The sequence below is a fragment of the Mchenga conophoros genome, linkage group LG4 (assembly GCF_057382185.1).
Source record: "Mchenga conophoros isolate Kocher_MC1m ecotype Shallow Benthic linkage group LG4, M_conophoros_male_GT1.1, whole genome shotgun sequence".
NCBI classification, from domain to species: Eukaryota; Metazoa; Chordata; class Actinopteri; order Cichliformes; family Cichlidae; genus Mchenga; species Mchenga conophoros.
Genome location: NC_140529.1, coordinates 1,473,742 through 1,534,689, shown reverse-complemented (window position 1 = coordinate 1,534,689; position 60,948 = coordinate 1,473,742). Strand labels below are relative to the sequence as shown.

The 60,948-nt window shown below is 43.1% G+C and overlaps 1 protein-coding gene across 6 annotated transcripts; it reads left to right on the top strand.

The window, feature by feature from the left end:
- The first annotated feature begins 2,766 nt into the window (after nt 1-2,766).
- Nucleotides 2,767-48,522, top strand: LOC146575232 (NLR family CARD domain-containing protein 3-like). Of its 6 annotated transcripts, none has more exons than XM_085269840.1 (13): nt 2,767-2,896; nt 4,500-4,631; nt 4,729-4,830; nt 6,641-6,757; nt 36,442-36,541; nt 36,704-36,905; nt 37,080-38,880; nt 39,401-39,574; nt 39,804-39,977; nt 40,171-40,344; nt 43,818-43,991; nt 47,141-47,187; nt 47,342-48,522. In XM_085269840.1, exons 2-13 carry the CDS (start codon nt 4,543-4,545, stop codon nt 47,872-47,874), a joined length of 3,687 nt encoding a protein of 1,228 aa, XP_085125966.1. In that variant the 5' UTR covers nt 2,767-2,896; nt 4,500-4,542; the 3' UTR covers nt 47,875-48,522. The 6 variants fall into 6 exon arrangements, with proteins under 6 accessions (XP_085125966.1, XP_085125968.1, XP_085125970.1 ...); XM_085269841.1 differs by lacking the exon at nt 2,767-2,896 and adding an exon at nt 3,147-3,165; XM_085269842.1 differs by lacking the exon at nt 39,804-39,977.
- The last annotated feature ends 12,426 nt before the right edge of the window (nt 48,523-60,948 follow it).

The window sequence follows — 60,948 nt, the reverse complement described above, 5'->3', positions numbered from 1 at the left end:
CTGATCAACCTCACCAGGGGAGCTACTTAGCAGAGTTGCTGAGCTCCCATCAACACTGGATTGTCGTGTGGGACTTCAGTTTCCCAGCACAACTGTGGCTAGAAGTGTGAGTTTATTGCTGTGGTGGATGTACCAATGGCTGCCTCTGTATTTTCCAAAAGGATTGCGGAAATGAGGGGGCAGCGAGCACCGGGTACATGAACACTAGGAAGCAGAGATGAAGAGCACGGGAGTCGGGGACACATGGGGATCAATTGTTGTGTACTATTTACCTCACTGTAATTAAACACACTGCATTCATCAGAGTCCTGTATTTGGGTCATACTTTCCCCGCAACCCCACGCTCTGCCACGGCAGACTGTGACAAAATGACAGATCTGATACTCTATATTGACATTTATTGCTGGTCTACAGTTTATTAGTGAGATACATACCAATGGAGACAAAATGTCACAAGTTCTGACTAAGGGACCATCGACGTTAGAACCTGAAAATGCTAAACCAAATTTGTCAATTGTGTTACACAATGGAAGTGACTGGGACACAATATTACATGTATGCAGGAAGTCAAAGAAATGGGGGCAAAGAGAAGTCTGCCCCACTTGTTGATTAGATGGGGATAGAACTGATGCAACAGGATCCTGAAACACGGCATCAACTGCTTCATCAACAGGCAGCTCATCTATAACTAGCTTTAAAAGTCTTCTCACACAGGTCACATTGATAAGGTCTCTCCTCAGTGTGGGTAAACATGTGTCGTTGTAAGTGTTGTAACTGATGCACTCCATGCTGCATTAACTCACCTGGAAGAGCATGGTAGCTATGTGCGGATGCTCTTCGTGGATTACTGCTCAGCTTTTAACACCATCCTTCCACACAAACTGGTGGCCAAGCTACAAGACCTGGGGCTTCCATACAGCACCTGCATGTGGATCAATAGCTTCCTCTCGGGCCGTAGACAGAGAGTCAGAGTTGGCCATCACACATCCTCAGCCCTGAGTCTCAGCACTGGCTCACCCCAGGGCTGTGTGCTCAGTCCACTGCTCTACTCTCTCTACACACACGACTGCACTCCTCGCCACCACAGCAACATCTTTGTGAAATTTGCAGATGACACCACAGTGGCGGGGCTCATTTCCAAGGGAGACGAGTCTACGTACAGAGACGAGGTGGAGCAGCTGACGTCATGGTGTAAGGCCAATAACCTCCTCCTCAACACTTCAAAAACCAAAGAACTCATAATAGACTTCAGAAGGAAAAAGGCAGAGATCCAACCACTATTCATAAATGGGGACTGTGTAGAAAGGGTGGCAAGCTTCCGCTTCCTGGGAGTCAATATAGAGGAGAACCTTTCCTGGAGTGTGAACACCTCCGAGCTGCTGAAAAAGGCCCAACAGAGACTGTACTTCCTGAGAATTCTCAGGAGGAATAACATCACACAGAGACTGCTGGTGTCCTTCTACAGAGCCACCATTGAGAGTGTTCTAACTTACTGCATATGCATCTGGTACACTAGCTGCACAGGGGCTCAGAGGAAAGCACTCCAAGGGATCATTAACACCGCCCAAAAGATCACTGGCTGCCCTCTCCCCACACTGGAAGTTCTACACAACGCCCACTGTTTTAAAAAGGCCCAAAACATCATAAAAGACACCTCACATCCTGGCCACTCCCTGTTCGAACTGTTGCCCTCAGGCAGACGGTACAGGGCAATCAGAGCAAGGACTAATAGACTCAAACACAGCTGTTATCCAACTGCAATAACACATCTGAATACTACAAAAAAATGTCCATCACGCCACTCTTGTGTTAATCTATGCACGGTCTGAAGCATGTGTGTGGGAATGTATGTGAATGTTTTACTGTTATATCTTATTAGTATTTTAAGTATTCTATCTATTTTATTTATTGAATTTTATTGTTTTATTTATATTTTGATATTGCTAGGGATGATGCAATGATCGGGGACCATTCTTAATTTCGTTGTTCTCATGACAATGACAATAAAGTTTCTGATTCTGATTCTGATTCTGATTCTGATTCTGAGAATCTCATTCATTTCAGAGAAAACAAGTTAAAGAGTGTCAAACATTTCATGTATCTTAGGTACATTATTTCAAACTCTGAACTTACCTCATCCCCATGAACTGAGGGAATATTTGAGAAATGGAAGGAATTAAAACATTCAATTTTAGCTAACAGTGTATTAGCTGGAGCTTAAAGCTAGCTAATACACAACTACAGGAGATAACCAACCATTCCCAATTGATGACTTCTGTTATTTACAACATCTGAAATACAGTGGTCACATATGCTGACTGGAAAATAAAGCTATGGAATGCAGTGGAAAAACTGTTGAGCACTGATACGCAGCAGAAATGAAGGAATATGATGAATAGAGTCAAGTTTATGTAACTGCTGGATAATATATTCAATCATGAGCACAAGTACAAGTGAAATGTGTATAGAGTGAAAAGATCAAGATGATGATGCACATTTGTTGAAGGTACGATGATCTAAAGTCACATGAGAGAGTAGCAGCTGATCTTTGACCTGTGAGCTGCAGATTCAGACTCTTTTATAGTTTGTTTGAAGTGTTTAATGTTTAAATTGTTTAAGCTTGCAGACACACCCACATTCAGGCTGTACACTTTTGAAAATTATTAGCGAATTGCTATAAACAGTGTAGGTTATATATCAGAGTGTGGTAGCTGATCTTTGACCTGTGAGCCAGATCATAAGACTCTTTGATGGTGTGAAGTGTTTAATGTGATGCAGCCTGCAGACACAGAGGACTGGTGACGGAGAAGAAGCAGAGGAATTTCTCTGTTTCTACACAGACCTGGTCCAAACAGCTGAAAGTTGCAGATTGAAGAAGTTCATGGGAAAAAGCTGAGTAAGTGCAACTTTGATTCATTCCAGTCTCTGAGGTTTTTTAAGGAGATTGGAAAGAAAAGCGTCTGGACTTCTTTAGGTTGCTTGAAGACGTTTCACCTCTCATCCGAGAAGCTTCTTCAGTTCTAGGGTAAAATGGTGGAGAGTCCCAGATTTAAACCCCGTGGGAGTTTCCCCCCAAAGAGGGACAAAGGACCCCTGATGATCCTCTACCTAATCACATGAGCCAAGGTGTGAAAATGTGTGGGTCAAAATCAGCCAGGGTTTCGGGTGAGCTCATCATCTCTGAGGTTTCCTCTTTGTCACAGAGCAGCTGCTCTTTGTTTGTTAGCGTGTTTCTGCAGAGAACACACAAAGACTTGTTTTTTCTCTGACGTCTGGTGTTTGATAAAGACTCCAAAGCAACAACAAAGTCTCCAACATCCAGCTCAGAGCCTTTCAAACAGAGTGTGCAGGTTTGTTCTCCTCACATCATCACATCAGACTATCAGTCTGTGTGGGCGTCTTCATCAGACTGTGCTGAAGAAAATGTTCCTCACACATCTGCCACTGTTTGATCCTCTTTAACAGAGGAAGTGTGACTGTGCTGTGATGTTTAGTCACACTCAGTGTTCATGTGGACTCTGAACAGGCTCGCAGTAAAACCATCAAACTGGAGTCCTGATATGAGAACCTGCTTCAAATGCTGGACTCCAGTTTGACTCTGAAGTTTTTTTTTATGAAGGATCAGAGTTCATGTTTGTCTGTTAAATATTCTCCCGAATTCATGGAGAATATTTAACAGGACTCAGCGCCCCCTGCTGGTTCCCTCTGAGTGCTGCTGTCAGTCTCCAATAATCCTGTAGGATGGATTTATGCAGTCCTGTTTTTGCTTGGTTTTTCACTTCCGGCTTCAAGTGTTGTCTGCAGCAACATTTCTTCATCAGATCTATTTGATCTTCTAGTTTCAGATCTTTTCAAATGGAAGACATCAGCAGTAAATATTGAACACAAATAGAATGGGTGGCAATGTTATGTGGTGGAACACATAATGGTTTACATTAAAATAACTTCCTGTTCCCTTAAATAAGCCTCTCACTGAGTCCTGACGGTGTGCAGTGATAACAAATAAAAAGTGCAAATAACAACAGTAGGAAGTTGTCATTGATGTGTTGTGTTAGTCAAAAAGCTGCTGAAATCTGGAACCTCATTGGCTCAAATCCTTCTAAACGGATGTCCAGTAGCATGGCAGACATTGTAGAACTCCTTTGGGTGCTTATTTGGGCATTTTTTATGAAGTATGATTAAACTGAAAGTGTGTATCACTTCCTGACATGATGTCTGACCAGCTGGAAGCTTTTTTTCATCCCACTCTAACTCCTCCCCTGCTGATGATCCTGAAGAGATTGTTACATAAATAAAGCTGCTCTCTGCAGCCATGTTTGACCTGCTGCTTTGTAGGACTACAGTAATGGAGGATTTGGAGGCTGAACGCGGCTCTGTGACACTTTTTGTAGTGAACTGATGAAAGCTGTGTCTCAGATGGATGTTAATCCAACACATCAGACACGACCTCTGCAGCTCTCAGTTGATGTGCACATGAATGATTTGTGTTTCCTCTGCAGGTGAAGGTAGAAAGTGTGTGTGAGCTGATGTGAATTCAGCAGCATGGATCAGTGTGAGGACAGAGAGGAGGGAGCCCCTCCCTCTAAAACCACTCTGTGTGGGGAACATGAGAGCCAGACCAAAGCTCAGAGGTGAGATGACCATCTCTAACTGTCATCTCTAACTGTCCATGACTCTTCTCCATGTCACAGCTCAGCACTCACATCACTGCTCCATCTTAATTATCAGAAACCCACCTGGACCTCCACCCAGCTCTGTGTCCTTACAGAGTGATGCGTCTAAAGATGAGTTCATTGATTTTAAAGTCCAGCCACTGTCTGCTGCAGAGAGGTGAGCTGTTAGTAACATGAACTCTTTGATGTCAGTTTGGCGTCTGATTTAAATTAACTGTTTGATGTTGTTTCCTGGTCTGCAAATTCTTTTTTCTTCTTCTTTTTTTTGCTTATTCATCACACCTAAATGATTATGTCATTTATTCAGGTCCAAACCTACCAGGCACTGTGTGGAAAAGTAGCAATAACACCACTTCACAAATGACAGACCTTTTTCCATTCTGCCAGAAAAAAAACCCAAAATACTTTTTATCATCAGACCAGAAACATTCATAGACAAATAGAAACTTCTCTCTGACATGTATGGACTTAGAAAAAACTGATTAACAGAGAGGGAGTAGAAGAAACTACAAATTTCATGAACAATAAGAAATTCGTTGTTCTAATAGACAACAGTTAGTGAAGAAGGATGAGCATGAAGCTGAACTGTCTTGTATTATTAACAAGCATATCAGTGATGCAAAATGTAACTCACATCAGCACTAGTAAAATGAAAGGAAAAATGTGCAGCCAGAAACTAACCAGTTTAAAAAAAAATGTATTTTCTGTAATAGAAAGTTATATTAGTTATATTAACTGTAAAGATCGGACTTTACAGCAGCTGAATTTATTCTGTATCCATGTTTTTAGTAAAATGTGGAATTGTTGAATTAAAACATGTTCCAAATGAAACTCAGTTTACAAACAAATATAACATTTTTACAGGATTTAGAGGAGTTTAGATCACAGGGTGTATTGTACGATGGTGTCCTTCAATGTATCCTGTCTGCTTATGTGTTACATCGATGAACACTGATTTGTAAGTTAATAAATATCATTAAATTGGGAAGGATTGAATAAGTTTAAGCTTCATGCTGTAATGAGAAGTTGGTACAGTTCTCTCCTTCCTTTCTTCTCCATGGAGAACAAAACCAGAGCTTTAAGATGAGCGGTGTTGCTGAGGAAAATCTGAATCCTCTTCAGAGGAGAAAAGCACGTCTCAGGTTCAGCTGTTTCCTGCCATAGTGACGGGGATCTTAAAGACAGAGAGTCTCTGTCAGAGTGGTCTATAGCTTTGTTTCTGTGCGAGGTCAAAAAAAACAAAAAAAAAAACGGAACAATTTAAGATTAAAATTCATGAAATTAACATTTTAAATTTACAATTTTAATATGAAGGACACTTTCTTGGTTTCAGCCCTGTTGTACTGCTAAGGAAACATTTTGAGGGACTTAATCAGAGTTTAATGGACACAGAAGTATCTGTTCAAACATTTGAACACAACCGCCGTTAGAGGAAAGCCTTACTACAGCTCTGTTTATTTTGTATGAATTCGTCATCATCAGAGTGTAAAAAAAACATCTTTTATTTATAATTTGGGACAACATCATCCAGCTTTGTGTTGGTGCTGATCCTGGTACTGAGTTAAATACCAGTTTTCAGTTATTAATAAGCAGTGTTGGGCAAGTAACTTTGAAAAAGTAATTAATTATAGTTACTAGTTACTTCTTTAAAAAGTATCTGAGTTAGTAACTGAGTTACAACATTCTAAAAGTAATTAATTACTTGAAAAGTAACTATTGCATCTGAAGATGAGTCCTCCAAAATCCCATCTGTTTTCACCTGCAGCTGGAAGGGAGAGGTAACTCACTGACATGTCTACAGTACAGATGATTCCTCAGAGTAACTCATACAGTATCTCTGAGAGCAGGAAAATGAATATTTGCAGTTCTGGCCCAGCTCTTGATCATTGAGGCAGTACGCTTAACCTACCCTGACAGAGCCTCAGTATCAGAGGAAGACCTTTATTCTTCTCTTCTCTGTCTAACAGGATCTTTGGGAGACATGCTGAACCTGGACCTGAACCCAGCTGTGTGTCCTTAAAGAGTGATGAGTCTAAAGATGCAGACCTTCATTTTAAAGTCAAACAGGCGTCTGCTGCAGAGAGGTGAGCTGTTAAACTCCTTCATGAACTCTTTCAGAGCTGATTTAACTGCTCGATGTTGTTGGATTTAAACTGCAGTGCAAACACGTCATTCCCTCAATCCCATGTCTCTTAAAAACAAGCCTTTGGCTTCTAAACAATATGAACTGGTGGTTGTTCCCATTCTTAATTTACAGTGTTTAATATGATGTCAGCCCTCCTTTTGCATTGTGCTGTTACGGAATAAATAAATATTCTTAGTGCTTATTTTGTCTTTATATTGTTTTAGGTAGGCCAGCAGATTAAAGATGCTACTTTTCAGTTAAAAAGTGTGTGAAAGGTCACAAGTGGTGAGCAAGACTGAAATACTGGGCAAAAATAGGAAACTGTGCAGAGAGAAAAACATAACTAAGTAACACACACACAAATCAAGTCAGGCCAGAAGAAGTTGTTTTGTTCACAAACTATGTGTGACGTTTCAGTACCAAAAACAGCAGACTATATTATATATATCCGGCCTGTAAGGCTTCAGATCTGCAGAGGGTTTAGCCTTGTGCACATCCCTTTCCAGAAAGTAATGATTGAATAAAATAATCATAAATAATTGACCACACTGAGTCGTGTTTTCTCTGTCAAGTAAAAGAATAAAAGATAAAAGAACAGAATTTAATACTTGGTGCCGTGAACCCGGATTCTTTTATGGCTGAGAGGACAAATTTGGCCCAAGGTGGAATCATGAAATAAGGCAAACAGAGGACCAGTCTAATAGAATTTAAAGGTAAGCACCACCTGTCAGGATGCAAGTCTTGGAGTCAGCTAGTTGCCATGGAAACACATTCCATCAAACTCTCCACGCTCTGTTCTTGAGTTAATCTGAAGGCCACTTGACATTCGGAGGTCTGTAGTGATTGGCTCTACAGAAAGTTGCACATCAGCATCCACAGACCACTTCACGGCTAAGCTGTTGTCTTTCACAATCACTTCAGAATCAGAATCAGAATACTTTATTGATCCCTGGGGGAAATAATTTTTTTGTTACAGTGCTCCATTATAAACCAACATAAACCAACATTAACAAGACAGACAATACACTAACTAAGAATAGTACAATATATACATATATATACATACATACATACATACATACATACATACATAAGTCACTCATAAATAAATAGCTGGAAAAGAAACATGTGTAGCTGTAGCAGCAAACAGTGTGTTAAGTGGATGCGTTGTACAGGGAGCCACAGGCAGGAAAGATTTCCTGTGTCGTTCAGTGGTGCTTTTCGGTAATCTCAGTCTTTCACTGAACGTGCTCCTGTGACTGACCAGCATGTCATGGAGTGGGTGGGAGGTGTTATCCAACATTGTCTTTATCTTGGACAGCATCTGCCTCTCCGACACCACCTTGAGGGAGTCCAGCTCCATCCCCACAACATTACTGGCCTTACCGATTCGTTTATTAAGTCTGTTGGCATCTGCGACCCTCAGCCTGCTCCCCCAGCATGCAACAGCATAGAGGATCGCACTGGCCACAACAGACTCGTAGAAAATCCTCAGCATTTTCTGGCAGATGTTGAAGGACCTCAGTCGCCTCAAAAAATAGAGACCACTCTGGCCCTTCCTGTAAAGTGCTGTGGTGTTTTTAGCCCAGTCCAGTTTATTGTCAATGTGTACTTCAAGGTATTTATAGTCCTCCACAATGTCAACACTGACCCCCTGGATTGAAAAAGGGGTCAAGTGTTTCCTGGTCTTCCTGAAGTCCACGATCAGTTCCTTGGTCTTTGCCACGTTGAGCTGCAGATGATTCTGCTCACACCACGTGACAAAGGAGTCGACCACAGCCCGGTACTCTGTCTCATCATCCCTGCTGATACATCCAACCACCGCAGAGTCATCAGAAAACTTCTGAAGATGGAGGTCTCTGTGCAGTGGCTGAAGTCTGTGGTGTAGAGGGTGAAGAGGAAGGGGGAGAGGACAGTCCCCTGTGGTGCCCCTATGTTGCTGATTACCTTGTCAGACACACACTGTGGGAGACGTACATATTGTGGTCTTCCTGTCAGGTAATCAACAATCCAGGACACCAGAGAAGCATCCACCTGCATCGCTGCTAACTTATCACCCAGGAGCGTCGGCCTGATGGTGTTGAAAGCACTGGAAAAGTCAAAAAACATGACTCTCACAGTGCTCGCTGGCTGGTCCAGATGGGTGTAGACATGATTGAGCAGGTAGATGATGGCGTTCTCAGTTCCGAGACGAGGCTGATAAGCGAACTGAAGGGGATCCAGATGTGGTCTTACTATGGGTCGCAGCTGGTCCAGGATGAGCCTTTCCAGGGTCTTCATGATGTGGGAGGTCAGTGCCACGGGCCTGTAATCCTGGGGGCCACTGGGACGTGGCGTCTTTGGTACAGGGACAAGGCATGATGTCTTCCACATCACCGGGACCCTCTGCAGACTCAGACTCAGCATAAACAGTTTATGAAAGACTCCACACAGCTGGGGGGCACAGGTCTTGAGGACGAGGGGACTCACTCCGTCTGGTCCAGCAGACTTGCCTGAGTGAAGTCTCCTCATTTGCATCTCAACCTGGTATTGAGTGAAGGTGATGGGTGGGGGAGGGGTGTCAGGAATCTCACAGGAGGCAACAGCGCCATGTGAAGAGAGAGGCTGGCACAGTGGTGTGGCTCTGGATTCCAGGCTGACTACAGGTGAGGTTGTGGGGGTGGGAGCAGACACTGTGGTGTCGAATCTATTGAAAAACAGATTCAACTCGTTGGCTCTATTCTCACCTCCCTCAGCTCCCCTGCTGTTGGTTGGCCTGAATCCAGTGATGGTCTTCATGCCCCTCCACACCTCTCTCACGCTGTTCTGCTGGAGTTTCCACTCCAGCTTCCTCCTGTAATTGTCCTTAGCCTCTCTGATCTTGTCCTTTAGTAACACCTGGATCTTCCTCACCTCCTCTTTGTTGCCCCCTCTGAAAGCCCTCTTCTTGTTGTTGAGGAGGGCTTTGATGTCCTTAGTCACCCACGGCTTGTTATTGGGGTAACAATGAAAAGTCTGAGCTGGAACAATGGAGTCGGTGCAGAAAGTTATGTAGTCTGTGATACACTCAGTAAGCCCATTGATGTCCTCGGCGTGAGGCTCACAGAGTGTTTCCCAGTTGGTCACCTCGAAACAGCCCTGTAGTTCCGCTATTGCCTCCTCTGACCACCTCCTAACAGTCCTGGTGGTCACAGGTTCCCTCCTCACAATGGGCACATAGCGGGGGATGAGGTGAATCAGGTTATGATCTGACCTACCAAGTGGGGGGAGGGAGGAGGAGCTGTATGCATCCTTGACGTTAGCATACAGTAAGTAAATGGTAAATGGTAAATGGCCTGTATTTATATAGCGCTTTACTAGTCCCTAAGGACCCCAAAGCGCTTTACATATCCAGTCATCCACCCATTCACGCACTGGTGATGGCAAGCTACATTGTAGCCACAGCCACCCTGGGGCGCACTGACAGAGGCGAGGCTGCCGGACACTGGCGCCACCGGGCCCTCTGACCACCACCAGTAGGCAACGGGTGAAGTGTCTTGCCCAAGGACACAACAACCGAGACTGTCCAAGCCGGGGCTCGAACCGGCAACCTTCCGATTACAAGGCGACCTCCCAACTCTTGAGCCACGATCGCCCCATAAGTCTAAAATTTTCTCTCCCCTGGTGGGACAGTCCACATATTGTCTGAATGTTGTTAGTGTATTGTCCAGTGATACATGGTTGAAGTCACCCGAGATCACAATAAAGGCACTCGGGTGCTGAGTCTGTAGCCGAGCTATGGCAGAGTGGATAGTGTCACATGCAGCTGTGGGGTTAGCAGAGGGAGGAACATAAACAGCCACCAAGATGACGTGAGAGAATTCCCTGGGTAAATAATATGGCCTGAGTCCAACAGCACACAGTTCAGTGTCCGGGCAACAAATCCTTTCTTTTATTGTTATGTTGGCAGGGTTACACCACCGGTTGTTAACTAAAACAGCAAGCCCACCTCCTTTCCGCTTACCGCTAGCGATGCTGTCCCTGTTGCCCGAAAAGTGTGGAAGCCTTCCACAGAAGCATTCTCATCGGGAATGTCCTGGTGCATCCATGATTCGGTGAAACACATCAGGCTACACTCTCGGTATTCCCTCTGACTCCGTACCAGTGCTGAGAGCTCGTCGATTTTATTCGATAACGATCGCACATTTCCCATCACGATAGACGGCAGACACGGTTTATACCTCCTCCTCCTCCTCGCTTCGAGCCTCCGCTGTCTCACTGTCTCCTTCTTTCTTCTCTTCTGTCCTTGACCTCTGCATCCCCGATGTGTTTTCCTCCAAATTTCAGCTGGTACTTCTGCGGGCCTGGCCAGCGAGCCGGCCGGCATCAGGGCGATCAGCTGATCTCTGGAGTAAACAGTCCGTGAGTGTAGGAGATGTGCCGCGGTCCCGTTCCTTGATAAAAGTAACAGTTCCACGGCCACCAGAAGAACAAAAACTCTCTCAATCCACATGATTGAGTAAAAGATAATAAACGGATGAAAATACAAGTCAGAAAAAAAAGAATACCTAGGAAAAAAGAGCTAAACTAAGAGAAAAAGCAGGAGCGACTATAACAGGCTGCACGCTGGTTGGCGCATGCGCACTCTATTATAATCCCACTAACCCTGACTGTGCAATAGTTAGCAATGTGGACATGTCACACCTGAACTCAATGCGCAGGTAACATCCTGTCACGGCACCACACTGGAGTTCACTGAATGAGCGGCTTGAGAGCAAGCCACTCATTCACAGCTGTTTGAAGAAGCAGTCTGCATGTGATGGCTGTCTACACTTTATGTCATTAGGGCTGCAACTAAGGGTTACTTTGGTTGTTAACTGATTTACCAACTTTTCTCTGATTAGTTAACAATTATTTCAACAACTCTTATCTGTGCTTCCTGTGGGCAAATCTCCTCTTCAGGCTCCAGTACCTCACCTGCTCAAGTCAAAACCAAATCTATTTTTAATATTACTCAGTAGAACTGTCAGAATAAAACTGAAATCAATCAAAAATATTAGTTCATATAAGTGCTAATAGTATTTAAAATATAAATGTTGTCAAGGAAACAAGAATGGTTGTAATGATTTCCTATTGCATTATATCATTAGCTAACAAACTGAAATGGTGTTTGTTTAGCAAGCATCATTCTGAGAAGTTTCCAGCAGGTAAACTAACATAAAGATTACTGTACAAACATTAACAAGTGCATCTATAATTGAGAATTTGTGTGTGTGTGTTTTTGTAAAAAAATATTTATACAAGTTACACATTTTTTTGTTAAGGTCTGGTTACAGATACAAAGAAAAAAAACTGCGTAAAACTCTGCGCTCAAGTTTCCTGGCTGTGTGTGCGTTTCAAATTGCAAGTATGAATTTTGATCCAATTTTTCTTCCTTTGTCAATGTCATGTGTTATGTGCGTGTGTTGGTGGGTTATTTGTTTCTTAATGCGTGTATGCAAATTCACCTGTGCAGTCGCTGTGATTGGTGGCCCTAAAGAACGGCCTGATGTAACTGGTTCCTGCTGTGGACGTGAACTATAAAAGGGCGACTGAAGAGCTGCGGTGCAGGGGGTGTGGCAGACTTCCCGTGCACTTGCCTCAGGTCCAGACGGAGCGGCCGTAGCCATAGTATTTAGTTAAAAGGTCGGGCATGTGTGTGAAGTGCGGAGCAAGTAGGGGTGAGCTGCCAATTATTTTGGGAAGCCTTCTTTTCTCCTGTGTTTTTAGACCAGGGAGGTCAGACTGTGTTATTTCTTTCTTTTCTTTTCCTTGAACAGGTCAGAGGGTAACCAAAGCCTAGGTTGAGTTTTGTTTGTTGTGTTGGCCTTAGCTGACCCCGAAATTATACACTCCCACTACCTTGAGTGCCATTGTTGTGAATAAACCATTGTTAAAAGTCCGATGCTGTGGCTGTGTCTGTTTGGGCGTGGGAAGTCACGGGACACCCCGCTCTTGTTACGGTCATGTAACATGATTTGGGGGCTCATCCGTTTTGTCTCGTTTTTGTGATCTGTGGTTTGTTCGGTCGGCTTTTCTTTTGTGTGTGGGGAGGAGTGAGGTGTGTGGGGGAGGATGGGGTTTTCTTTAGATGACTTTGTTACCTCGCCTTCCTGGGATAAGATAGAGTTGTGTAGAAAGGCGGATTTGCTTATTATAGCAAGTTTTTTGATATTAAAGTGTCCTACAATGCCCGTAAAGCGGAGGTGAAGGTTGCTTTGTGTGCAGGTTTGGTGGAGCGGGGCATTCTCCCTTCCCCGCAGGCAGCTGTAAAGCGGCCTGGTAGGGGCGGCGTGGAGGTGGCTCTGGAGGCTGAGCCGGAGCCAGATGCCAAAGGACCCGTTAGCGTGTCTCCAGCTGAGGTGGAGCCCGATGCGGATGAGGCGGGGTCGGATGTGGCCGAGGTGGGGTCTGGGGCGGCTGAGGAGCCTCAGGCAGTAGGGTCTACGGAGGACCTCCGTTTGACCCTCCGTATTAGGGAGATAGAGGTTTGCGCTAAAGAGCTTGAGGTGCAAGCTATGCACCTCCGGGTCACAGCGTTGGAGTTGGAGCGTAAGCCCGCCGCTGTCTCGACACCTGTTTCCGCTGCCTCCACACCTGTCTCGAGTCGCCCTGACACATCCACAGTTACTTCACCAAGTTTTGACATCACCAAACATGTTAAACTAGTACCTCCGTTTCGGGAGGCTGAGGTTGATTCCTATTTTGATGCTTTTGAGCGTATAGCAGCTGCATTGAGTTGGCCTAAGGAGTTTTGGGCACTGCTACTCCAGTGTAAGTTAATCGGCAAGGCTCAGGAAGTATGTACTAGCCTTTCCGTTAATGACAGCCTCCAATATGATATTGTAAAAAAATCAATTCTGCACGCGTATGAATTAGTTCCTGAGGCTTACTGTCAGAAATTTCGTAAAAGTGAAAAGACCGCTGAACAAACCTTTGTGGAGTTTGCCCTTGAGAAACATCGCTTGTTTGAACGCTGGATGCAAGCCAGCAAAGTGAAGGATATTGAGGGATTGAAGGAGTTGGTTCTTTTAGAAGAATTTAAAAAGTGTCTCCCGGATCAGTTGGTAGTTTATTTAAATGAGCAGAAGGTGATGTCCCTGGCAAAAGCAGCAGTTTTAGCAGATGAATTCACCCTCACACATAAAGTCATTTTTCCAACCGGGGCAGCACGAGAACAGACCCGAAGGGCGAGACAGGAGGAAACTGAAAGGCGGGAATGTTTATTGCCGGGAGTCTGGTCACCTGATTGCCAGTTGTCCTGCGCTGTGGAAGAAAGAGGCGCAGAGGGTCTAAGGGACCCGTGGGGCTCATTAAAGTAGTTTCCCCACCTATCTGTCCTGACCAGATGCAGGGGTGTGACCCAGAAATGGAGGTAGAGTCACATTTTAATCCCTTTCTTTCCCAAGGCTTCGTTTCGGTGGCAGGAGAAGAGAAGGACAGGGTTACTATCACCATTCTCCGAGACACCGGGGCACATCAATCTTTTATGTTAGATGACGTGTTGCCACTGTCGGATAAAACCGCCTGCCACACGGATGTGTTGGTGTGGGGAATTGAAATGAGTGTTCTTCGGGTGCCCCTTCACAGAGTATATCTACACTACCTATCACAACTGGACCTGTGAAGGTTGCCATAAGACGACAGTTGCCGTTTAAAGGTGTGTCGTTTATCTTGGGCAACGATTTGGCCAGGGGGAAAGTGCTTCCACCGCCTGAAGTGATGGATACACCTGTTGCTGCTGATCCAAAAGCGACAGTTTTTCCCGTTTGCGCTGTTACGCGGGCGCAAGCGCACAAATTTGCTGATGTGGTTAGTATCGCAGATACGTTTGCGGCTGGGGAGCAAAAATCTTCTGTACGGGAGAAAGACAGTGTGGGGGATAAATGCAGTGTGCTAAAATTAATACTGGCATTGAGCGGCGATGTGAATAAAGAAGCTTTGGTAAGCACTCAGGAAAATGACAAGTCTTTGAGTTCCTGTTTTGCAGCCGTTGTCACGGCTGGGGAAAGCACCCTTCCCTGTTTTTTCCTGCAGGATGGCGTGTTAATGAAGCGGTGGTCTTCTGATCAGAGTGGAACATCAAGTGTTGCACAGGTGGTGGTACCATCTCAGCATCGTGATCTGGTGCTAAGCTTAGCACATGATGCCGGCATGGCTGGGCACCTCGGAATAAATAAAACTTATTACAGAGTGCTGGGCAATTTCTTTTGGCCTGGCTTAAAAAAACACGTAGCTGATTACTGTCGGTCTTGTGCCACCTGCCAGTTGGTGGGCAAACCCAATAAGCCCAATCCACCTGCGCAGTTATCTCCTATTCCATTAATGAGTGAACCTTTCGAAAAGGTAATACTAGACTGTGTGGGACCGTTGCCGAGAACAAAAGCCGGTCATCAGTATATTCTTACTGTAATGTGCTCAGCAATGAGATTTCCGGAAGCCATTCCGCTGTGTACGGTGAAAGCCAAAGCAGTAATTAAAGCTTTGATCAAATTCTTTTCTGTGTTTGGGTTGCCGAAAATCATTCAAACGGACCAAGGCGCCAACTTCATGTCCAGAGTCTTTGCACAGGTTGTTAAAGAACTACATGCTAAGCATGTTACATCCAGTCCATATCACCCCGAAAGTCAAGGTGCTTTGGAAAGGTTCCACCAAACTCTCAAAGTTATGTTACGTAAGTTCTGTTTGGAGTCTGGTAAAGAGTGGGATGAGGGGTTGCCCCTATTGTTGTTTGCCATTAGAGAGACTAAACAGGAGTCGCTGGGATTTAGCCCTGCGGAGTTGGTTTTCGGACATGTGGTCCGAGGCCCTCTCCGACTTTTGAGGGAAAAATGGCTGTCGGAGGCCCCGGAGGAGCCATGTAGTGTACCTGACTATGTGAGTCAGCTTCGAGACAGGCTTCGCCTAGCGTGGAAAATAGCCGGGGAAAACCTAAAGCAAGTGCAAACTAAAATGAAGGCTCGTTTTGACAAAAAAGCTGTGGATAGAAGTTTTCAACCAGGGGAGAAGGTGTTGATGTTATTGCCTGTAGTAGGGTCCAGTTTACTAACGCAGTTTGCTGGTCCTTACAGTGTTGAATGTAAACTCGACAATAACCATTATGTGATTCGCACTCCAGATCGGCGGCAAAAAACCAGGGTTTGTCATGTGAATACGTTGAAACTGTTCTATCCCCGTGTGCGCTGTTGCCATCCTCCCCGCCTATAAACTGTCGGATGACGGATTATCTGGGAGGGATGATGCATTAGGTAGTGGGCTGAAAAATTCAGTAATTTTAAATGATCTTGAATCATTTGTTGCCGATTTACCTGAAACTGCTCAAACTGACACCATTACTCTGATAAAAAATAACGTGTCGCTTTTCTCTGATCACCCGCGCCAAACGACTGTCTTAAGTCATGACGTTGATGTGGAGGGCCAAAAGCCAATTAAACAACATGTGTACCGGGTGAATCCAGTAAAAAGGGAAATAATGCAGAGAGAAGTCAATTACCTCCTTGAGCATGGCTTAGCCGTTCCAAGTGCTAGCGCATGGAGCTCCCCATGTGTGTTAGTGCCCAAATCTGACAATACTCCTCGATTCTGCACAGATTATCGAAAGGTGAATGTGGCCACTAAAGCAGACTCTTTCCCATTACCTAGGATGGATGACTGTGTTGATCGGGTGGGATCCGTTACTTATGTGACCAAATTGGATTTATTAAAGGGATATTGGCAGGTTCCTTTAACTGCAAGAGCGTCTGAGATCTCTGCATTCGTTACCCCCGATCACTTCCTTCAGTATACCGTGATGCCCTTTGGCTTGCGTAATGCTCCAGCGACATTTCAGCGCCTGATGGCTAAGGTTTTGGCTGGGGTCCCTAACTGTGATGCCTACTTAGATGATGTGGTCATTTATTCTGCTTCCTGGAGCAGTCATCTCCAAACCCTCTTAACTGTTTTTAAGCGTTTCGAGGAAGCATCGCTAACTGTAAATCTGACCAAATGTGAGTTTGGAAAAGCCACCATCACCTACCTCGGAAAGCAGGTGGGTCACGGGCGAGTGTGCCCTGTAACCGCTAAGGTGGAGGCTATTATTGAGTTTCCGATTCCACAAACAAGGAGGGCGTTATGCCGCTTCTTGGGAATGTGTGGTTACTATCACGGTTTCTGTAAAAACTTTGCCTCCGTAGTCGCTCCCCTGACTGACCTAGTCAGCCCAACCAAACCCTTCACATGGACTGCGGCGTGCCAAACTGCTTTTGAGTCAGTGAAAACTTTACTGTGCAGTGCCTCAGTTTTAGCAGCACCTAACTTTTAATCTCCTTTTAAGTTGGTGGTGGATGCCAGCGCAACTGCAGCGGGTGCGGTTCTGCTGCAGGCAGCTCATCACGGAGTGGACCGTCCGATCTGCTATTTCTCGAAGAAGTTCAATAAACACCAAGTGAACTATAGCACCATCAAAAAGGAAGCGCTTGCATTATTGCTAGCCTTACAACACTTTGAGGTCTACGTCGGGTCTAGCTCCGTGCCAGTTCAAGTGTTCACAGACCATAATCTGCTTGTGTTTCTTTTCCGAATGCAAAACTCCAACCAGCGACTCGTGTGCTGGTCCCTCCTTTTACAAGACTTCAACTTACAAATTAGCCATAAAAAGGGCCTCGATAATGTCCTCGCTGATGCCCTATCTAGAGCAGTGTAAACAGGTAGGAATTAAACATGCAGTGGTTGTTTAATTCTTATGGTGGGGGGTGTTACGTGCGTGTGTTGGTGGGTTATTTGTTTCTTAATGTATGTATGCAAATTCACCTGTGCAGTCGCTGTGATTGGTGGACCTAAGGAACGGCCTGATGTAACTGGTTCCTGCTGTGGACGTGAACTATACAAGGGCGACTGAAGAGCTGCGGTGCGGGGGGTGTGGCAGACTTCCCGTGCACTTGCCTCAGGTCCAGACGGAGCGGCCGTAGCCATAGTATTTAGTTAAAAGGTCGGACATGTGTGTGAAGTGCGGAGCAAGTAGGGGTGAGCTGCCAATTATTTTGGGAAGCCTTCTTTTCTCCTGTGTTTTTAGACCAGGGAGGTCTTTCTTTTCTTTTCTTTTCCTTGAACAGGTCAGAGGGGAACCGAAGCCTAGGTTGAGTTTTGTTTGTTGTGTTGGCCGGTACGCCGGTACCGGGAATGTGTGGAGTCCCGCTTCCACCAGGGCGACACACGGAGTATGTGGCACGGACTACGCACCATTACGGACTACAAAGCCAGGGACACTGCGCCGATCAACGCCGACTCTGCATTCACCAATGAGCTGAAGCAGTTCTACGCCCGTTTCGAGGTTAGCCGGGCGGCTAATGCTATCTACCCCCTGACTACCGAGGACAGTGACGTCATCAGCGAGAGACCGGTGACCAGCATCGCGGAGCATGACGTCCGTGCGGCATTGAGGAGAGTGAACACAAGGAAAGCGGCGGGGCCAGACGGCATCACCGGCCGTCTGCTGCGCTGCTGTGCTGACCAGCTAGCAGGTGTGTTCACTTACATTTTCAACGAGTCCCTGGCGAAGTCTGTGGTCCCCACATGCTTCAAAAGATCCACCATCATCCCTGTGCCCAAGCACAGCAAACCCTCATCCCTGAACGATTACCGGCCAGTTGCACTGACCTCGGTAGTAATGAAGGTGTTTGAGAGGCTGCTGAAGAACATCATCTCCTCCTCCATCCCAGACACCACAGATCCGCTGCAGTTCGCCTACAGATCCAACAGATCCACAGAGGATGCCATCGCCCACGTCCTACACACCACTCTCAGCCACGTGGACAAGAAACAGGGTAACTATGTGCGAATACTGTTTGTTGATTACAGTTCACCGTTTAACACAATAGTGCCCTGCAGACTGTTCACAAAGCTGAGGGACCTGGGACTTAACAGCCGTCTGTGTGCATGGGTGTTGGACTTCCTCACTGGCAGAACTCAGGTGGTGAGGGTGGGCAGGTGCTTCTCCAACAGCATCACCATCAACACAGGAGCACCTCAGGGATGTGTCCTCTCGCCACTGCTCTACTCCCTCTACACTTCAGACTGTGTGGCCACCCATGGCTCCAACACCATTGTGAAGTTTGCTGACGACACAGTGGTGTTGGGTGCCATCTCCAACAACGATGAGGCGGCCTACATGGATGAAGTGAAGAATCTGGCATCGTGGTGCCAGGACAACCACCTCCAGCTGAACGTCAGCAAGACCAAGGAGCTGGTGGTGGACTTCAGAAGGAGTCAGCACAGAGACTACAAGCCCATCATCATCAATGGAGCTCCAGTGGAGAGGGTGCAGTCCTTCAAGTATCTTGGTGTTCACATCTCAGACCTGACATGGGCTGCCCACATTCAGGTCCAGACCAAAAAGGCTAGGCAGCGCCTGTATCACCTACGACAACTGAGGAAGTTCAGGGTCTCTCCAAAGATCCTCAGGATTTTCTATACAGGCGCTGTGGAGAGCATCCTCACACAGAACATGACATCGTGGTTTGGGAACAGCTGTGTGAAGGACCAAAAAGCTCTCCAGAGAGTGATCCGTACAGCAGAACGCTGCTGCAGGATTGCTCTCCCCCCGCTTCAGGACACCTACACCAGGAGATGCCGGACTAGAGCAGCGCAGATACTGAAGGACCCGTCCCATCCTGGCAACAAACTGTTCCAACTTCTGCAATCTGGTAGAAGGTTCCGCATCATCCGGGCAAGGACAGAGAGACTCAAGAGGAGCTTCTATCCCCAAGCCATCCGTGCCCTAAACACACACACCCGCCCTTTCACATCATCTATAATTGACTGAGACAGGACTCTTCCAGACACTCTAAACCAAGGCACAATGTACATTCCAAATTCCTTTAATTTTAAATATGTTTATATTGTCTATCCTGTAAAATAGTCAGATGTCTATTCATATTAATGTACAGAATTCACCTGCTTGCTGCTACTACTGCACATTCACCCAATGCATATACTATATATATATATAATGTAGCGTGTCAGGCTACATTTCACTGTGTGTTATACTTGTATAACTATGCATGTGACAAATAAAGAACCTTGAACCTTGAACCTTGAACTTAGCTCACCCCGAAATTATACACTCCCACTACCTTAAGTGCCATTGTTGTGAATAAACCATTGTTAAAAGTCCGATGCTGTGGCTGTGTCTGTTTGGGCGTGGGAAGTCACGGGACACCCTGCTCTTGTTATGGTCATTTCGAGCCGGGTCGTAACCTGATTATGTTATGAAAACACAAATTTAACAATCCAACCAGAGAACAGATGGGTTTGGCTGTCGGAGGGGTGCTTTACTGAGCTTCAGATCCTGGTTGGGTAAATGCCATTTCACGTGCCACTGTTTTTCTTCATCACCACAAAGGAAAACCTGTTCGTGTCCAAGTTTGGTGAATTTTTTTTGTCACAGGTTTACGTGCTTATACATGGACCTCCAGAGCCTTTTCAACAACTCTGTGGATCTCGGGGGGAAAGCAGTGTTGTGGAAATGACAAGCGCTTTACTAGTCGGGATAGTTATAAAGCTTTCTTCGTTGTGAATGAGTGATACATGTTTTTATTGAAGATTTGAATATAATACAACACAAACTTTTGTAGAGGATATAAAGTCAGAGAGATACATGCTTTATAATGACAAGGAGCAGGTGCATCTAGTAAACGTAGAGCTGGTGCAAAAAACGAGAGAGCTCAGCGACTAACACCACAAATTTTTGGATCCTTTGCTCTTAGTTAGCGGTCAGCACAGTGGATGCCACCTCCATTGTGAAAAGACCTATATACTGCAAAGTGTGACTCACAGTAATGGTCCTGGGTCAGCCCTGACTTTGTGTGAAGGTAATACTAAAGTAATGGTATTTCTGACCACAGGGTCAAGATGGCGCCTGTGTTTGGCTGTGCTGCTGCCTTCGTCCGTGTGTTTGTTTATTTTATATGCTATGCAAGTGTTTTTGTTGCAGTTTTTTCTGGTGTCACCTCCCTTCGGATTTATGATCGTCATGCGTTGCTAGCGATCAAATCTGCAATGGATAGCTTTCAGAGTCAACGAAATGAGGCTGTTTTCCTACCGCCGTTAGAGTGCAACGCAGCACCCGGTTTACCTCCACTCTTGCCGGTTAGCTCATTTTTGCTTTAGAGGCCTTGTTGGAGAAAGCAGAGTAAGCGAGCTGGCCTTCATGTCCTACTCCGTCGTCTTCGGAAAGAGATGGACCTTCGGGGACTCTATTCCTGGGTTGCTACCGGTGAGATTCGCCTGAGACTTGTCGGAACTTGATTAATCCCCACAACCCACTATGTTTACCACTGTTGAAAACACGCAGTTCTTTGAATCTTTGGGCTGAAGGAAGGACAATACTCGGTGTATCAATGCTCAATCAACAATCATTTATTTCCATACAATTCAACAGTCAGAGCATTACAACGTCCGGACGGGAGAGATGCTACCAGAGGGTCAGGCACATGTCTCAAAATGGTGACGGGTTGCTCAGCTTTTTATAGTCTCTAGTGGCCCCCAGCTAGTCGTAAAAGCCAAAACATCACATTTTTTCTCTGTTACAGCGCCTAAGTTATGACCTCGGCAGTTGTTTCTCTGCTTTCTGTAAGGTGGGGGTGTGGAATGTGGTCTATCTATCTCCCCTGTCTTTAGACACAGAGTCTCCTGCTTACAACCTTCTCTTCATGATTCAACAATTAAGCATGTCAAGAAAACAGTGTAACACATTCCCAGCAGATCAAGGATACAGAGTGATGCACATTTATCTAATGAACTAATATGTGAATATGTTCTGTTAACTCAAAAATATAATGAGAACTAAACTACATACAGCTCACACACTCTATATTAAAGGGTATAATGTGATCTACAGCAGTATTCTAATTCAACTACTTTGATTACATATATAAGGTAACACATAAAAACAGAATAATTTAATAATTCCCCCTTTTGATCTCTGAAAGAGATCACTTACAACATGCACTCCAGGGTCGCAAGGTCCAAGTTTTCTTGATCCTGAGGCCCTCTGTCCCCCTTTAACGGGTGGACCATAAGTGGGATGACCTCTGTGTTCACGCAGTTCAGATGCAAGCAAAGTTAGATTTACAACCATAACAGCAGTTACAGATGACTCTCCCATCACTCCCCAATTCTCCCACAGCTTTATTTTGGTGCTCCAGTTTTCCACTCCCATTTTAATGCCCCCTTATACCTTTCAAATGTACTTAGACTAGAACCTCTGTCTAAGGAGCTTTTAACCTTTATTTTTATTGCTGCAGCTACCAGTGTCTTCCAGTTGGGTGATTCTCAGCTTCTTTCTTCGACCTCCGGGGTTAGACCACCCTTTAGTCATTGCACAGTTCTGGGGATTATTCTGCCCCGATTTCAAACAAGGATCTGTGTGTTTTGGGTTCACCGGCGTGTCCCCCTTTCTGCCAAGAGCCTCTCGAACCTCGTTGGTCTGGTGTTCCTGGTTTTCGCCAACCCCTTCATGGTTATTGCTGTGTTTGTGGGATCCATCTTCTCCAGGAGCCCAAACGTCATGACACTTGACCCCAGTTGCTGTCTCGGCAGTCCCTACATCTGTCCCTGCTGTGAAGGGTCCTCACATCTCCGGGTCCCCGTCTGGTGTCTGTTCCTTTCTCTGCAAGAGACAGAAAACCAAAACACCTCTCTCCCTAGCCTTGATAATCTAATATTGTTATCCATTGTTCTTCTAATGATTCAAATTTGGTTTAAAATATTATGTTCAGGACTTATTCTAATCATAATCTATGTGTGTGTAAAAGAAATAAAAAATTAGTGAACCCTTTCTAAGTCTAACACATTATAAGCTTAAGTTTTACCATAGCTAATTTATTAAACACAGAAACAACGTCATAAAATGTTCATAACACCATTGTTTGATGTTCGGACTCAACTCCCCCTTTTTGACACACTCCCATGTGTCAATTCATTGGAGCTAGACACTTAAAAGAGAAGGTTAGTGACATCATATCTGGTAACTGGTCCATCCAGAGCTGTAACATTTTGAAATGTACATACAACAAGCCAAACCACACCTTGGTCACACCAACCCTTTTCTGCCCCGAAGATGTCCAATGCCATCCTAGTATGGACTGTCAAAAGTGGCTTTAACGCTGACTATCCTGACAATCCATTTTATAACGTTTCCTGGTCAGATTTGCCAATCTCTGCACCAGGGTTTTAAACTTTTCGCCATTTCCATTAGTTGTTATTTTTATTTAGTTTCGACTCCAGATTTTCAATTTTTACCAGTTGTAATTAGTTTTTACCAATTGTAATTAGTTTTTACCAATTCTTTGCTAGTTTAGTGTAGTTTTTATTTTCTGAAAATCCTTAGTTTCAATTTAGTTTTATTTGTGTTTTGCAAAAATTAAGTGTAACAAAATCCCAGTTCCATCATATCAGTCATGCTCTTCTGGTTATCCTTGGGTGTTGAGACTAATAACTATTAACTCTTGCCGCACCGTGTGGTCCTAATTTTGGTTGGAGTGAATTGATAACCTTTTGAAGGCGATTGTTTCACACCTTTATTTAGATGTCCCAGTCCTGTTGTCTCGGGATACATCACGCTGCCTTATCTGGGGTTAGCTGTTTTCTGGGGATGCGGGTTGAGTGGGTGAGCTCTTCAAGGAGGGGGAGTGTGCTCCCCCTGATGAGGTCTTCTAGGTAAGCTAGGTTAACCTTCTTGTGTGAGCTTTTCAAGTGCACTTTAAGGTTAGTGGGACTTTTAGTTTTATAAATGTCCCTCATGACCCCCTGATGACCCAGTATTTCATTTTTGCACATTGTAGTACACATTTTAGTTTTTGCTTGTAGCTCGCATACTCTACTTGCCACTCCTCTAAGTCCAGATGTTTCTTAGAGAGGGCAACAGTACCTTTAAAATTATATCACATGTGTGGGGGTGTGGCCTTGCCAATTGTTTTGCCCACCTTTTCAAAATGGCTGGCGTGCCCACAAGCATATTTCATGGAAAAAGAAAGGTAAGCTTGATATTTACATTTAAAATGTTTTGTTAAACTCAGATTTTTATTTTATTCTTTTTTGCAAGTACCCCTCCTCGGTGGCGAGAAACTGTTGGTGTGGTCAAGTGGGTGCTCTAGAAACAAACGCTCAGGACAGAACAGTTATCAGTCATGTACTTCCTACAAATTTTGCATATGTTTTATTCCATATTGGTCCTCTGAGTGTAATGGTACATTTTAATTTGAATTTATCCAAACTAAACACAATATTTTCTTTATTTACTTTGCTCTTGTTCTTTTGCAGTACCACATCCTATCAAATGTCCCTGTCGATTATATTCTACATTTAATAACTTACTATTTCAAGTGAGAACCTAAATCATGTGGACCAATGTTTATTCTTGCATATCTCTATTCTGAATGTGGCCAGTCATTCATAGGTATTGTTCAATTTTGGCGATTTTCCTCTATAAAATTTAATTGACTTTTTACAGTGGCCTGCTGTGGTTAATAATAACATATTCCAGTCATGAGTGATATCAATAGTTATCTCCACTGTAGCATTTGGCATTCCCAATAATATAACATGATACCTTAATCAAAACACAGCTAATATAGCACAGTTTTCTTAATGCAAACATCAGTAACTCAAAATCAGCAACCACAGTGTTAAGTCTGCAGTTCATACTTATGTGAAGCTAGAGTCTCCTCCTCCAGTCTCTCTTATCCTCCTGCTCCTGAAAAAACAAAACAAAACAAAGCGAAGCATCCACCCTTCTCTTGTCGGCTGGGTGAATTGTTTATTGGCATTTACTAATCCTAAAGTGGGTGCAGTCATTGTCTCAGTATCAAGTCAGTCAAAGCTTTTAGTCGTCAGTCCATCACAGTCCATTCACATGCATACCTCCATACACATTCATACCAGATGTTGCTGATAATGGAGTCTCACGCGCAACCTATTCGAGCATCCATCACCAGCAAGATGACGTCATCATTTTAAAGGAAAACAATTCCTTGTTGTTTTTTTTTTTTTTTTTTTTTTTTTTTTTGGGCCGGATTGACTCGGTGCAATCCTTTTAGACTCAGAACTTCTCAGTGTTCCCTATAAGTGAATTTCTCCCAAGCCAGTTACAATCATGGAGAAGCACACTTTGCAACTGTTTACAGTAATAATATTTTATAGCGCTTTAAATTTCAATCTTTCAGGCCTTGTTTAAAGAGCTGATTGTTAAATCATGAACTCACAAAATATCAACATATCACCACCGGTGGATCACACCTCTCAGATGTTTTTTCTCCAGTGCACTGTAACAAAAACGAAAACAGACATAACCAACAAAATACTACTAAAATAACACAAACTAGGGCCCGTTGCAGACATGTCCAAGCATAAAACTATCCCTCTCTCGCTTACGAGAAAGAACACAAGCCAAAGCTCACTGATAAAATCAAGCTAGCGCTAAACAAAACCAAACAATCAACCAGAAATTCACAGGAACATTTTGCTTCCTGCCGGGACAATATTGTGTGGGAATGAGAACCTCAGGTGCCGTAACACCTTTTGTTCCTCCTTGAATTAAAACTCAATCACAGAAAATGCCGTACTCCGACCTAAACTTACACTATTAATTCATCAATTTCACTCTGTGCCACTGTTCCTCATCAGGGCTGTGTGAAGCACAGCAAAGAACTCAGTCAAGGCCTTGAGCCATAAACAGACATCACGCACAGACATTGTTTTCATAACCAAACTTTTTAGACCTTATTCCTAAACTCTACATAAATACCCTCTGGGTGACATATAACACATTCTAAGTAATCAATGGCTCCTCATAAAAATTATGCATTGGGATGTTTGTGTGCAGCATTTGGCATATCAGCATAAGCAAAGCATTCTTCATTGCATCAGCGTGTATGTGTGTGTGCGTGTGGATCACTCTTTATTGCACAAGCGTGTGCATGTGTATGTGTGTGCATCACTTCTCAGTGAATCAACATTCCCGTGTGTGTGTGTGTGTGTGTGTGTGTGTGTGTGTGTGTGTGTGTCATTTCTCACTCACTCAACGAGTGCACGTGTTCATGTGTGTATTTCACTTCATTCTGAATCTGTGTGTTTGGAGACGTGTGTGTGTGTGTGTGTTTCTCTTCATTCTGAGTCAGTGCATGTAGATGTGTGTGTTTGTGTGGGTGTTTGTGTTCATCACTTTCCTGTTCTGGTGTTCTGGGTAAACCACGGCCTGAAGCATGCCCTGGGGTCCTGCCCCCCTCCTTTTTCAGTTTGTTTGCGACCATTGCTGCTGCTGCTGCTGCTCAAAATTCAGTCCGTCCTGGTTCTGACCCCAATTGGGGCAGTCCTTTCTCCAGTGTCGATGTTCACCGCAGGTGAAACCTGCATCTTCTTCTGTGTTTTTGTCCATTCTGAGGTGCCTTCTGTCCTCAGTTACTCCTCTTGTCTCGGTCACGCCCTTTTTCGCCACCCGATCATCCGTGTTGGTCCATCACTGTCCTGCACAGTGTGAATGCAAAGTTATCAAGGTCAGCATTCTTTCGCTCGGCCTTACTTTTCATTCGGGCTTGGTGGGCGTCTCGTCACAGCTCTGTCAGCTGACGCAGTCTGGGAATTTTCCCCCGTGTAGTGAAACGGGCCTTAGGTTTAGTGCTCTCCGTCTCGGCTGCATGAGATCACATTCCTGCAGGTCTGTTGACATTCTCAGGTCGTTGTTGTGGGTCCAGCTGTTGCAGCATTTGGTCAGTGTCACATATGGGGGAGAGCAGGAGTCCAGTCAGCCTCGGCTTTCAGGGCCGGCAAAGCAGCCTGTAATTAAATATGTATAGAAAAAACAAAAACAAACAAAAAAACAAAAACAAACGAACAGGAAAATGATGTTGTGTTGGCTGTGTTATTCAGAGGGGAGACAATGGGGCCAGGCCCTGTGTCAGCCTTCTCTCCCCCTTTTTTTGTTTTTTGTCTCCCGATATAATCAACTCCTAACCCACCAAGTTGACAGGACAACACAGGTACATATTAAAATTCTTAAGATCATGTTTAAAAGCCCAAAAAAGGAACTTTCTTTCATTCAGTAATCACTTTTATTAATCAATCAGCAGAAAACATGTCACAATTTGACTCTTTTAACCACTAAATTTGTTGCGTCTTGCCTGGTTGGTTAGACCAGTGTTCCTTTTTTTTTTTTTTAGTTAAATTGTTGTCCTGCAACCCAGAGGGTTTCTTTGTCAGTAATGTATAGACTTCATCATTTAAGTATGTTAATTTTTCTTTAACCTTGCTGGAAAATCTTCACGTGTTCATGAGTGTAAGCTGTTTCTTCATTGCGTGTATGTGCATTTGTATAAAAGCAGGTTAATTTTATCTTTTCTCAAACTAGGCGTTACCTTAAAAGGAGCCTTTCTCTCAGATTTCTCTGCTTGTGTGTGTTTTTGTTTCACCTTTTTGTTGTGATGCTCCGGACGCCTTCCCAACCTCCACAAGTCCGTTGGCCCCAATTTTATGTGTTAAAACTTCTCTTAATTTCTCCTCTAATTCTCTCCTCGCTGCTGTCTTTTTCACAGCTGCTGATTCGTGCTGGGTGTGGTTCCCATTACCTATAATTTTGCTTCGGCCGCTGTGCTTGTGGGGGCAGTTGGTCCAGGTCCGCAGCTTCCTGTATTAACACACTAAGAGATTTATTTTAATTTCATTTTCATCACTTTTAAACCGATAAGCAGGCAACACGCCTACCTTGACAGCGTAAACTGTACGCCAGTCTCCCAACACATTCCTCTCTCTACTCCTCTATAATTCTCCACTGCACACCTCTTACTATCTCTCCTTTTTATTTTTATTACACCACAGAGTAATACACCCAATTATGCCCGTCTATCTCTATGTGGCTCCAAATTCCCTCTTTATTTTAATTTCACACTCGTCAGGGGACAGGCACACAACAATTTCAACCACTGAAACGAGGAATTCAACCTTTTTATATTTCTTTACTAATCTAGACTCAACGTTTGTTCGCAAAATGTGTCTTGTTCTAGTCCGGAAATAAATGTGAACCCGTGATTACACGGCCGTTCCAGTGTTATTTCTGTGGCTATGCGGGGGCCCTCACCTCCCCAAGTCACCACCTCGGCACCTGGACAACGCCGGTCCTGGCCACGCGTCCACGGACAGGAGGGTCGCCACTCCTAGGGCAAAGTTCCACAGGTACACTAGGCATCAACCTTTGATCCTAAAATGTGTATTTGCTCTAATGTCCTCCTAATCAAACACATTAACCGTCACTGTCACTGTGTTCACGCTTCACACTCCACACAAAAACACACTCAGAGCGCGCCTCACTCACACTCTCACTCAGTGCGCGCTTTACCCACAAGACAGCACCCAGAGCGCGCCTCGCAGCTTCACACACACTCTCTCACCCAGAGCGCGCTTTCACACTCACACACACAACACTTTTCCTCAGCGGGAATTTTACACAGAAACCTCTGAGCTCAACTATTAGATCTTCTGAAAGCACACTGCACCATAGACCAAAATACCCTTTTCTCTGCGCTTATGACCGCCACCACGGGGCAAAGTCGCATCATAAACGTGATGCTTGCATCCCCGAAGTTATACCAGACATCATAAACCAGGTTTTGCTCTATGTACTTCTTGGCAAGTAAAATTTTACTTTGTTTTATGACCGCAGCCCTTAAAAAAAAAAACTCGACTGACGCCACAAACCACCGTCAAACCTCTGTTCAATGTACTAAAATTAGCACCAACCACTACTGCACTTCACGGCCGCATCACCGGAACACGGCCGTATCATAAACCAAACCTACGGACGTGTTTCGCTCTCACGTTGCCAGTGTTTAACCGCACCGTGAAGCCAGCATCTGCTTTTCCTTAAATCAACTTCTATTTCATAGCCGGCAAGAGCCAGGACGTAACCGACACCATAAACAAACTTCAAACCTCGACTTCAATGTACTGAACTAATGGCCGCGTCTTCAGAATAAATTCTAATGTATTATTGCTACAGAAGCCAGTATTAGACAAAATTAAATGTGGAAGGTAAAGTGGCTGCATCTAGTCCAACGTAGTATGTTATTAGTATCTCGGTAGAAGCAGATTACTGCAATCTAGACCAACGTAGTATGTTATTAGTATCTCGGTAGAAGCAGTTTATTTAACACACTGGAATTCAGCCTCAACTTATGTTGTTAGTATCTTGCGCCAAAAACCAGACACCGACAAATTTACTGTGAAAATACATGTGACTCAGCGAACAGATTAATTTGGAAAGCCCAATATGCACATTTGGTATTTATAATACAACAGGCTGTGCTTACCTTTTTATTTTTGGACCGGTCCTCTGTTCACCTCGCCTCACGATCTCACCAAAGGTCAAATCTACACCTCCTCAGCACACCAAAGATCCGGGTCACACGGCACCAAGTTGTTGAAAACACGCAGTTCTTTGAATCTTTGGGCTGAAGGAAGGACAATACTCGGTGTATCAATGCTCAATCAACAATCATTTATTTCCATACAATTCAACAGTCAGAGCATTACAACGTCCGGACGGGAGAGATGCTACCAGAGGGTCAGGCACATGTCTCAAAATGGTGACGGGTTGCTCAGCTTTTTATAGTCTCTAGTGGCCCCCAGCTAGTCGTAAAAGCCAAAACATCACATTTTTTCTCTGTTACAGCGCCTAAGTTATGACCTCGGCAGTTGTTTCTCTGCTTTCTGTAAGGTGGGGGTGTGGAATGTGGTCTATCTATCTCCCCTGTCTTTAGACACAGAGTCTCCTGCTTACAACCTTCTCTTCATGATTCAACAATTAAGCATGTCAAGAAAACAGTGTAACACATTCCCAGCAGATCAAGGATACAGAGTGATGCACATTTATCTAATGAACTAATATGTGAATATGTTCTGTTAACTCAAAAATATAATGAGAACTAAACTACATACAGCTCACACACTCTATATTAAAGGGTATAATGTGATCTACAGCAGTATTCTAATTCAACTACTTTGATTACATATATAAGGTAACACATAATAACAGAATAATTTAATAATTTAATAATTCCCCCTGTCACCTCCCTTCGGATTTATGATCGTCATGCGTTGCTAGCGATCAAATCTGCAATGGATAGCTTTCAGAGTCAACGAAATGAGGCTGTTTTCCTACCGCCGTTAGAGTGCAACGCAGCACCCGGTTTACCTCCACTCTTGCCGGTTAGCTCATTTTTGCTTTAGAGGCCTTGTTGGAGAAAGCAGAGTAAGCGAGCTGGCCTTCATGTCCTACTCCGTCGTCTTCGGAAAGAGATGGACCTTCGGGGACTCTATTCCTGGGTTGCTACCGGTGAGATTCGCCTGAGACTTGTCGGAACTTGATTAATCCCCACAACCCACTATGTTTACCACCCAGGCTGCCATCTGAAAGCATGGAAAGCCAAGCCTGATCGCGGCAGGAACCCTGTTTTGCTGCGCGGCTTACCGCATAGCGCGGACTCTGTCTACCCTTGTCCCAGTGAGTCGCAGCCTTAAATGGATGTTAATTAATGCCTGCTCAATCGCCAATAAGTCTTATATTTTAAGAATGAAGTCTCACATCTGTGAGCTTTGTCCTGCTGACTGTTCATTTATCTGTGCACCTCGGCTATCTGGACGAGGAGGTGGAACAGCTGTAATTTTTAAAAAGACATTTTTATGCCAGATGGTTTCTTCAAGCTGCTACAACTCTTTTGAGATGCTTAAATAATAAAAATAAAATAAATAAAATAAAAATAAAAATTGGAAGAGAAAAGCCCATATACGGCACTTTAATTTATCGTCCACCTGGGTCTGCTGCGTCTTTTTTGTCAGACCTACAAGAATTTTTAACTTCCACTATTAAAATGGGCATGGTTATCATTGTTGGAGATTTCAACATTCATGTGGATGACTCAACAAACAGTAACACTAAGGAGTTCCTGAGCATTATGGACTCTTTCAACTTTGTTCAGCATGTAGCAGGGGCTACTCATACGGCTGGGCACACTCTGGTCTTCACCTATGGTGTTTTCCTTGACCACTTGAATTTAAATGAAGTTGTCTCTTTTACTGTATCTGTTAATTCAGAGTACCATCCTCAAGGTTCTATTAGGCGCAGGTGCTTTATTGACGACTCTATAATTTCTGAGTTTTCCTCTTTTTAATTTTAAAAGTTCTTCTAACGAGGTTGAGCTTTTAACTAATTCTTTTAATGAACACTGTCTTGCCATTCTAAATCAGGTTACTCCTTTTAAAACCAGTTATTGCTCTGTTAGTTCCCGCAAACCACGGTTAAATAATCAGACTCGTGGTCTTCGACGCTCCTATCGATAAGCAGAGCGTCTGTGGAAGTCCACTGGTCTGATTGTCCATCGTGAGGACTTTAAAGAACTACTTTACCTATATAATGAGTCAGTCAAAGAGGCCAGATCCTCTTACTTCAATAATATTATAAATCGTCATAAAAATAATTCCAGAGTTCTATTTGATACCATCAACAGTATTGTTTCTCCTCCAACCCAGCATGCTCTGTTGCTTTCTGATGAAGATTGTAATACTTTCCTTAATTACTTCTGTGTTACACATTTCGATGTTTTTTTCCTCGCTACCTAGCCTGACCTGTCTCCACAATGTGATGTTTGTGTATTGTATGTATGGTCGGCAAGGTCTGTCATCTCGGTTGTGGGCAAAAGACCTGCAAGTGACAAATAAAGGCTATCTCATCTCATCATCTCACCATGATCATAGCTCCTCCTGAGCTACATTCTAAAATTAGTCAGGTTCTTGCCTCTTTCTGTCCATCTGTCAAGTCAAATATTTGAAATCTTGGCAATACAAAACGCAGCAGCCAGACTACTAACTTGTTCTACCAAATGTGTTCACATTACTCCCATCTTATATTCTTTACATTGGCTCCCAATAGAGTTTAGAATTCGCTTTAAAATTCTTGTTTTAACATACAGAGCACTAAATGGCCAGGCTCCAGATTATTTATCCAAGCTTCTTATAAAATACACTGCTGCTCGTCATCTCCGCTCACAGACTCAGAGTCTGTTGTAATACTGTTGTACGTACGTAACATAAAAATAAAGCCCTGTACACGACTGAAGACAAAAGGGGACAGAGCCTTGTAGTCTGTGGCACCAAGGCTGTGGAACAGTTTACCACTACAATTACGTTTGCTTGACTCTGTGGATTCTTTTTCAAAGCAGTTAAAAACTTTTCTGTTCAAACAAGCCTTTTGTTGATCTACATATTTTATATTTTTTACATTATTTACATTTGATCTTTTACATTGTGTATAATGTCTATTGATTGTATTGTTTATTTTAATATTTGTGCACAGCGCTTTGTGACTGTCTGTGAAAAGTGCTTAATAAATAAATTTTACTTACTTACTTACTTACTTACTTACACTGATACACCACAACTTTATCCTTTCAACAGCTACTGAAAGTTAGGGGACCTAGCTTGTAAGAGTCTTATGGGATATTCACATAGAGATCCTCCAGCTTCAAACTGTATTACCCTTTTAGGACCTGAAGCTCAGTACAGCGCCACTCTGACAGCCAAACCCATATGTTCTCTGATTGGATTGTTAAATATGTGATTGACATGACATTGACCAATCGGATGAAAGGAAGAAAAATTTGGTCAAAATTCGTACTGGAAAGTTGAAACGTCCGCGAATCGCTACCTTATCGTGGTGGAGGGGTTTGTGTGTCCCTGGGATCCCAGAGGCTATGTTGTCCAGGGGCTTTTGCCCCCTGGTAGGGTCTCCCATGGCAAATTGGTCCTGGGTGAGGAACCAGATAAAGAGCGATTCAGAAGACCCTTATGAAGAAAACATCGAGGGAACAGTTTACCCTGCCCGGGGTAGGGTTACTGGGACCCCACCCTGGAGCCAGGCCCAGGGAGGGTGCCCAAGGGCGAGCGTGTGGTGGCCCTGCCGGGCACAGCCTGAAAAGGGGACATGGGCCCATCCTCCCGCAGGCCCACCACCCGCAGGAGGTACCATAGGGGTCGGGTGCATTGTGTGCCGGGCAGCGGCCAGGAGCGGAGGCCCTGGCAGACTGATCCCCGGCTACCAAGACTGGCAATCGGCATTATAAAGTTGATAAGTTGAAACTCACACACAGCCAGGGAAGTTGAGCTGAGAGTTTACGTAGTTTTTTGCTTTGTATCCGTAACTAGACCTTAACAAAAAAAATGTGTAACTTGTATAATGTTTTTTACACGCACAATTTCTCATCTATGCAAAAACATAACACTTTCAGATATTTTGGTTTACATGGTCAAAAAACTCAAAACTACGCAATCTGATTTACAAAATATTTATGACCACATTTTGAGCCCATACAATTCATACCCTAGAATAAATGATTATCATGTAAGCTCAACAAGAGTGCCATTCATTACAATGATTAGTTTTTCTGGTCAAACAATATTCATGCATTTTGAAACATACATTTTGAATGAATGTATGTTTCATGATAGTGATGCTAAGATTTGATCACAGAGAAAACTGAAAAGAAAGAGATATTGCCTTTCAATTCGATTCAATTTTATTTATATAGCGCCAAATCACAACAAAAGTTGCCTCAAGGTGCTTTATATTGTACAGTAGATACAGAGAAAACCCCAACAGTCATATGACCTCCTATGAGCAAGCACTTTGGCAACAGTGGGAAGGAAAAACTCCCTTTTAACAGGAAGAAACCTCTGGCAAAACCAGGCTCAGGGATGGGCGGTCATCTGCGAGTTTTTTGGACTTCCTGATAATAATGAATTACAGTCGTCCAGCCTGGAAGTAATAAATGCATGAACTAGTTTTTCAGCGTCACTCTGAGACAGGATATTTCTAACTTTAGAGATGTTGCGCAAATGGAAGAAAGCAGTCTTACATATTTGTTTAATATGTGCGTTGAAGGACATGTCCTGGTCAAAAATGACTCCAAGGTTCCTCACAGTGTTACTGGAGGCCAAGGTAATGCCATCCAAAGTAAGAATCTGGTTAGATACCATATTTCTAAGATTTTCAGGGCCGAGTACAATAACCTCAGTTTTATCTGAATTAAGAAGCAGAAAGTTAGCGGCCATCCAGGTCTTTATGTCTTTAAGACATTCCTGCAGTTTAACTCATTGGTGTGTGTTATCTGGCTTCATGGACAGATAGAGCTGGGTGTCATCGGCATAGCAGTGAAAATTTATGCTATGTCTTCTAATGATGCTGCCTAAGGGAAGCATGTATAATGTAAACAGAATTGGTCCTAGCACTGAACCCTGTGGAACTCCATAATTAACCTCAGTGTGTGAAGAGGACTCTCCATTTACATGAACAAACTGGAGTCTATTAGATAGATATGATACAAACCACTGCAGTGCAGTACCTGTAATACCTACAGCATGTTCTAATCGCTCTAATAGGATATTATGGTCGACAGTATCGAACGCTGCACTGAGGTCTAGCAGGACAAGCACAGAGATGAGTCCACTGTCAGAGGCCATAAGAAGATCATTTGTAACCTTCACTAAAGCTGTTTCTGTGCTGTGATGAGCTCTGAAACCTGACTGAAGCTCTTCAAATAAGCCATTCCTCTGCAGATGATCTGTTAGCTGTTTGACAACTACTCTTTCAAGGATGTTTGATATGAAAGGAAGGTTGGAGATTGGCCTATAATTAGCTAAGACTGCTGGGTCTAGAGATGCTTTTTGAGTAAAGGCTTAAGTACAGCCAGCTTGAAGGCCTGTGGTACATAGCTGATTATTAGAGATAGGTTGATCATATTTAAGATTGATTGATTGATTGATTGGTAATTTATTTCAACATGTTAAAAATATACAATATACAAGTACATTTACATACTATACAAATTACATACAAAAAAACCCGTTCTGATTAATTTAATTTACATGTTGAAAGGATTGAAGATTGAAGAATTAATTAATGGCAGGACTTCTTTGAGCAGTTTTGTAGGAATGGGGTCTAAAAGCAGTGTTGGGAAGGTTAGGGTTAGGGTTAGGGTTACTTTTAAAATGTATTCCACTACAGATTACAGAATACATGCCCCAAAATGTATTTTGTAATGTATTTCATTACGTTACTCAATGAGAGTAAAGTATTCTGAATACTTTGAATTACTTAATATATTATCATGCTTTTTACAACCACATGAATGTACTATTGCTTTGATATTTATTACTATTACTGAAGGTCCGCGGCTCCGAACCGTAGTAAAGGGACCTCTGGCTAATACGTCGGGTTCGTGTCGGGCTCATAGCCGAAAACTAGCTTTACTTTGTTGTCTGGGTCAACTTTGCTTTCAAGAGACAGAGAGAGGCGTTGAAAGGCTGCTCCAACGGAACTTATTGTTTCGGAGGAAAACACGAACACAGGGTACAGTCGAGTCTTAATAGCTTACTTACAGCTGGGCTCGTCAGGCACTCTTCTTGGCTGCAGTGGTTATTATTATATTTACATGCTTCCATCTCCCGTTTCTGCTCGATGACAACTCGTACTTTTCCACTCTCCTTTTTCTCTCTCCTCGTGCAGACACATAAAGGGTATGACAGTCCATTCTCCCTGCAGCACGGACTACACTGCCCATAAGGCTACATTCTTTAGGGCTGTGCCTGTAACACTCTGCCTATTGCCTTCATATTAAATCATTTTAAAAAATATTTCTTCATGTCATTATGAGACGTGAGATTGAGACACGGGTATTAGGGTTTCTTAATGCGTGTTTTCTTTGGGTTTCCACCGGCGTGGAATTACCAAAAATAGAGGGTATAGCCAAACATATTGTGGTGAGCTCAGACAAGGATGAGACAGAGGTGTCGTTTGGTCTTGCTTCCCCGAGTTTCCAGGGAGCACAGCCATTTATTTTCCAACAGAAACACACCGCCGCTAACCCAACTGCTCGGCATAGCTTAGCACAACAACAACAACAACAAAAAGGCGCTCTCTCACCCAGGAAATACACAGTCGCAGACAGAGCGCGTCGCCTTGTAACCATGGCAACCGTAACACTGCCGCCTGGAACAACAGAACATAGCAGTCAAACAAAACCAGACCTGACCTGCCACAATATGAAACAGGAAAAGACCACCGTGTAATCCATTTATTTCAGCAAAGTAACAGTATTCTAAATTCCACCTTTTTAAACGGTAACTGTAACGGAATACAGTTACTCATATTTTGTATTTTAAATACGTAACGGCGGTAGATGTATTCCGTTACTCCCCAACACTGTCTAAAAGACATGTTGATGGTTTGGAGGAAGTAATTATGGAAGTTAACTCAGAAAGATCAATTGGAGAAAAAGAGTCTAACTTAACGTCAATGGTACTAAAAGTAGCTGTAGATAATATTACATCTGTGGGATGATTATTGGTAATTTTTTATATAATGATAAAAATTTTATTTGTGGAGAAGTTCACGAAGTCATTACTAGTTAACGTTAAAGGGATGGTTTGCTCAATAGAGCCTTTGTGCTGTGATGTTTGGGGAAAATTTTTTTTACTGAACTTATGAATTTATGTTGCTGGAAAAAAATGCTAATTTGTCACAAAATATATTTTCAGACGTTCACTAAATATGCTCATTTTTTTTTACAGAAAAGTCAGCGGGATCAGATTGGATGACCAGGAGAGCTCAGAGGTTCCCAGTGGTCAGTCTGCCCAGCAGCATCAAACACACCTCGACTCCGTATTTATGGTCTGTACATGTACAACAGCTACTTTTACATCTATTCTGTTCAAAGACATCTCCATGCTGCTCTTTGTAGACCAGTGGATCGTCAGTGTGTCCAACATGGATCTGATGTTTGGCTCCTTGATTTCAGTCTGATTGGCTCATTCATAAAGTATTCCGTTCCAGCTGCTGGAGGACAACATCATCACTTTTGTGAAGAACGAGCTGAAGAAGATCCAGAAGACTCTGAGTCCAGATTACCCAGAATGCTTAGAGAGTCAGAGGGAGGATGATGAGCAGAGGAGCAGCAGAGAGGCATTTGTGAAGATCACACTTGACTTCATGAGGAGAATGAAGCAGGAGGAGCTGGCTGACTGTCTGCAGAGCAGTAAGAAGATTTTGCTAAAGATGAGCTGCTGGCTGAATAAAATGTTTATATAAGAAATAAATGTTGCTTTCAAGAGATGGGACAACATGGTTATAGTCATTTCTCAGTGGGGCAGAAACTGTCATGAAAACATGAAGTGATTGTTAATGTTGTGTTTTTGCGATTGTTCTTTAGAACATCCAGCTGGAGATTGTTACTGCAAACATAAATCTGTCTTGAAAAAGAAGTTCCAGTGTGTTTTTGAGGGGATCACTAAAGCAGGAAACCCAACCCTTCTGAATCAAATGTACACAGAGCTCTACATCACAGAGAGAGGGACTTCAGAGGTCACTGATGAACATGAGGTCAGACAGATTGAAACAGCATCCAGAAAACCAGACAGACGAGAAACAACAATCAGACAAGAAGAGATCTTTAAAGTCTCACCTGGAAGAGATGAACCAATCAGAACAGTGCTGACAAAGGGAGTGGCTGGCATTGGGAAAACTGTCTTAACACAGAAATATACCCTGGACTGGGCTGAAGACAAAGCCAACCAGGACATCCAGTTCATATTTCCATTCACTTTCAGAGAGCTGAATGTGCTGAAAGAGGAAAAGTTCAGCTTGGTGGAACTTGTTCATCACTTCTTTACTGAAACCAAAGAAGCAGGAATCTGCACCTTTGAAGACTTCCAGGTTGTGTTCATCTTTGATGGTCTGGATGAATGTCGACTTCCTCTGGACTTCCACAAAACTACAATCCTAACTGACCCTAGAAAGTCCACCTCAGTGGATGTGCTGCTGATAAACCTCATCAGGGGGAAACTGCTTCCCTCTGCTCGCCTCTGGATAACCACACGACCTGCAGCAGCCAATCAGATCCCTCCTGACTGTGTTTCCATGGTGACAGAGGTCAGAGGATTCACTGACCCACAGAAGGAGAAGTACTTCAGGAAGAGATTCAGAGATGAGGAGCAGGCCAGCAGGATCATCTCCCACATCAAGACATCACGAAGCCTCCACATCATGTGCCACATCCCAGTCTTCTGCTGGATCACTGCTACAGTTCTGGAGGATGTGCTGAAAACCAGAGAGGGAGGAGAGCTGCCCAAGACCCTGACTGAGATGTACATCCACTTCCTGGTGGTTCAGGCCAAAGTGAAGAAGGTCAAGTATGATGGAGGAGCTGAGACAGCTCAACATTGGAGTCCAGAGAGCAGGAAGATGATTGAGTCTCTGGGAAAACTGGCTTTTGATCAGCTGCACAAAGGAAACCTGATCTTCTATGAATCAGACCTGACAGAATGTGGCATCGATATCAGAGCAGCCTCAGTGTACTCAGGAGTGTTCACACAGATCTTTAAAGAGGAGAGAGGACTGTACCAGGACAAGGTGTTCTGCTTCATCCATCTGAGTGTTCAGGAGTTTCTGGCTGCTCTTCATGTCCATCTGACCTTCATCAACTCTGGACTCAATCTGCTGGAAGTGAAACAACCAACCGTCTGGTTGTTGAAATTATTTAACACACCAAAACTACAATCTCTCCACCAAAGTGCTGTGAAAATGGCCTTACAGAGTCCAAATGGACACCTGGACTTGTTCCTCCGCTTCCTCCTGGGTCTTTCACTGGAGACCAATCAGACTCTCCTACGAGGTCTGCTGACACAGACAGGAATTAGCTCACAGACCTATCAGAAAACTGTTCACTATATCAAGGAGAGGCTCAGTGTGAATCTGTCTGCAGAGAAAAGCATCAATCTGTTCCACTGTCTAAATGAACTGAATGATCGTTCTCTAGTGGAGGAGATCCAACAGTCCTTGAGATCAGGAAGTCTCTCCACAGATAAACTGTCTCCTGCTCAGTGGTCAGCTCTGGTCTTCATCTTACTGTCATCAGAAGAAGATCTGGATGAGTTTGACCTGAAGAAATACTCTTCTTCAGAGGAGGCCCTTCTGAGGCTGCTGCCAGTGGTCAAAGCCTCCAACAAAGCTCTGTAAGGAAATATGTGGTGATCCCTTTAGTTTTTAAATATTGTTTTGAATAGAAGAATAGGCTACCACAGATTTAAAAATATTTTAAAATTTTTAAAATCTGGTTATAGAAAGAGATTTCATTAAAGTTTTGGTTTGTGTCTCACCTTCAGTGCAATCCCTCTCTCTCTCTCTATTGTTTTTCTTTTTAACACAAATCTCTGATACAACTGTCCTGATTGTATCCAGTATGGATGGAAAAACGTGGACTTCATAAATGAAATTGCCTCTAAGGTCCTGTTTCTTGTCAGTAACCATATCTAACTGTAAGGCTGCCATCACCAGCCTGTGTATATATTGCATTAGGTTTCCTGGTGATCTAAACTTTATGCAGGTGTGAGTTTGAATGGTTGTCTGTGTCTCTGTGAACTAAGGGGAAGAGACTGGTTAAAGAATTTACAGTAAGTTAGATTTAAGAAAGAGACCAACAGCACTTTACTAACTGTAGCACACTTTGTTTGTTTTTTGTTTTGTTTTTTTTAGGCTGAGCAGCTGTAACCTGTCAGAGAGCGGCTGTAAAGATTTGTTGTCAGTCGTCAGCTCCCAGTCCTGTAATCTGAGAGAGCTGGACCTGAGTACCAACAGCCTGAATGATTCAGCAGTAAAGTTTCTGTCTGCTTCAGTGAAGAGTCCACACGCCAAACTGAATGTTCTGAGGTCAGATCAATTTGTATTCTGTATTTGGTTTGTTTGTTTTTATCAACTGACAAAATTAAACAACTTTTATTCATTGTTCTTTCTTAGCATTTTTAGTCATTTCTGTGTTAAAGTGGAGTTTTACTAACCTGATCAGAAGAAGACAATAAGGATTCTTTAAAATACAGGATTAGTTATTGCACGCTGATTACACTTTAACAACAGTCTTTGTTCATGTTTTTATTTTCAGACTCAATGTCTGTCAACTCTCAGAGGAAAACTGTGAAGCTCTGTCCTTAGTTCTCAGCTCTCAGTCCTCTAGTATGAGAGAGCTGGACCTGAGTATAAAAAACCTACAGGTTTCAGGATTGAAGATTCTGTTTACTGGACTACAAAGTTTAAACTGTGAACTCAATACTTTGAGGTCAGATCAAAAGATAATTTGTTTTTTCAGAATTAACCAATTAAATGCATTTTATCCAAGTTCATCCATAAAATGTTGTTGATTAGTATCTTAAGTTTTCCCTTAAGAAAAATTATCAAGACGGGATTTAATATTACACAATCTATTAACACACCTTACAGTATTGTTTCATTGATTGTCTTTTATTTCTCAGACTGAGTGGCTGTAACCTCTCAGATAGAAGCTTTGAAGTTCTGTCCTCAGTTCTCAGCTCCCAGTCCTCTAGTCTGAGAGAGTTGGACCTGAGTAACTCTGACCTGCTGGATTCAGGAGTGAAGCTTCTGTCTACTGGACTAAAGCGTTCACAGTGTATAGTGGAAACTCTCAGGTTAGGATTCAAACTTTTCCACAGGTTATCATTTAAAATATTAATTATATTACTGCATTAACAGGTTATCTTTTTGAAGTGAACTTTAATTTACATCTGAGTGGATTATGTCTGTGAAGGTTCTCAGTCATCCAGGTCATCGTAGTCCAAGGAGCTTGAAAAGAAAAGTGTCTGGACTTCTTTAGGTTGCTTAAAGACGTTTCACCTCTCATCCGAGAAGCTTCTTCAGTTCCAGGGTAAAATAGTGGAGAGTCCCAGATTTAAACCTCGTGGAAGTATCCCCACAAGGAGGGACAAAGGACCCCCTGATGATCCTCTACCTAATCACATGAGCAAAGGTGTGAAAATGGGTGTGGGTCACAATCAGCCAAGGTTTCGGATGAGCTCATTGTGAAACCTAGCCCCACCCTATCATGTGATTTGCTGAGGTCAGATCGCCCAGGGTGTGATTGGGCGTTAAGGCGTCTGGGAAGGGATCACAGAACTGGATTATAGATGGCAGACAGTTGTTGTCGTAACCCACCACCTCTGTTCAAAGATGGTTGCTCACAGTGGACATATCCACTGTGAGCAACCCGTTTTCACACATTGGCTCTCGTGATTAGGTAGAGGATCATTAGGGGGTCTATTGTCCCTCTTGGGGGGACACTCCCACAGGGTTTAAATCTGGGACTCTCCTCCATTGGACCCTAGAACTGAAGAAGCTTCTCGGATGAGAGGTGAAACGTCTTCGAGCAACTTAAAGAAGTCAAGACGATTACAGCACCTCAGTCAGAAAATGTGGACACAACATCATCAAAGACCGCACCCACTCACAGCACATACTGTTCACACTCCTAGAGGAATGTGAAAGCAAGGACAACCAGATGAAAAAACAATTTCCATCCAAAGGCCATCAGGGTAGTGAATCACTGACTCATTGCTGAACTGTGAAGATCTTAGACCTTTAAATTTGCGATTTTGAACATTTATATACAATATAATACAACTTCATACAATAAAAAAAAATTTAATATCACATATCCTGAATATCTACTAATGGGACAGTGTTGCCTAACTACTTGCACTGCAAATGCTACATAAGTTTGTTTATTATTTTCTATGCTCAGAGTTAAGTTTATTCTGTATATTAGTTAGTTGAATATCTAGTCGTGAAGGGAACTTGATTAGTAAGAATTTTATTGCTCTGCATAACCACTTGTGTTTTGCGGTGTATATAACAATAAAATTCTTAAATCCTGAATCTTAACATATGTGTAGGTTCAAGTTTTAGAGCTCTAAAGTGCAGCTATCATGTTAGGAACATGTTAGGAATTGACAGTAACACTGAGCACGCAGTTCAAATCTTTATTTTTTACCACTCGCTGCATTCTTGATATTCATGAATTCAGCAGGTTAATGACTGTCTGCAGCATTAATCTCATATTTCCATCTAATGTGTTGAATTTGACTGTTTTATTTGATGTTCTTTATGATCTCTAGCACCAGTTCATCTGTAGGCCATGCTCAGTCCATCCATTTAGTGAAATGAGTGAATGATGTTTAAAGGTTTCAGGTTTCAGAGCTCATCACAGCACAGAAACAGCTTTAGTGAAGGTTACAAATGATCTTCTTATGGCCTCTGACAGTGGACTCATCTCTGTGCTTCTCCTGCTAGACCTTAGTGCAGCATTCGATACTGTTGACCATAATATCCTATTAGAGCGATTAGAACATGCTGTAGGTATTACAGGTACTGCACTGCAGTGGTTTGTGTCATATCTATCTAATAGACTCCAATTTGTGCATGTAAATGGAGAGTCCTCTTCACACACTGAGGTTAATTATGGAGTTCCACAGGGTTCAGTGCTAGGACCAATTCTGTTTACATTATACATGCTTCCCTTAGGCAGCATCATTAGAAGACATAGCATAAATTTTCACTGCTATGCCGATGACACCCAGCTCTATCTGTCCATGAAGCCAGATAACACACACCAATGAGTTAAACTGCAGGAATGTCTTAAAGACATAAAGACCTGGATGGCCGCTAACTTTCTGCTTCTTAATTCAGATAAAACTGAGGTTATTGTACTCGGCCCTGAAAATCTTAGAAATATGGTATCTAAGCAGATTCTTACTCTGGATGGCATTACCTTGGCCTCCAGTAACGCTGCGAGGAACCTTGGAGTCATTTTTGACCAGGACATGTCCTTCAATGCACATATTAAACAAATATGTAAGACTGCTTTCTTCCATTTGCGCAACATCTCTAAAATTAGAAATATCCTGTCTCAGAGTGACGCTAAAAAACTAGTTCATGCATTTATTACTTCCAGGCTGGACGACTGTAATTCATTATTATCAGGATGTCCAAAAAACTCCCTGAAAAGCCTTCAGCTAATCCAAAATGCTGCAGCAAGAGTCCTGACAGGGACTAGAAAGAGAGCATATTTCTCCTGTTTTGTATTCCCTTCATTGGCTTCCTGTTAAATCCAGAATTGAATTCAAAATCCTGCTCCTCACACACAAGGTCTTAAATAATCAGGCCCCATCTTATCTTAATGACCTTGTAGTACCATATCACCCTATTAGAGCACTTCGCTCTCGCTCTGCAGGCCTTCTTGTTGTTCCTAGAGTATTTAAAAGTAGAATGGGAGGCAGAGCCTTCAGTTTTCAGGCCCCTCTTCTGTGGAACCAGCTTCCAGTTTGGATTCGGGAGACAGACACTATCTCTACTTTCAAGATTAGGCTTAAAACTTTCCTTTTTGCTAAAGCATATAGTTAGGGCTGGACCAGGTGATCCTGAATCCTCCCTTGCTTATGCTGCAATAGACGTAGGCTGCCGGGGGATTCCCATGATGCATTGAGTTTTTCCTTTCCAGTCACCTTTCTCACTCAATATCTATTAATAGACCTCTCTGCATTGAATCATATCTGTTATTAACCTCTGTCTCTCTTCCACAGCATGTCTTTTATCCTGTCTTCCTTCTCTCACCCCAACCGGTCGCAGCAGATGGCCGCCCCTCCCTGAGCCTGGTTCTGCTGGAGGTTTCTTCCTGTTAAAAGGGAGTTTTTCCTTCCCACTGTCACCAAAGTGCTTGCTCATAGGGGGTCATATAATTGTTGGGTTTTTCTCTGTATCTATGAAGCGCCTTGAGGTGACTTTTGTTGTGATTTGGCGCTATATAAATAAAATTGAATTGAATTGAATTGAAAGGTCTCCTTGTTATGTGAGCGTGCACAGATCATGAAGCAGAAAGCCTGAGTTAACAGATAAATGATCTGTTAACCCAGGCTTGGGGCTTTCTCTCTAATATTGTTGGCTGTTACCATACATTGTTAAACAACATGAGATGACTTTAGTTGTGTGTACAGTATTGTCAGTTGTAAAGTTAGATTAAACTGAATTGATGTAAATGGATAGGTGTTATTGTATATGACAAAGAGAAAATGATTGTTGACAGATGGATTGTTGTTTTGTGTGTCTGCAGTCTGTCAGGCTGTCTGATCACAGAGGAAGGCTGTACTTCTCTGGCCTCAGCTCTGAGCTCCAACCCCTCCCATCTGAGAGAGCTGGACCTAAGCTACAATCATCCAGGAGACTCAGGATTGAAGCTGCTGTCGGCTGGACTGAAGGAACCAGGCTGGAGACTGGACACTCTCAGGTATGGAGAGAGTGTCTGATAGAGGAGGAAAAGCTGGAAACATTTCCTGTGTCCTTCACTCACTTCTTGTTTGTTCATAACACATGAACTGATCAATAAGAGATATTCCTGTAGGAGATGTCCAGGGAGCACTTCTCCGGGAACAACTTGTAGATATCTCAGTACATTTAGTATTCATCTTTCTATAGAAAGGGTATTAAAATAAGCACTGAATAAAAATAAACAGTGAAAACTGTCAGCTTAGCTTAATCAAAATCAAAATAAAGAAAAAATCATTATTTTACAATCAGAGCTGTGGAAGAAGCTGACAAATAGAGGGAGATGCTTCTCTGCGCTTAAACCATACCATACCATAATTTATTTATATAGCACATGGCTGACCAAAGTGCTGTAAGATAAGATAAGATAAGATAAGATAGAACTTTATTAATCCCTCGGGTGGGTTCCTCTGGGAAATTCGACTTCCAAAAAAAGCACAGCAACGACCGAAGTTACAGTTACAGAACTGTTATATATATATATATATATATATATATATATATATATATATATATATATATATATATATATATATATATATATATATACACACACACACACACACACACACACACATATATAAATACAGAGACAAATATAAATAAAATATACAAAGGGGATAAATAGAATAAATAGGAATAAAAAATAAAAATACAAGTGAATTGCACATTTCAAGTATTGAGTCTATTGCACTGTTGACTATTTACAAAAAGTATTGCACAAGGTATTGTACAGTGAGGTGCAGAGGCACTACAGCTTAGTTGTTCCCCCCTCCTTTGTCCTCCTGTTTCCCCTCCCTCTCCCCTCCAGAGAGGAGTTAAACAGTCTGATGGCGTGTGGGACAAAGGAGTTTTTAAGTCTGTTAGTTCTTGTCTTGGGGAGAAGCAACCTGTCACTGAACAGACTCTTCTGGTTGTTTATGGCCGTGTGCAGAGGATGCCCAGCATTGTCCATAATGTCCATCAGTTTCTTTAATGTCCTTTTCTCTGCCACTGTCACCAGAGTGTCCAGCTTCATGCCGACCACAGAGCTAGCCCTCCTGATCAGTTTCTCCAGCCTGGATGAGTCCCTCTTTGCTGTGCTGCTCCCCCAGCACACCACAGCATAGAAAAGTACTCCAGCAACCACTGACTGGTAAAACATCCTCAGGAGCTTCCTGCAGATGTTAAAAGACCTCAGCCTCCTGAGGAAGTACAGTCAGCTTTGGGCTTTTTTATACAGGTGCTCTGTGTTGCATGACCAGTCCAGTTTATTGTCCACCCACAGCCCGAGGTACTTGTACTTGTTGACCACCTCCACCTCCTCCCCCTCTATCTGAACTGGCAGTGGACCTTCTCTGGACCTCCCGAAGTCCACAACCAGTTCCTTAGTCTTTGAGGTGTTGAGTTGCAGGTGGTTTGTGTGACTCCATGCGACAAAGTTCCTCACCAGACTTCTGTACTCCTCTTTCTGATCATCCCAGATACACCCCATGATGGCTGTGTCGTCTGCAAACTTCTGAATATGGCATAATTCAGAGTTGTAGCAGAAGTCAGAGGTGTACAGGGTGAAGAGAAGAGGGGACAGCACAGTTCCCTGTGGTGCTCCTGTGCTGCTGACCACTGTGTCAGACGTGATGTCCTTCAGCCTGACGTACTGTGGTCTGTCGGTGAGGTAGTCGGAGATCCAAGCCACCAGGCAGGGGTACAGCAGAAATATAATAAATACAATAAGAATAATAAATACAATAAATAAATAACAATAAAATAACAGTGTCAGTGACCCACTAAATCAAAGGCCAGGCAATAAAGTTGAGTTTTTAATCTGGATTTAAAAACCACCACTGATGTAGACTGCCTAATGTGAAGAGGAGGATCGTTCCAAAGATTCGGGGTCCACAATAGAGAAAGCTTGGTCTCCTCTAAGGTTTAGCCATGAGAGCAACAGCTTCTAAGCCATAGGTGTCAAACTCTGGCCCGCGGGCCAAGTTTGGCCCGCAGCCTAATTACATTTGGCCCGCGAAGCCATACCTAATTACTATTAGAGCTGGCCTACTGGTATTTTACAGCTAATATATATATTGTTTAGTATTAAGCTTTGCTTGTTCCATATTCAGTTTTTCAGCATCAGAGTCCATAAGAAGAGATTCATTCTTATATCTAGAGGAATATATTTCAATAAATATTAACGTTAGCCCGCGACTTTGTTCCAGTTTTGAATTTTGGCCCACTGTGTATTTGAGTTTGACACCCCTGTTCTAAGCTGACCGGAGTGAGCGAGGTGGGATATAGGGCGTCAGCAGATCGCACAAATATACAGGTGCCAGACAATTTACGGATTTAAAAAACAGGAAAAGAATTTTAAAATAGATCCTAAATTCAATTGGAAGCCAGTGTAAGGAGGCCAGAAGTGGAGTATTAAGCTCAAATTTTCTTTACCAGTTTACCACTTTTACCAATTTTCTTTTAAAAACCGTGCCGCAACAGTTGCAGGTGTGACCGAGTGCCCTGGCCAACCCCCATTAAAAGGAGTTGCAGTAATCCAAGCGTAAGGTTATCAAAGCATTGTTGACAGTTTCGAAGTCACGCCTGTAAAGAAAAGACTCAACCTTCGACAGATGTCTGAGGTGATAGAATGAAGATATCACCACCCCGTGGCCATCAAATCATAGAGCAGTGTAAATTGGGACTGAATAAATCCATGATTTAACATCAGACAATCAAGCAGGAGTCCAATCGAATAAAATGACAGTAAACAGCATCCTCGACATGCAAGTTACAGAAAGAGAATCCATATGATATCACCAAGTCCAATGTGTGACCTTGTTCTTGAGTGGTGCCCTTAACAGACTGAACAAGATTAAAAGAGTTCACTAAGTCCATGAAGTCCTTACCAGGGGCTTCTCTGGGCAAACGACGTGAATATTAAAATCACAAAGTAAAAGGAGATGGTCATACCGTGATGCACAGTCAGCAAGAAAGTCCAAAAAAAAAAAAAAAAACTCAGATAAAAAAATCCTGATATGTTATATATCACTGAGTTACAGAAGAATCAGAAAGAAAGGAGGCAGTTATGACTGTTGGCTTGGATACAATGATCAGTCCTGGTGTCTAAACTGCTCCTCCTTTCAGGGTGGAGCCTGCTGGAGTCCGATGGTTGAGACCAGGTCTGAGGAAGTGTAAGTGTGCTTTTAACGTGATTCATGAAAACAAAGCAGCACACATTCAACCATCTTCATCATTCTGATGTCAGGAGCCATCATCAAAGTGTCAATCAATGAACAGATGATGGATCAATAACTGCAGCTGGATTGTGTTTGCTCTCTCCATCAGATTCCTGTCAACTCACAATCGACACAAACACAGTGAACACAAAGCTCCAACTGTCTGACAACAACAGGAATGTGACATGTGTGGAGGAGGTTCAGTCATATCCTGATCATCCAGACAGATTTGATAGTTGGGAACAGCTACTGTGTAGAAATGGTCTGACTGGTCGCTGTTACTGGGAGGTCGAGTGGAGAGGAAGGGTTGATATATCAGTGAGTTACAGAACAATCAGAAGGAAAGGAGGCAGTTATGACTGTGTGTTTGGATACAATAATCAGTCCTGGTGTCTAAACTGCTCTGGGGATGGTCCACAATTTGCCAGGCATAATAGTATGAAAGGACGCATCTCCTCCATCTCCTCCTCCTCTGTCTCTAACAGAGCAGCAGTGTATGTGGACTGTCCTGCTGGCACTCTGTCCTTCTACAGAGTCTCCTCTGACGCTCTGATCCACCTCCACACCTTCAACACCACATTCACTCAAACTCTTTATCCTGGGTTTTGGTTCTATCCTGGTTCCTCAGTGACTCTGTGCTGAGTGGAGTGTAAAGAGTGTCCTCCTGTTAGAGAAACACTCTGACTGTTGAACAGATAGTTCAGTCTGTACATGTCTGTCTCTTTCACTCACAAACACGTTTTCAGATTCATGGATTCAATCAGTTGATGTTTGAAACTGTTCTAAATGATTCCTTGTAAACTTCTTCCTCTTCAGTCCTTTAAAGATGGAAGCTCCCATTATTCCAGGATCCACATGTTGTTTTTCTGAAAATATTGGCTCAATAGTTTTGAATGCAGTTCTAAGCAGAATCTGATTGTATTGAGGGAATGCATGTAGCTTATCTAATAAACAGCAAAGGCTTCAATCCTCATTTGAAAGTAGTCTTGTGTTTTTCCCATGTTGATCAAGAACATGGTGCAGGATGTTGGTAAGAGCTTGGTTCTCAATCTCTTAGAAACATGTAAATATGTGTGTATAGCACTGCATATGTTGGGTATCACTTTAGTTTGTATGAAACTATTAGAAGCTGATTCATTGTCTCTGTGAAGGTTCTCAGTCATCCAGGTCATCGTAGTCTAGGATGCGTGGAAAGAAAAGAGTCTGGACTATTTAAGTTGCTTGAAGGCGTTTCACCTCTCATCCGAGAAGCTTCTTCAGTTCGAGGTTAAATGGTGGAGAGTCCCAGATTTAAACCCTGTGGGAGTGTCCCCCCCAAGAGGGACAATAGACATTAATCACACTAATCACATGAGCCAAGGTGTGAAAACAGGTTGCTCACAGTGGATATGTCCACTGTGAGCCACCATCTTTGAACAGAGGTGGTGGGTTACGACAACAACTGTCTGCCATCTATAATCCAGTTCTGTGATCCCTTCCTAGATGCCTTAACGCCCACTCACACCCTGGGCGATCTGACCTCAGCAAATCACATGATAGGGTGGGGCCAGGTTTCACAATGAGCTCACCCGAAACCTTGGCTGATTGTGACCCACACCCATTTTCACGCCTTGGCTCGTGTGATTGTGATTGATTGATTATTAGTTGAAGTTCATAATGGAGTAAAAAGTTGCAGTTAAAAGTTACTCAATGTATTATTTAATTTCTTTCAAATATGTAAATGTATAAACAAGGGTAAAAGAAGTCCCATTAAGACACAGGTGTCAAACTCTGGCCCACGGGCCAAATTTGGCCCGCAGCTTAATTACATTTGGCCCGCGAAGCCATACCAAATTACTATTAGAGCTGGCCTACTGGTATTATACAGCAAATATATATATCGTTTAGTATTAAGCTTTGCTTGTTCCATATTCAGTTTTTTAGCAAAACTTGTTTGAGTCCATAAGAAAAGATTCATTCTTATATTTGGAGGAAGATTTTTTTTTCCAATAAATATTAATGTTAGACCGCGACTTTGTTCCAGTTGTGAATTTTGGCCCACTGTGTATTTGAGTTTGACACCCCTGCATTAAGAGATGTAATGTAACACAGGCTAAAACAGTTAAAAGAGTTCATGACTATGTTCAACCGGATAACAATCCTTAATGTGACTACAACCTGTGTAAAATTCAATCTGTGATCTACTTGTCGAGCCTGGGGAATAATCCTTGTGATTCAGTGATCATGATTGATTCGTTATGCCTGACGTTGCGGGAGGGGGAGCTCTGGCCACGATGCCTCATTTGCAATGAAGCTGCTGAAAGAGAAGCATCATGTCTGAGCGTCATCATTGACTTATCCCCTTTTCAGGTCAGAATTGAGCAATTCTGCTTTTGAACTTTACAAATATGTATGTTGAGCTGTACTGACCGTGTTTCCAAATGTACCAAGAGGGTACTAGGAATATTTAGATGATTTGTGTTAACTGTGTTGTCAGGATAAGCTATAAGCAGCAAGCTAAGCTAAGCCCTCTGTTGGTAGCTAGTATGGAGCACTATTGTGCCAGACTGTGTATGAAACATACAGCATTGTGTGCATTTTGCATTTGATCTGGACAAAGAACATGTTTATTTTGTGTGAAGGGACAAATCAACATCAAACTCAACACAACATCAAACTTTATAGAACACATTTAAAAACCAGCGGTATACCAAAGTGCTTAACATAAAAGACAAAAAAGTAATATGAGTATTATAAGGCCTCAGCAAAGTATCAAATATACTCAGAGGTCATTGCCACTAATACACAGGGGTAGTATAAAATGCATATTAGTATTTTTATATGAATACTTGGTTTATTTTCTATACATTTAAGTTTAATGATCTAAGTTTGCTTATTGATTCATAAGCTGTTTTTGTAAATTCTTACATTCAATTTATTCTGTAACTTAAAGGAAAGGAAAGAAGACGGTCTTGAGATATATTGTCTTACAACTAACAGAGACTGTACATCGTTGTTAAGATTTTAATACTTTTGTATGTATGTTTATATTTCTGAGTCATTCGCAATGAAGCTGCTGAAAGAGAAGTATCATGTCTGAGTGTCATCATTGACTTATCCCCTTTTCAGGGTGTAACATGATTAGGTAGGGGGTCATCAGGGGGTCGTTTTGTCCCTCTTTGGGGGTATACTCCACCATTTGACCTTAGAACTGAAGAAGAGGTGAAACGTCTTCAAGCAACTTAGAGAGGTCCAGACGCTTTTCTTTCCAAGCTCCTTAGACAAGGTTGAAAATGGTTTATCTTTTCATTCTTTCCTAACCTGGAAGCAACATGAGGCAGCTCGTGTATCAATGTTACCAAACGAAGGCGTCTAGCCTGGATATCAGCTGTGAAATGAGCTGATATCCAGTTCTCTTCCATCTCCAGATATCTGTTGGTGCTCCAGACATTTTCATTCCGGTAAGTTCTAAATATGTTCATATCACTCTTTATAGCCTAATAGTTTTATTTTCGATGCGCTCTGAGGTCATAGCAAATTAGAACAAACATCCTAATGAGTGATTTTGCAGAACTACCTTCTATTTATAGAGTTGCTAATTATTTGGCATTATTGCAGCAAACCAGCCTATGGAATGGATGAAACACACCGTGACTGGGTTCCAGCGCTACACAAGCTCCTTAGACCAAGCTGATTCTGTCACGGTCTGGGTGGCAGACCGTGGGGGATGTTGGAGAAAAGGACCCAAACGCTGGACTTAGTGGAATGAGCAGTGGGTTTATTTACAGTGAGGTAAATGTACACCACACAATAAATCTCCAAAGTGCTCCCTCGACTCCCGTGACGTGTCTTCTCCTAAGTGCTGGTATTTCGTGCTCTCTGCCCCTGTGCCTTCGCACACCCCGTGTGTCTTGCAGTCCTGTGTTCCGCTGTCCTCCTGAGGAAAAACAACAGACACAGCCGTTATGGCACCAACTCCAGCAGGCATACACTGAACCACACTTTAAACACTGACATGGAGTCTAACTCAACGATCCTGCACCGGAGGAAGCTCCATCGCTCTGTTAAGTAGCTCCCTCGACGAGCCTGATCAGAAGCAGGTGTGTGAGAACCTAGGTGTGACCGGCAGCCGGCAGGGCCACGCCCATCAGGCCTGCAGGTGGCTGTCCTTCGTCCTTCAGCCACACCCGCAGACACCCACACCTACACACACACCAGCATGGAACACAAGAGCACAGTGCAGCAAACATACATCCAATACAATAATAACAATAATAATAACAATAACAATAATAATAATGGTCCACACTGTTCACGGACCCCGAGTCCCTGGAACCAGGTCCGTGACAGATTCATTGTTTTTCATGCAGCTCTAATTTGATAAAACACTGCATCAAAAACAAAGAGAAAGTGATGTCACATCCGTTTATGTCCACACAATTAGAAGAATAATTTGGACATGTGTGAAGAACTCTAACCAAGAGAGCAAACCAAAACAAGAAAGCAATGTCAAACAGATCCTTCCAACAGACAATTTCCATGACTGGAACTGTTCAATCTAAAAATCCTACATTTGTATGGGTCACAAGCACATCAGCAGCAGTCATTATTTGAATCCCTTTAAATGTGTTGTTTGATTGAATAAGTCATATTAAACAGTGATTTAGATCAATAATATAATACTTTAGTGTTGTTAGCTTCATTGGAAACTTGCACACAGCTGTGAATGTGGGAGTGAGTGTGAATGGTTGTCTGTGTCTACGTGTCAGCCCTGCCACAGACTGGCCACCTGTCCAGGGTGGACCCCGCCTCTCGCCCTAACACAGCCTGGATAGGCTCCACCCCCCACGACCCTGATAAGGATAAGCAGAAGTGACTGGATGGATGGATATAACAAGGTTATAAGAAACATGGAACATGACAAGGTGCTGTAGTCCAGTCTATGTTGTGTGTTCTCCCTGTGCCAAAAACCCACTACAGTATAAAACTATGTCAAGCAGTGTGAATGAGCATATTTAATGTGTGGAGGATACGATCATGAGAATAATATTAATGCCACTTAAATCCTACACCCAAGCTTCTTATGGCACTTGCAGAGGTAGAAATGTTGGATGATGGGGGGCTTCAGTTGGTGGAGCTGAGCCCTGTTGACCCCTGGATGGCTGATCCTTGAGAGCCTCTGGAGCTCCAGGAAGGAGAAGTGAAAGGACCTGTTTTGATTTTACACTTTAAATAACAAATATTTAAGCACAGTTTTCAGACAATACTGTGGATTGTGTTACTCTTAAAGAACTGTTTATCACAATGATCTCAAACTTCAATTATCTAACTAATAATAATAATAATCTCACATTTTCTCCATACTGAATGAACTAAGAGTCCATCAGTGGTCCCCCAAATGTAAATGTTCTTTGAGCTTCCTGTCAGGTGACATGCTTCAGCCACACCTGCATGGAGCTACAACTTGGTGAGAGAAGGTTCATGTTCGACCCCTGGTTGAAGGGTCCCGCGTTTGCCAGGGGCTGGTGGCTTCTCCATGAGCCTCCAGCAGACACACTTTGTGCTGCAGATCTCATCTACATCAGCCATATGCACTCAAACCACCTCAGGCAAGCTCTGCTGATGTTGTTAAATACAGCAGTTCCTCGTTAATCGCAGGAGTTACGTTCTAAAAATAACCCGCGATAGGTGAAATCTGCGAAGTAGCCAGCTTTATTTTTTACAATTATTATAGATGTTTGAAGGCTGTAAAATCCCTCACTACACACTTTATACACTTTTCTCAGACAGACATGAACGTTTTCACACTTTTCTCTCTTGTTTAAACACAAAGTTCAAACCTTGGTAGAAAAATAAGTCCAATATTATAGAATAAAACCAACCTCAGAGTCACCCTGCTGGGGATCGAAGATTTATGTACATTTGACAAGCTGAACACATTCTGTACTGGACAGGAGAAAAGAAATCCACGAAAGGTAAGTGCGTTAAAGTGAGGGACCACTGTATACATAAAAATATACATTACATATTACTGCTGATTTTATTTGAAGCAGCTCAGTGACTGAGAGCAAACACAGCACAGTATCTACAGACTGTTCTTGCTTCAGCTGTTCATCTGGATCACACAGCATTTGATTGATTTCTTATGGCTCACATACATTCCAATATTTAAACCATGACCAGCTGCAATCAACATCAACAAAGGAAAATAGCCCATGCTGCACACAGTCACAGTAAAGACAAGCTATAACATTCTTAAATTAAAGGCTGGAAAACAACTTTTACATCCTTTCATTATGAATCGATTGTAATTAATTATAAATCACTACAAAGTCATGTAGAGCACTCTGCATTTGTGCCCCAGTCAATACTTACAGTCTACTTACCATATAAGATGGACAAAAAGTTTTTCCACCAAAAATTACTGACACTGTACTTCAAACTATTTACACACGAGTGAAATTGACTTAAAGAATAATTATTTTTAGTTTCATATAAATATTTAACTTGGTATTCCCTTATTCTATTGGAGCCAAATTTAACCACAAACCATATTATAAAGTGTTTCTAGAAGCTATTGACTAATGGTGTGTATTTAGTTTTTTTCTACACTGTATTTTTGTTTCTTTGTTGTTAAATAAATAATAACACAGTGCCATATGTTTGAGTTCAAGATGTCATAAGTCCAGGTTACTTTCTATATGATGTCCTCATATGTAAAATCTTAGAATTCATAGTGTATACTTTGGCTTGATGACTGTACATGTCAAAGAATATTATTAGCTAATTGGCTCTTGGGAGAAACAAAAACATGTTTTGGAACTTTAAATCGTTTTATTCTCACTGGTTTGAAACTACAAATCCAAAATCTACGAAAAGAACAGTTTCCAGTAATGAAGGCTGTTTCTATTTACAGTGCAGGGCAGGGACGTGCAGAGGGGGGGGGGGGCTAGAGGGGCTTGAGCACCCGCCCCTTTCCTGATGAGTGCCCAAAGTGCCCTTTTGTTGAGGCAACTTTTAAATTTTTTTTATTTATTTATTTATTTTTTTTTTTTTTATGTGTGTGTGCGTGCGGAGTCCTGTCTGTGCCCCTCAACAATAATATTTAACTATTAATCATAGTTTTGCTAAATAAAAGGATCTGGCTTGCATCAGTCACATGATCACATTTAACCAATGATCGCCCTTGACGGCAGAACGCGCTGGTTACGAGCCGGGAACGAGCTCACAAAGAGCACGCGCATTTTTTGCAGTCCGGAGCTGTAGGAGAAACACACATTAATTCAGAGACACAGACTGATGCGACAAACCCAGTAAGTAGGTGTACAGCGCACACTGTAGTGTGTAGCACACAGGAGTATTAGCTTATTACGTACACGTTGGTAAGCTGTCTTGTTGCAACTGACGAACTGAAACAAACGAGCGTGCTGTGTGTACAACAGCGTGACACACATTACCTGTCCTTTTATTAACTGCACAAGTAGTGCTGGTCATAGCTGCTGGCTACCTGTGTAAGGCTGTCATGGGTCTGTAGCTCTGTCACCGTTTTAGGGAACATATTTAGTTTTAAAGTAAGTTTCTGGGCATTTCCTGCCTTTCTGGAGGGATTATATTTCACTAAAAAACGATCTAATATGCATGTCCACATAATAATAATTATAATTATAATATATTAAAAAACACACGCTGTATTTTAAAGAACATACATTAAGAAGCAGATTATATTAGATTTATATTTTAAATAAGACAAAATTTGGATTTTACAGCAGTAAAATGATTGTATCTCTACAGTTTAAAAATGTAATAAGCTTTGCCCCTGCACAGAGTGGATAGTGAAACAAATGGAATCATCATAAATACATTATTTCATATTTATTACTTCCCCCTCCTCATTGCTTTATTATTGTAGCTCTAGTAATAAATAATAATGTAAGGATGCCCATAGTATATACAGTATTCTGAAGAAGGTCTAAAATGTCACTGTGTGTGCATGTGTGTGTTTTATTTAGCTGGATTTAAAAAAATATTACTCATGATATAACATTGTGCAGACATGGCTGGTAAGGACATGAGGAGGAAACAGTAGGAGCTGTATGAGGCTACTAAAGGCAGTGCTATAACATTTTGCTGTCATCATTTTATTATAGATTAAGTGCAAGAGTTGTTAGGTGTGGATAATTATATAGTTTATTGCAATAGCAAGTTGTGCCTTGTTCTCAGATAGACAGCAAGTGGAGAGTGCTATATGAAATGATGGGAAGGAAGGAAGAAGAGAAGCAAAGAGTGATTCACAGGCAGAGCCTAAATTATTTCTCACAGTTTTTCGTTGCCTTATGGTTCCAAGCGCTGTCACCAATCTTTGCATTTTGTTATTATCTCATGACACTTGTTTAATCAGCTACCATCTCTCCTGTGGACTTTTTAATGTCTACAGTCTCAGATCAACACAGCCCTGCCCTTCCCATATTAGATTCTTGATGAATGTGTGTTGTTGTTATTCAGCATGGTTCAATGTGCCCCTTTTTAACTTTGAGCACCCGCCCCTTTAAACCTCTCTGCACGTCCCTGGTGCAGGGCACTGCCTTGTTCTGTTTCCTTTATAGCTATCCCACACTCAAAGTCTCCATATATGTGGCTGACACCAGTGTTTTGGTTAGTAATGAAGTGGAGCTGAATGTTCCCCTTAAATTACAGAGGAAATAAATGAGATCCAATGTCATTCACATCTGGTTATCTCTGCTGTGACGGGTATCTGAAGGAAAGCAAACATTAAAGTCCTTCCCTTTGGTGTTTGGCAAAATGTAAGTCAGCGCCTCTGTCATTTGTTTAAGAGGAATTACAACAAACATATTCAAACATATTAAAAACATATGATTACCATAATGAAGTCAAAGTCTTACTGTCTCACTGCATCATTGTTGATTACAAAGATGTCATTTTGAATCATATCATTACTGATGCTGTGAAAATAAGTCTGATTATAATATAAAATGTTGTTTTGATTGCAGATCACATGATCCTCAACACTGTGGACTGCACCAGACCAAACGGAGGCACCTACCATAAAATACGGACGTGATGATGACCGACTTTGCTTCTGGATTCCCAGTGACCTTCTATAGAGGGAAATACAGCGGTGAGCCTGAGCTAGGTTAGCTTAGTTAGCTTTTAGCTCCACCTGCACACAGCAGTGTCTAAGTTAGAGTTAGGGCAGGACCTCCTCCGAGTTTAGACTCTGTGGATTGCATGAAGACGTCTGGAAGGGAAAAACGACAGATGAGATTTAAACTACGCTGAGCGGAGGCTGATTGAACTACTTCCGGCGCCCCCGTGTGCAGCAGCCTGTTACAGCAGCTCTGCTCATTCTGAGTTTCTTTCTTTCTCATCTTTTTCCTTCCCGTAATTTTCATAACTAACGTATTAGTAATTAGACTCTGCAACCATGTTCTACCGTTTTGTGCTAGTTCTGGTCATTTTTCTTAGTTTTTTTCTACTTTATTCACCCGTGTCTGGTGAACCAGAGCAGGGATCCTTTGTTTACAGTAGGGATCAGCTGCCAGCGCTGCGTCCCGCAGCGGTGCTGCCGGCAGACAGACTCGACATTCCCAGCGAGCTGAGGAAGAAAAGACGGGGGTGTCGTGCTGGGAAGGAGCGCTGTCGCCCGAGAAGGAGACGTTATCGACCATCTCTTCCTTCTGTAATTATTGGAAACGTAAGATCTTTGCCCAATAAGATGGATGAGCTCACGTCGCTAACCTGGTCACAGAGGGAGTACTGGCAATGTAGCATCATGTTGCTAATGCTAATGGAGTCGTGGCTAACACCCCTAACTCCGGACACAAGCGTGACACTACCGGGATTCCAGATGTTGCGAGCGGACAGGACGAGAGACAGCGGTAAGACGAAAGGAGGGGGACTGGCAGTGTTTGTGAATGACAGATGGTGTAACCCCGGGCACATCACTGTGAAAGAACAACTCTGCAGAGACATTGAGCTGTTAGCCGTTAGCATGCGTCCGTACTACCTGCCCTGGGAATCCTTGCATGTTATCGCGATAACAGCGTATGTCCCCCCCCCCCCCCCCCTCAGCCAACGCGGATGCAGCCTGTGACACTCTCCACTCTGTGGTCAGCAGACTGCAAACACAATCTCCGAGAGCCCTTCTCGTAATATCAGGGGACTTTAATCATGCCTCATTGGACTCCACACTGCCCAGCTTCACCCAGTATGTGACCTGCCCAACCAGAGACAATAAAACACTGGACTTACTGTATGCCAATGCAGAAGAGGCATACAGTTCATCACCTCTCCCTCCCCTGGGCAGATCTGACCACAACCTGGTGCACCTTGTCCCTGTGTATGAGCCCTTAGTGCGCAGGGAGCCACCAGCCACCCGCACAGTACAGAGATGGTCAGAGGAGAGCGAGGAGGCTCTTAAGGATTGTTTTGAGTCGACTGTGTGGGAGGTGATTTGTGATGACCACGGTGAGGACATCGACAGCCTTACTACATGCATTACTGACTATATTAATTTCTGTGTGGATAACACCGTACCTACCAGAACTGTACGGTGTTTCTCCAACAACAAACCTTGGATTACCCTAGAAATTAAAGCTGTTCTCAAGAAGAAGAGGAGGGCCTTCAAATCCAAAGACAAAGAGGTGAAAAGAAAAGGGTGCAGAGAGAGCTGAGGGGACTGATAAGGAATGGGAAGGAGAGCTACAGGCAGAAGATGGAGAACCAGCTTCAGCAAAACAACGATGGTGAAGTCTGGCAAGGCTCCAGCCTGTCTCTCTCAACCACCCAGGTTAGGAGGGAACGGAGGAGGATTAATGGCAAGAAGGCAGCGGGCCCAGATGGCATCAGCTCGAGGGTCTTCAGGTCCTGCGCAGACCAACTGTGTGGGGTGATGTAGCACCTCTTCAACCTGAGCCTGAGGCTGGGGAGAGTCCCACAGCTCTGGAAAACCTCCTGTGTCGTACCAGTGCCAAAGACTTCACGCCCCAAGGACCTCAACAGCTACAGGCCGGTGGCTCTGACATCCCACCTGATGAAGACCCTGGAGCGGCTGGTCCTGACTCAGCTTCGGCAGCTGGTGAGCTCATCATTGGACCCACTTCGGTTTGGCTACCAGCCTGGCATTGGAGCGGATGATGCCGTCATTCACCTCCTACATCGTTCCCTCGCTCACCTGGAGACCACTGGAAGCACTGTGAGAATCATGTTCTTTGATTTCTCCAGTGCCTTCAACACCATTCTTCCCACGGCCCTGAAGGACAAGCTGGAGAACTCAGGAGTGGACCATTACCTCACTACCTGGATTCTGGACTACCTCACCGACCAACCACAGTATGTGAGAACTCAGGGCTGTGTGTCGGACAGGGTCGTCTGCAGTACGGGGGCCCCAAAGGGAACGTTCTGGCTCCGTTCCTCTTCACCATCTACACTGCAGACTTCTCCCACAACTCCACCCAGTGCTTCCTGCAGAAGTTCTCTGCCCCTCTATTGGTCTTCCTTGGTCTCTTGTGTTCTGGGGGCCTCTGGATGTCTGAAGTTTTGATCTCCTCCATACCAGCTTCATCCCCTGGAGGACGGGGCTGTGGCCCCCCCACACCCTCTAGCAGATCATTACATGAAGGAACCTTTTAAAAAAACAAGCGCGTCCATGCTCACAGATGTACACACGGGTGCTCACACACACAAACTACACCCTTTTTGGCTCCTACCTCAAAGCTCACTGTGCGCTGTCGATCTTACGTGCTGCACAATAATGTTTAATATTTAGTATTTACTGTTATATTCACATAGATCATCGTGATGTTGTTTATTCTATTGCTCTCTTTTTCTTCTGCTTGTTTTCTTTTTTCTTTCTCAACAGGTGATCCAGGTGATTGATATATGTATTTTTTTTCTGCTTATTTTGTTGGTTTTTGTTTTTTGCCCTTTATCCCCGTCCCTCTTCTCGGCTGTCCCCCCCGCCCCCTTCTTTCTCCCCTTTCTTCTCCTCATTCAAGTCTGTCCCGTATCTAGCAAGTGAAAATTAAAAAAATTAAAATAAAATAAACAATAAAAGGTGAATCAAATAGACCATAACGGCAAGGCTGGGATGGTCCGTTTGGTAAAGTAAATCCGTTGGGCATCTTTCTTCGCCTTTAGACAATAATTCTGATGGCAAAAGAACCAAACGGGACAGGCAAAAGAAGAAGAAAAAAAAGAAAAAAGAAGAAGTTCTCTAATGACTCTGCAATAGTCGGCCTCATCACTGATGGGGATGACAGGGAGTACAGAGGACTGACCCAAGACTTTGTGGACTGGTTGTCATGGTCCTGCGTCGAGTGACCCAGTGTGGGAGTTTTATGTCTCTTTTGTATTCATTTGTGCCCTAATTTAGTTCATCTATTTTATTTTGAGATCACTGTTTAGTCCTTTGTTTCTTAGTGTTTATGTTATCTCCTCCTGTACGCAGTCTCCCTGGTTCGTGCGTCTACCTGTCATGCGTCATGTCTGTGTGGTTATGTTTAGTTCATGTCATGTCTAGTCTCCATGTTTCCTGTTTTACTTTGAAAGTCTGTGTCTAATGTCAGTATATGTAGTTTCACTCTCCCTGTCCTGTCATTAGGTTCATGTGTATCAGCTGTTCCCCCTCATGTGTTTCCACTTCCCTTGATCATCCCTTATGTGTATTTAGTCTCTGTGTTTCATTCAGTCTGTGTCGCGTCGTCTGTGTTCCCACGCTCCATGTCCTCACGGCCAGTCTTTACAGTCATCGTCATTGTCCTCTGAGTCTTCTTAGTTTATCAGTATCTGTTTCCCAGTTTAGTTTAAGTTCAGTTTAGTCACGGTGTTTCTGCTTTGTTTGAGACCTGTCATCAGCCATAATAAAGGCTCGCTTTCAGTTAAGTTTACTCCGGTCTACTCTCTTGTGTTCGCACCTGGGTCCACCACACACACCACCACACGGTCTGTCTCCTCAGATCGTGACACTGAATTACCTCCAGATCAACACCAGTAAAACCAAGGAGCTGGTGGTAGACTTCCGCAGGCACAAACATCCTCCACTGCAACCACTGAACATCCAATTCATGGACATTGAGGCTGTGGGCAGCTACAGGTACCTTGGTGTTCATCTGAACAATAAACTGGACTGGACTCATAACTCAGACGCCCTCTACAGGAAAGGGCAGAGCAGGCTGTGCCTGCTGCGGAGACTCAGGTCGTTTGGAGTGGAGGGCCCACTCCTGAAGACCTTCTATGACTCTGTGGTGGCCTCAGCCATCTTTTATGGTGTGGTCTGCTGGGCGGCAACATCTCTGCCGGGGACAGGAAGAGACTGAACAGGCTGATCCGCAAGGCCAGCTCTGTTCTAGGATGCCCTCTGGACCCAGTGGAGGTGGTGAGTGACAGGAGAAGGGTGGCTAAGCTGTCATCACTGATGGACAACATCTCCCACCCCATGCAGGAGACTGTTACAGCACTGAGCAGCTCCTTCAGTGGCTGCAGCACCCACGGTGTGGGACGGAGAGATTTCGCAGGTCTTTCCTCCCCACTGCTGTCAGACTCCACAACAAAGACTTTAACTGATCAAAAACACACACCCACACATGTGCAATAACAACAATAGTCCTTTCTGGCATAGTTGTATTTTAACTCAGTTGTATACAGCATTTGTATTCTATTTTTATCCTATTGTATATTTTATTCCATTTTATTCTACTGTATATAGTATTTTATGTTATT

Excerpts from the sequence above, each read along its gene's own strand:
- LOC146575232 (XM_085269840.1), top strand. The coding sequence starts at position 4,543 with ATGGATCAGTGTGAGGACAGAGAGGAGGGAGCCCCTCCCTCTAAAACC. Across the intron at positions 4,831-6,640 it reads CCACTGTCTGCTGCAGAGAG|GATCTTTGGGAGACATGCTG; the intron begins GTGAGCTGTTAG and ends TCTGTCTAACAG. Across the intron at positions 6,758-36,441 it reads CAGGCGTCTGCTGCAGAGAG|AAAAGTCAGCGGGATCAGAT; the intron begins GTGAGCTGTTAA and ends TTTTTTTTACAG.